We start from the raw sequence: 72089 nt of genomic DNA on the forward strand, positions 1-72089 counted from the left end.
GGATTTATCTCTGGGCTTTCCACTTTGTTCCATTGATCTATATTTCTGTCTTTGTGCCAGTACCATACTGTCTTGATGACTGTGGCTTTGTAGTAGAGCCTGAAATCTGGCAGGTTGATTCCTCCAGTTCCATTCTTCTTTCTCAAGATTGCTTTGGCTATTCGAGGTTTTTTGTATTTCCATACAAATTGTGAAATTATTTGTTCTAGTTCTGTGAAAAATACCGTTGGTAGCTTGATAGGGATTGCATTGAATCTATAGATTGCTTTGGGTAGTATACTCATTTTCACTATATTAATTCTTCCAATCCATGAACACGGTATATTTCTCCATCTGTTTGTGTCCTCTTTGATTTCTTTCATCAGTCTTTCATAGTTTTCTATATATAAGTCTTTTGTTTCTTTAGGTAGATATATTCCTAAGTATTTTATTCTTTTCGTTGCAATGGTGAATGGTATTGTTTCCCTGATTTCTCTTTCTATTTTCTCATTGTTAGTGTATAGGAATGCAAGGGATTTCTGTGTGTTAATTTTATATCCTGCAACTTTACTATATTCATTGATTAGCTCTAGTAATTTTCTGGTAGAATCTTTAGGGTTTTCTATGTAGAGGATCATGTCATCTGCAAACAGCGAGAGTTTTACTTCTTCTTTTCCTATCTGGATTCCTTTTATATCTTTTTCTGCTCTGATTGCTGTGCACACAGATTCTTTACCGTTTGAGCCACCAGGGAAGCCCAAAGTAAGGGAAGATAATAGGAAACCGAATGATGGGAAGAGGCTATGTGGGACTCTGCAGTCTGTTCATTTTTTCTATAAATCTACTCTGCTCTAAAAAAAACAAACAGAGTCTACTGATGTTGTGAGAGAAGAGAGAGAGAAGGAAGCATTGGTAAAATAAGGTTCTAGCACCCAGGGGAAGGAGAGAGGATGCTTTTGTTAACACCTGCCTTTGTTCCATCCTGGGCAGAGCCTTGGAGAGAGGAGCCTCTGAGAACATGTGGTCTACTGTGTTGTAATCAGAGTTTCTGATGCAGAAATTAGGGCGGGGGAGAATTTGCATTTCTGAGGTGCTTTCTTGAGTTGATCATTAACTTACAGGGGTTTCCCATCCTTTTATCTTTACTTACCTAGTAGAGTTAACTAATCACTTGCTTTGTCCCTTTACTCTGTCTCTATCACAAACACCTGCGTCAGGACCTGCGGGTATCAGGAGCCCATGAGTGTGTGCCCATCTTTGTCTCACTCTCCTTCTTTTCCTCTCTGCTGGATATCCTAAACAGTTCATTCTCAAGGGTGTAAACTCTAGCTACCTTCCTCTGGTTCTGACCCTGTGGTCTCCAGGGCTGATCCCTGTTGTTCTGACAACACTTGACTGCTAGGCAGGAGCAGAGAAGGTCAGGGACCTGGAGGCTGAGCCACTTTCTGGGCAGTTCCCAAACTCAAATGAAGAATGAGTTTCCCTTCCCAGTGAGGACATGAAAGGAAACAGTTGAGTGTTAGGAGTAGAATTTCATGGCGCCCCAATTCTATTATTTCTTATCTTTCTCTGCATCTCAATTATCACATACATTCTATCCTCCCCCATTTTTATTGAGTCTGGAAAATTGAAAACAAAAGCACTATATCAATTTCCTCTGATAATATTTCCAGACTTCATTGAAATCAGATCTCTTCTCAGAAAAGATTGTTTCTGACTTGTGCTCAGGTTAATTTTGAAAAAAAAAAAAATCCAATAATCATTATCTGTTTTTGCTTTTACTGTGTTTTCAACCTTCTAGCCATTCGCTCAGTTGAGCTTTTAGATGATATAAATTTCTTTGGCTTCCAACTGTAAGCTTTTCTTCCCCAAAAAATGGGTTTTAAGAAAAGAGCTTTAAAGAGATATTTGAAGAGGTCTCTAAAACTTTGTGGTTTCTATAACAATAAAAATTATTTCCCATTATGTACAAAACTCTGTACTAAGAGCAATGCATTTAGCATCTCACTGAATCCTCAAAACATTATTTTGATGCAAGATGAAGAAAATGGGGCTCAAAGCAGTCACATAATTTATCCTAAGTCAAGAGATTAGTATGAACCTGTGAATGAGTTCTTATGTATATCAGAACCTACGTATGAAGTCCTGTGAAAGAATAGGATATTTGCATTACATATTAAATATCATTGATGCTGAGAAAAATAATTAGGACCTGTCTTTTTTTACTAAAAACTTGCTCACTTTCAGCCCAAGACTTATTTTGTCAATTATACAATTAAACTGTGAATACGGAAATGTTTAGCTGCCGCTTGGGAGTCAATCAAAAAACCTCAGCTGCAGGTGCAGACACACAGCTCTTGTGACATTTCCCACTTAATGTAGAACTGGGGAGACCAGAGACCAGGAGTTATTCGTATAGCCTGACAAGTCTCTTAGTGGTTCTGCCCAAGCAGGATTTCAGGGCCACTGCTAATTCTGCCTGTTTGGGTGCAGTCGTTCCTCCTACTTTGTAAATGAACCTCCTTCAAAACCTAATGATTTCTAATAGGAGAGGCTTGCAAAATCTTTCATCACCAAACAATGAAAACCTTCAAATGAATAAGCTAAAAGTTTTCCATAGGGCCCTAAAAACCAAAATTCACAATCTAAACACAAAATTATAAATCTCTTCTTCCCATTTTTTTCATTCACCACAGACAATTGGGAGAAGGAGAAGGAGATGTGAGTTCTTCAGAAGTGAACTGCTCCACTTTTAACCTCAATAAATTCTACAGAATGAAATGTTCTAAGAACAGAAAGCAAGGTACCCAGAAACTACAACATTGTGAATATAATAAAAGTGAAGACTTTAAAAAGAAACAGGAAATACCCTAGAAGTGAGTGATATGAATGTACAGGGAGGTGGGGAAGTCATCTGACATTTATTGTGCAAGTTAAGACTTTAAGACGTTCTGTCTCTTGGTTTTACTATCTTAAAATAAGAAGCCATATCTACATATGTTTATATTTATTGAACAAATGTGTGTGTGTGTGTGAGATATGCTTGGTGTGGTGAAGACCCAAAACTTAATAAATGCAAGAGGTAAGACTTACTTATATACCTATAATATATCTATAATAAGTTCAGTTCAGTTCAGTCACTCAGTCGTGTCCGACTCTTTGCGACCCCATGAATTGCAGCACGCCAGGCCTCTCTGTCCATCACCAACTCCCGGAGTCTACCCAAACCCATGTCCATCGAGTCGGTTATGCCATCCAACCATCTCATCCTCTGTCATCCCCTTCTCCTCCCGCCCCCAATCCTACCCAGCATTAGGGTCTTTTCCAATAAATCAACCCTTCCCATGAGGTGCCCAAAGTATTGGAGTTTCAGCTTCAACATCAGTCCTTCCAATGAACACCCAGGACTGATCTCTTTTAGGATGGATTGATTGGATCTCCTTGCAGTCCAAGGGACTCTCAAGAGTCTTCTCCAACACCACAGTTCAAAAGCATCAATTCTTCGGCGCTCAGCTTTCTTCACTATCCAACTCTCACATCCATACATGACCACTGGAAAAACCATAGCCTTGACTAGATGGACTTTTGTTGGCAAAGTAATGTCTCTGCTTTTAAATATGCTATCTAGGTTGGCCATAACCTTCCTTCCAAGGAGTAAGCATCTTTTAATTTCATGGCTGCAATCACCATCAGCAGTGATTTTGGAGCCCAAAAAAATAAAGTCTGACACTGTTTCCACTGTTTCCCCATCTATTTCCCATGAAGTGATGGGACCAGATGCCATGATCTTAGTTTTCTGAACGTTGAGCTTTAAGCCAACTTTTTCACTCTCCTCTTTCACCTTCATCAAGAGGCTCTTTAGTTCTTCTTCGCTTTCTGCCATAAGGGTGGTGTCATCTGCCTATCTGAGGTTATTGACATCTTTCCCAGCAATCTTGATTCCAGCTTGTGTTTCTTCCAGCCCAGCGTTTCTCATGATGTACTCTGCATATAAGTTAAATAAGCAGGGTGACAATATACAGCCTTGATGTGCTCCTTTTCCTATTTGGAACCAGTCTGTTGTTCCATGTCCAGTTCTAACTGTTGCTTCCTGACCTGCATACAGGTTTCTCAAGAGACAGGTCAGATGGTCTGGTATTCCCATCTCTTTCAGAATTTCCCACAGTTTATTGTGATCCACACAGTCAAAGGCTTTGGCATAGTCAATAAAGCAGACATAGATGTTTTTCTGGAACTCTCTTGCTTTTTCGATGATCCAGCGGATATTGGCAATTTGATCTCTGGTTCCTCTGCCTTTTCTAAAACCAGCTTGAACATCTGGAAGTTCACGGTCCACGTATTGCTGAAGCCTGGCTTGGAGAATTTTGAGCATTACTTCACTAGCATGTGAGATGAGTGCAATTGTGCAGTAGTTTGAGCATTCTTTGGCATTGCCTTTCTTTGGGATTGGAACGAAGACTGACCTTTTCCAGTCCTGTGGCCACTGCTGAGTTTTCCAAATTTGCTGGCATATCGAGTGCAGCACTTTCACAGCGTCACCTTTGAGGATTTGAAATAGCTCAACTGGAATTCCATCACCTCCACTAGCTTTGTTCGTAGTGATGCTTTCTAAGGCCCACTTGACTTCACATTCCAGGATGTCTGGCTCTCGGTGAGTGATCACACCATCGTGATTATCTGGGTCGTGAAGATCTTTTTTGTACAGTTCTATGTATTCTTGCCACCTCTCCTTAATATCTTCTGGTTCTGTTAGGTCCATACCATTTCTGTCCTTTATCGAGCCCATCTTTGCATGAAATGTTCCTTTGGTATCTCTAATTTTCTTGAAGAGATCTCTAGTCTTTCTCAATCTGTTGTTTTCCTGTATTTCTTTGCACTGATCACTGAGGAAGGCTTTCTTATCTCTCCTTGCTATTCTCTGGAACTCTGCATTCAGATGGGAATATCTTTCCTTTTCTCCTTTGCTTTTCGCTTCTCTTCTCTTCCCAGCTATCTGTAAGGCCTCCTCAGACAGCCATTTTTCTTTTTTGCATTTCTTTTCCATGGGGATTTTCTTGATCCCTGTCTCCTGTACAATGTCACGAACCTCTGTCCATAGTTCATCAGGCACTCTGTCTATCAGGTCTAGACCCTTAAATCTATTTGTCACTTCCACAGTATACTCATAAGGGATTTGATCTAGGTCATACCTGAATGGTCTAGTGGTTTTCCCTACCTTCTTCAATTTAAGTCTGAATTTGGCAATAAGCAGTTCATGATCTGAGCCACAGTCTGCTCCCGGTCTTGTTTTTGCTGACTGTATAGAGCTTCTCCATCTTTGGCTGCAAAGAATATAATCAATCTGATTTCAGTGTTGACCATCTGGTGATGTCCACGTGTAGAGTCTTCTCTTGTGTTGTTGGAATAGGGTGTTTGCTATTACCAGTGCGTTCTTGTGGCAAAACTCTATTAGCCTTTGTCCTACTTCATTCTGTATTCCAAGGCCAAATTTGCCTGTTACGCCAGGTGTTTCTTGACTTCCTACTTTCGCATTCCAGTCCCCTATAATGAAAAGGACATCTTTTTTGGGTGTTACTTCTAAAAGGTCTTGTAGGTCTTCATAGAATCGTTCAACTTCAGCTTCTTCGCATTACTGGTTGGGGCATAGACTTGGATTACTGTGATATTGAATGGTTTGCCTTGGAAACGAACAGAGATCATTCTATCGTTTTTGAGATTGCATCCAAGTACTGCATTTCGGACTCTTTTGTTGACCATGATGGCTACTCCATTTCTTCTAAGGGATTTTTGCCCACAGTAGTAGACATAATGGTCATCTGAGTTAAATTCACCCATTCCAGTCCATCTTAGTTCGCTGATTCCTAGAATGTCGACGTTCACTCTTGCCATTTCCTGTTTGACCACTTCCAATTTGCCTTGATTCATGGACCTAACATTCCAGGTTCCTATGCAATATTGCTCTTTACAGCATTGGACTTTGCGTCTGTCACCAGTCACATCCACAGTTGGGTATCGTTTTTGCTTTGGCTCCATCCCATCATTCTTTCTGGAGTTATTTCTCCACTGATCTCCATTAGTATATTGGGCACCTACCGACCTGGGGAGTTCATCTTTCAGTGTCCTATAGTTTTGCCTTTTCATTACTGTTCATGGGGTTCTCAAGGCAAGAATACTGAAGTGGTTTGCCATGCCCTTCTCCAGTGGACCACAATCTGTCAGACCTCTCCACCATGACCCATCCGTCTTGGGCGGCCCCACACGGCATGGCTTAGTTTCATTGAGATAGACGAGGCTGTGGTCCGTGTGATCAGATTAGCTAGTTTTCCCTGTCAGCCGCCACCCCCGGCCCCCGGGCCCCGGCCCGGCCTAGGCCCTGTAGGCCGCCGCCCCCTGCCCCGGGCCCCCGGCCGGCCTAGCTCCGGCCGGCTGCCGCCCCCGGCCCCCGGACCAGCCTAGCCTAGGCTCGGCTGGTCGCCGCCCCCGGCCCCCGGCCCCCGGCCCCTGGCCTGGCCTAGCCCCTGTCGGCCGCCGCCGCCGGCCCCCGGCCCAGCCTAGGCTCTGCCGGTCGCCGCCCCTGGCCCCCGGCCCCCGGCCCGGCCTAGCCCTTGTCGGCCGCCGCCCCCGGCCCCTCGGCCCGGCCTAGCCCCTCTCGGCCCCCGGCCCGGCCTAGCCCCTCTCGGCCGCCGCCCCCGGCCCCCGGGTCCCGGCCCAGCCTAGGCCCTGTCGGCCGCCGCCCCCGCCCCCGGTCCGGCTTAGCCCCTGTCGGCTCTATAATAAGAGGTCTAGGTAATTGAGTAGAAAAGTTCAGTGACTGTCTTCTGTTTTCTACAATCCAGTATTCCTTCTCTTTTATTTTGTTAACTGAACACCCCGTTTTCCGCAGGAGAACTATGGGACTCCTTTTCATGCAGGCCACCCATCCTCAACACCCAAGGTGAGGGGCTTGACTTCAGCCAGTTCAATCACACGCTGTCTCCGGAAGTTTTAAATTTTAATGGACTGACACAAATTTGGGAAACGATCAGCCTTGAGTATTTCCAAGGAGGAACCACCCTGCAGACGCTCCCACTATATCTTTACTCCCTGGGTATCCAGTCCACCTCTTCCTCTCTACTGACTCTATCAGTTCAGTTCAGTTCAGTCACTCAGTCATACCTGACTCTTTGCAACCCTGAGGACGGCATCATACCAGGCTTCCCTGTCCATCACCAACTCCCAGAGATGGCCCAAATTCATGTCTATGGAGTCGGTGATGCCATCCAACAATCTCATCCTCTGTCGTCCCCTTCTCCTCCTGCCCTCAATCTTTCCCAGCATCAGAGCTTTTGCCAGTGAGTCAGTTCTTCACATCAGGTGGCCAAAGTATTGGAGTTTCAGCTTCAACATGAGTCCTTCCAGTGAATACTCAGAACTGATTTCCTTTAGGGTTGACTGATTCTATCTCTTTGCTATCTCAAGAGTCTTCTTCAATACAGCAGTTCAAAAGCAGCAATTCTTTGGCACCCAGCTTTCTTTATGGTCTAACTCTCACATCCATACGTGATTACTGGAAACACTGTAGCTTTGACTACATGGACTTTTGCAGGCAAAGTAATGTCTCTGCTTTTTAATATGCTTGTTTGTGGTGATCATAGTTTTTCTTCCAAGGGGGGAAGCATCTTTTAATTTCATGACTGCAGTCACCATCGGCAGTGATTTCAGAACCCAAGAAATTAAAGTCTGTCAGTATTTCCATTGTTTCCCCATCTATTTGCCATGAAGTGATGGGACAGGATGCCATAATCTTAGTTTTTTGAACGGTGAGTTTTAAGGCAGCTTTTTCACTCTCCTCTTCCACTTTCATCAAGAGGCTCTTTAGTTCCTCTTCACTTTCTGCCATAAGGGTGGTGTCATCTGCATATCTGAGATTGTTGATATTTCTCCCTGCAATCTTGATTCTGGCTTGTGCTTCATCCAGCCTGGCACTTCGCATGATATACTCCGCATATAAGTTAAATGAACAGGGTGACAATACACAGCCTTGACATACTCCTTTCCCAATTTGGAACCAGTCCATTGTCTTGTTCTAACTGCTGCTTATTGACCTAAGAAATACAGATTTTTCAAGAAGTAGGTAAGGTGGTCTGGTATTCCCATCTCTTTAAGAATCTTCCAGTTTGTTGTGACCAAACAGTCAAAGGCTTTAGTGTAGTTAATGAAGCAGAAGTAGGTGTTTTTTCTGGAATTCTCTTGCTTTTTCTATGATCCAACAGTTGCTGGCAATTTGATCTCTGATTCTTCTACCTAAATCCAGCTTGAACATCTGGAAGTTCTCGGTTCGCATACTATTGAAGCCTAGCTTGGAGAATTTTGAGCATTGCTTCGCTAGTGTGTGAAATGACTGCAATTAATCTTTCCATTTTGACGTAATTGAGAAGCAGAGTCTGTTGCCCATGACCAAAACATCCTAAATGACATGATAAAAGGGAGATTAAACGGTCTAAGAACACTGAAGAGAGTTATTTGTGGTTAAAAGGATTAGAAAAGACTCCATGGATAAGTTGGCATTTTAGTTAATCCCTGAAAAATAGCTAGGATTTGGATATGAAAAAAATAGAAGGAAAATGGTATCTTAAGTAGAATAATCGTGTGGCCAAAGATATGGAGGCAGGAAATTTTAGAGGATGGTAAAGCATATTTCAAAGAGTTTCTATGACAGATACAGAAACTATGTAAGAGGAATAAATAATAAGACTGAAAGACAGAAAACCACTTTGGGAAATGCCAGATTCTTAAAATATTCTAAAAACAAAAGCAAAACCTAATGTTACAAGTTTAGAAGATGACTTTTCACCATCGCATTAGCATATCAAGAGCTCTCAGATGTCCTTCCTTAAAGAAACCCCTTCAGATGTCTTTGGACAAGCAGTTTCCAAACTTACATGGCCACGGGACTATTTTTTCTCAAGGTGGTGGTGCTCAGTCACTAAGTCATGTCCAGCTCTTTGCAATCCCGCGGACCGCAGCCCACAAGGCTACTCTGTTCATGCTATTTCCCAGGCAAGAATACTGGAATGGGTTGCCATTCCCTTCTCCAGGGCACCTTCTTGACCCAGGGATCAAACTGGCTTCTGCATTGGCAGGTGAGTTGTTTGCCACTGAGCCACCTAGGAGGCCAGTTTTTTTCTCATAATACATATCAATTTGAGGAAAACTGGCAAAGGGTTTCACTTTCCTTCTCATCCTCAAGTTTCAACAAATGGGCATCCACTGAACTCTTTTTTTACTGTATGTATATTTACTATTATTATTAATTAAATATTGGTCTGTCTGAGTCCTTGATGTAATTACATTCTACATCATGTGCTTATCCTAGGCGACCTTGTGATCCCCTGTGAGGCTGTCTGGCAAGTTCCATCTCTGTAGTGTGAGCAAGAGGATGAATATGATGTCAACCTGGTGGTCAGTCAGCTAGAGAAGCTGCTTGGGTGTCAGGCACCGTGCTGTTGGTGCAGAGAGAGAAGAAGAAAGGATCCATCCTGAGTCCCAGAGACTCTTCAGGGACGGAGAGAGTGTGGACTCTCCACAGAGTTGTGGAGGATCTGGTTCCACCAGTCACTTTACCAGCTCTGTGATCTCAGGCAAATTACCCTGGGGAGGCCTTCTCCTCTACAGAATGGGAGCAATGTTATGCCCCCCACGGTGCTTTGTTGTTGTTGTTCAGTCACTAACTTGTGTCCAACTCTGTGACCCCATGCATTTCTGCACACCAGGCTCTCCTGTCCTTTACTATCTCCCCGAGTTTGCTCAAACTCGTGTCCATTGAGTCAGTGATGCCATCCAACCATCTCATCCTTTTCCGCTCCCTTTTCCTCCTTCCCTCAATCTCTCCCAGCTTGAGGATCTTTTCCAATGAATTGGCTTTGCATCCTGCCCAAAGTGCTTTGGAAAGGTTAAAAGAATTCATGAACATAAAGCTACTGATACACACTAAGTTTTTCTCATTTCTTTTGTCCTAGGGATGTGGAGCAGAGATCAGAAAGTTCAATACACGAGCTAGTTTCTATCATTTGGGAGTCAGGCCATCACCCAACTCGGTGTCAGTGATTACAGAATGATATACTTGATTATTCAAGAAGATGCTGAGCCTTAAATGGGTTTTGTAATGTTACTCAGGGAGTAAAGAATGAATTTATTAAGGAGTATTGTCTTTGAGCACTGGTTAAGCACTCAGCCTTTTCCATAGTATTTTACTCAGGTGGGACTTTTAGCTCATTGCCCAGACATCTAATAATAACTTAATTAATGCTACTATGAAATGAAAATAATTTATAGATGAAACTGAGTATAAAAGAAAATTACTTGCAAAGATCGTTTTCTTGAAGAATAGAATCAAGAAACCAATTCCCAGTGTGGTTAGAGGCAGTTCAGACAAAAGATTTTATACAATAAATTAAGAAATCTCTTTAAGATTTTTAATATTTGCCAATTTCAGCATGAGAAATGATATTTCAGTCACATTACTTTAGGAATTATTGGTGTGATCTGCATTCTAAGGAGGAAAAGGCTGTCGGTGGTAAAAACCAATCAAATTACAGTTCCTTCCAGAGGCACAAAGGACATCAGATTAAATGTTTGCTTTTCTCACATGGTCCTAAACTATTACAACCATTTTGCTCTTGCCATTTTCCAACAGGAATGGGGTTTTTGTTTTTTACTTTTTTGTTGAAGTATAATTGCTTTACACTGTTGTGTTAGTTTCAAGGGTACAGCACAAGTGATTTGGTCATACATACATACGCGTCTTTTCTTTTTCAGATTCTTTCCCCTTTTAGATTATTACAAAATATCTAGTTCCCTTTGCTATACAGTGTGTCCTTGTTGATTATCTATTTTATATATAGTAGGTGCATATGTTTATCACAACCTCCTAATCACTTATGAACTTATATACAAAGCAGAAACAGACCCATAGAATAGGAAACAAATATATGATTGCCAAAGGAGAAGTCTGTGCTGTCATGCTGTGCTTAGTCGCTTAGTCATGTCCGACTCTTTATGCCATGGACTGCACCCCGCCAGGATCCTCTGTCCATGGGGATTCTTCAGGCTAGAATACTGGAGTGGGTTGCCATGCCCTCCTCCAGGGGATCTTCCCAACCCAGGATCAAACCCAGGTCTTCCAGGTTGCACGCAGATTCTTTACCACCTAAGCCATCAGGGAAGCAGGGAGAGATAAATTACAAGCAGGAATGGTGTTTTTTTTAATATTTATCTATTTGGCTGTGCGGGTTTTAGTTGCAGCATGTACGGTCTAGTTCCCTGACCAGAGATGGAACTCGTAGCCCCCTACATTCGGAACACAGATTTTAACCACTAGACCACCAGGAAGTCCTAAATAGGAATAGTTTTAAAGGAAGAAAAAAAACAAGGCCACAGTTGTGTTGTACGGAAGGCACATTTCTGAGAAATTCCCTGATGATTTATTTGTCTAACTTCCCCCATTGTTACCTAACGCGAGTCTCAGAGCCAAGCTGTGGGATTTCTCTTGATCCCCACTCTGCCTCTTGATCCCGGAGCACCTCTAGCCTCACCCTCAGTTTCCTCAACCTCAGTCTTGAGGATGCCCAAGCTCCCAAAGGAGCAACTGCTCTTTAGGGTTTGAATTGTAAGAGCACCAGCCGAAGCTCCTGCCACTGTGACTTATGAACTGATTTCTCTCCTGTGAGATCTTCCAGGTAGAGAGATTAAGAAAGAGAAACTGTCATTCTGTGAATCCCCAGGATGGATAATGAAACTGTTGAAAGCTGGTGACGGTAAAGCCTGCCTGGAATTATAGGTGTTTAACGTTTTTCATTTTCTTTCCCAAACAATGCTATAAATTCATTCATGGATTTGACTGATGTCCAAGTAATGACAGATGAATTGGTCATTTTTTCCTCTGATGAAATTTTTCCTTTTCTCTAGATATTATCTTATATTCTTGCCAGGAATTATTTTTTTTCTCAATAGAAATAATCTCCTCCTCCTCAATAAAACAATTTTCAAGTTTTTTCACAGATACTATAAGTAAGTTTTGGAAAAATTGTTTGCAAACTTAAATGAAGAATATCTTTGAATGAGTTTAGATTTTGTCCATCATCTAAAATTAGTACATATTGTGCTAACAGTTGATGACATTAATAACATTTAAAGAGGAACTCAGCTCCAGTTCAGGGGATTCTCATGCAACCAGAATAAAAAGAGGTACATTTTAGAGGATGAAAAATGAATGAGGCAATAATTATGAAGGATTTCCAGTGGAGTTGCCTGGACCACAAGCTCCTTTATAATAATACCTATCATGTCTCATTCATTTCTGGGTCCTCAGTTCCTAAGAGTGGGTAAACTCTAATTAATTCAAAGCCAATTGCACTGAATTTAGCTAATAGAACCCACAACACACATATGCAAGTGCATATTTATTCAAAATAATGTTTGGATACACTGGAGGTCACCAGTGAAATACGCAGAAAGTAGAATGAGTGAACAGGAAATAGCGAAACAATTGACCTCTGTTTATCTTCTGTTTTCCCACTTTTGATAGATATTCTTTCAATACATAGAACATTTTTCTCCTAACCATTACTCTGAAATGCAAAGTAAAGATGCAGAATTCAATGCAAAGTGATCCTTGCCCCAGCAAGAGCTGTCAGTGAGCCCTAAAAGGCAGCAGAAACCATTTAACCCGGCCCGTCATTCCCTGTAGAAAACCCACAACAACCAAGCCAGCCTGTCAGCTCTCAGAGAAGGCTGAATGTTTTGTGAAATCTGATTTTAAGGTGTTTAGAGATGTCAAAATTCTGTGACTCAAACACAAGAGACCTGCAGGCTGACCCAGCTCATGGATCATCTCTCTGCTCCTGGGAGGGCTGTATCTAACTGGATGACGCTGGAGAGCTGAGTAAGGAGGGGCTGAAGGCTCACTGAAAATCCATCACCAAACCCAGTAATGATCAAAACCACCAACCACTGTGTCTCTATTAGTGATGCAGACTTAGATGCACGTGACTAGTATAAATTATTGCCTGGAAAGCAAAACAAAAAACAAACAAAAAAACGCCCACATCCATCTGACCAGGATTTTATTCCCCAGGTAGAACAACCTACCTTGGTGAGGTGGAGAAAAGAAAAGGCAAATGAGTAAAATGTCAGGACTGCCTCAGCCACAGCCCAATAGCATCTAATGAGCAAAAGAATCAAGTTACTGAAATGCTTAATCTTTTAAATAAAATACTATCCTTTCTATAATAATGCCACATTTATTTTTATTTGAAATATCTATGTAGAAAAATGCTTTGCATTTTACCTTATTTATTGTATTGTATATAGTTCCAATACTTTGGCCACCTGATGCAAAGAGCCAACACATTGGAAAAGACCCTGATGCTGGGAAAGATTGAGAGCAGGAGGAGAAGGGGGCAACAGAGAATGAGATGGTTGGATGGCATCACAGACTCAATGGACATGGGTTTGAGCAAACTCTGGGAGAGAGAGGACAGGGATGCCTGGTGTGCTGCAGTTCATGAAGTCACAGAGAGTCAGACACAAGTTAGCAACTAAACAACAACAAACGTAGAGAAACAAGAAGAGTGCATTACAAGTATTAGGCCAGGAATTAGGAATGCATGGCTACATATTACTTTCTGTAATCTATATGTTACAATACCTAAAAGAGTAAAAAAATAGAAGACTTATCCAATGGTCCAGTGGTTAAGACCTTACCTTCCAATACAGGGTGTATGGATTTTATCTTTTAGCTAAGATCCCACATGCTTCACGGCCAGAAAACCAAAACATAAAACAGAAACAGTATTGCAACAAACAAATTCATTAAAGACTTTAAAAATGGTTCACATCAAACACAATCTTAAAAAAAATAAATAGAATAAAAAGTGTAAGGAGCTCCGGATCTGCAAGGAAAGAGAGAGATGAACAATAATACACATCTTGTTTTGCTCACAAACCAGCACAGTGTGAAAAAGTGCTTATTTCCAGAGGATCACAATTGTGTGATTACATGTATCTTTAAATAAAATTTGACTTTTGTTACTCAACTTTTATAAAATGCAAAATAAAGATTAAAAAACTATTACACACATAGGCCTGACATATGATTGGTAATCAACAATCATTTGTTGAAAGAATGGATTATTTTCTTACCATGTTCAGCAAGAGAGCATATATGAGCCTTAGACATTTATAACTGAAATGAACAGAAACATATCATTGAGTCGTCTAATATTTATGTGGGTGTTTGTGTGTGTGTGTGTGCTTAGTCATGTCTGACTCTTTGCTAGTCCGTGGGGTCTAGCCCACCAGGCTCCTCTGTTCATGGAATTTTCCAGACAAGAATGCTAGAATGAGTTGCCATTCCCTTCTCCAGGATATCTTTCTGACCCAGGGATTGAAACTGCATCTCTTGTGTCTTCTGCAAGAGCAGGCAAATTCTTTATCACTGTACCACCTGGGAAGTCGTTCATAAGGGTCTTCTTATGTAGCAATCTAAAAGCCAGAAAAGAACTGACTCATTGGAAAAGACCCTGATGCTGGGAAAGATTGAAGGCAGGAGGAAAAGGGCACAACAGAGGATGAGATAGTTGGATGACATCACCAATTCGATGGACATGAGTTTGTGCAAGTTCCAGGAGTTGGTGATGGACAGGGAAGCCTAGAATGCTGCAGTCTGTGGGGTCAAAAGAGTCGGACATGACTGAGCAACTGAACTGATACTGAAATCCATTAATTCTAGACCATTGCAGTTAATAAAACTTAGTCTGAATAAAAACATAAAAATATCTACAATAAAGAAATGGAGAGAAACTATAGGTTAGATTGCTTTACCATTATTTGGACCAAAGGTGAAATCTTTGCATATAGATTTCATAGAATAAATCTTCTTTTAATAATACAGGATGTCTCTAAAACTATTCTGCATTAAGAATATAGGTAGAATCTTTATCCTTAATAAAATTTGGAAATCTATTTGCTTATTTATTTTAAGGAGTTAATTGTAACATAAATAATTTCAGCATTAATTTCTGTTAACTTTTACATGAGCTATCTTCTGAACATCCACATCTATTAAGTTGTTGAGTCATGGGTTGAATAGTGGTAAATAGTGTTCATTTTTATTTTCTTCCATACTGAGCAGTCAAGTCAGAAACAACACAACAGAATGTGTTTATATTCAACAAGAACCGAATAAATAAATCACAACCATCAGGTACAACACACCAATCCAGAAGATGCTTCCTGTGACTAAGGGATGATTAACGTTTCATATCTGTGAACTAGAACAGACCCACCAAATGGCCCATTACACTCACATTCACAGGCTTACTGCAAATCAAATTCAGTGCTTACAGAGTTACTCATCTTTAAAATAGCAAGATAATTATCAGAGAAAATTAGCAAGGAGACCTACCTTTAGTTTCCAGTTTTTATGATATTTATACCCTAAAAACCTAGGATTCCACAATTTTAAGCATGCATGCATGCATGCTAAGTCACTTTAGCTCTGTCCGACTCTTTGCAAACCTAAGAACTATAGCCCTCCAGGTTACTTTCTCCATGGAATTCTCTAGGCAAGAATACTGGAATGGGTTGACATTTCTTCCTCCAGGGGATCTTCCCTACCCAGGGATTGAACCCACATCTCCTGTGTCTCCTGAATTGGCAGGCAGATTCTTCACCACTGCTCTACCTGGGAAGCCTCGTATGAATGCTAATCAGTTTTATGAACATATCTATAAATAGTCTACATATGTCCCTCAGTTTTGATACATGCATCTGCACCTGAGCTGAAACACAAGTCCACATGGATGCCCCCATTCTAGTCCAGTTCCCAGGGATCATCCAAGCCTCCTCCCCTGCTTCTCTGCAACCTCCCCTTCCGACAATGAGATGCTTGGTCTCCATCATCTCCCATCATTTGCTTAATTGTTCTATTCCAGCACACTTGTGTAGTGGTTTCAGAATTTTAACATCATATTTTAAGACAAAACAAAACTGTGGTAGCCAAGGCCATTCTTGAAGTCTATTTATCTTTCCTTTTTAGGATAAAGGATTCTGTCCTAACCACTCATAAGAAATATTTCATGCACTTGAGGAAATTAAAATCCTGTTAAGAGGAGTAACTGAGAATGGACTTTAGTTTTCCCCCCTGTTCACATGAATTATTATTAATATTGCTACGTAGATGTGAAGAGGAAAATAGATAAGCCAATTTCTCATCCATCAGATTTGTGCCCAGGGAGAAATTATACTCCCAGTTTACTTTAAGAGAAATTTGATATTGAATGAAGAGTCCAGCCTTAATCCAGCAGACATGAAGACTCCTTAACTGTGGAAGACAGTTTCTTTAAAAAAAAATTTTTTTTATTAAAATATAATTGATTTATAATATTTTGTAAGGTGGTTTCTTTTATTCTCAGCATCACTGAGCAGTCCTGATGTCATTTAAGATACATACGCTCTCTTCTGGGGTCTGTTATGCATAAAATTGGCCTTCTGGCATTTAGGCCTTTAATCCATTTTTAATTCATCTTTGTGTATGGTGTTAAAAGTGTTCTAACTTCATTTTTTTACATGTAGCTGTCCAGCTTTCCCAGCACCATTTATTGAAGAGACTCTCTTTCTTCCATTGTGTAGTCTTAACTCCTTTGTTGCAGATTAATTGACAACAGGTGTGTGGGTTTATTTCTGGGCTTTCTATCTTGCTCCATTGATCTGTATTTCTGTTTTTGTGCCCATACCATACTGTGGTACATGTATACAATGGAATACTACTCAGCCATTAAAAAGAATGAAGTAATGCCATTTGCAGCAATGTTGTTGGACATGGAGATTATCACATTGAGTGAAGTAAGACAAAGATAAACATTATATGACATCTCTTATATGTGGAATCTAAAAAAAATGATACAAATGAATTTATTATGAAACAGAAATAGACTCATAGAAAATGAACTTATGGTTACCAGAGGGGAACAGTGAGGGGATGGATAGATTGGGAATTTGGGATGGATACGTACACACTGCTATATTTAAAATAAATAACCAACAAGGACCTATTGTATAGCACAGGAATCTCTATTCATTATTCTGTGGTGACCTAAATGGGGAGGAAATCCATAAAGGAAAAATATATGTACACATATAGCTGATTCACCCTTCTGTACAGCAAAAACTAACACAACATTGTAAAGCAACCATACTCCAATAAAATTAATTTAAAAATAAATTGAAAACAAAAGCTGGCTTGTGCTTCCAACCATTTCCCAGATCCTTACTGACAATACCTGAAATAAAGTGAATCTCTATTCTGTTGTAAATGATACTTACAATAACAAGAAATGTGTTGGCTATCCATGTCAGCATCTGGTACAGACATATCTCAGAGTTACTGCAGGTTTGGGTCCAGACCACTGTGATAAAGCAAATATTTCAGTAAAGCCAGTCACACAATTTTTTGGTTTCCCAGTGGATACAGAAGTTATATTTACACTACACAGCAGCCTACCAGGTGTTCAAAAAGTCAGCTAAGCATCTAAAAAACAATGTAGATATCTTTATTAAAAACAATTTGTTGCTGAAACATGCTAACCATCATCTGAGCCTTCAGTGAGTGAAGATAGTAACATCAAAGATCACCGATCACAGATCTCCACAGCACGTATAACAATAATTTTAAAATTTGAGATACTGTAAGAATTACCAAGATGTTCAAGCTGGTTTTAGAAAAGGCGGAGGAACCAGAGATCAAATTGCCAACATCCACTGGATCATCGAAAAAGCAAGCGAGTTCCAGAAAAACATCTATTTCTGCTTTATTAACTCTAACAAAGCCTTTGACTGTGTGGATTACAATCAGTTCAGTTCAGTTCAGTCGCTCAGTCGTGTCCCACTCTTTGCGACCCCATGAACCACAGCACACCAGGCCTCCCTGTCCATCACCAACTCCCAGAGTCCATCCAAACCCATGTCCATTGAGTCGGTGATGCCATCCAACCATCTCATCCTCTGTCATTCCCTTCTTCTCCTGCCCTCACTCTTTCCCAGCATCAGGGTCTTTTCCAATGAGTCAGCTCTTTACATGAGGCGGCCAAAGTATTGGAGTTTCAGCTTCAACATCAGTCCTTCCAGTGAACACCTAGGACTGATCTCCTTTAGGATGGACTGGTTGGATCTCCTTGCTGTCCAAGAGACTCTCAAGAGTCTTCTCCAACACCACAATTCAAAAGCATCAATTCTTCAGCACTCAGCTTTCTTTATAGTCCAACTCTCATATCCATACATGACCACTGGAAAAACCATAGCCTTGATTAGACGGACCTTTGTTGGCAAAGTAATGTCTCTGCTTTTTAATATGCTATCTAGGTTGCTCATGGCAACCCACTCCAGTACTCTTGCCTGGAAACGCCCATGGATGGAGGACCCTGGTAGGCTGCGGTCCATGGGGTCACTAAGAGTCGGACACGACTGAGTGACTTCACTTTCACTTTTCACTTTCATGCATTGGAGAAGGAAATGGCAACACACTCCAGTATTTTTGCCTGGAGAATCCCAGGGACAGGGGAGCCTGGTGGGCTGCTGTTTATGGGATCACACAGAGTTGGACACGACTGAAGCGACTTTAGCAGCAGCAGCAGGTTGGTCATAACTTTCCTTCCAAGGAGTAAGTGTCTTTTAATTTCATGGCTGCAGTCACCATCTGCAGTGATTTTGGAGCCCAGAAAAATAAAGTCAGCCACTGTTTCCACTGTTTCCCCATCTATATGCCATAAAGTTATGGGACCGGATGCCATGATCTTTGTTTTCTGAATGTTGAGCTTTAAGCCAACTTTTTCACTCTCCTCTTTCACTTTCATCAAGAGGCTCTTTACCTTCTGCCATAAGGGTGGTGTCATCTGCATATCTGAGGTTATTGATATTTCTCCCGGCAATCTTGATTCCAGCTTGTGCTTCCTCCAGCCCAGCATTTCTCATGATATACTCTGCATAGAAGTTAAATAAGCAGGGTGACAATATATAGCCTTGACGTACTCCTTTTCCTATTTGAAACCAGTCTGTTGTTCCATGTGCATTTCTAACTGTTGCTTCCTGACCTGCATACAGGTTTCTCAAGAGGCAGGGCAGGTGGTCTGGTATTCTCATCTCTTTGTATCATTGAAAAAGCAAGAGAGTTCCAGAAAAACATCTATTTCTGCTTTATTGACTATGCCAAAGTCTTTGACTGTGTGGATCACAGCAAACTGTGAAAAATTCTGAAAGAGATGACTTGTTGACTTGTCAACAAAGGTCCGTCTAATCAAGGCTATGGTTTTTCCAGTGGTCATGTATGGATGTGAGAGTTGGACTATAAAGAAAGCTGAGTGCTGAAGAATTGATGCTTTTGAACTGTGGTGTTGGAGAAGACTCTTGAGAATCCCTTGGACTGCAAGGAGATCCAACCAGTCCATCCTAAAGGAGATCAGTCCTGGGTGTTCATTGGAAGGACTGATGTTGAAGCTGAAACTCCAATACTTTGGCCACCTGATGCAAAGAGCTGACTCATTGGAAAAGACCCTGATGCTGGGAAAGAGTGAGGGCAGGAGAAGAAGGGAATGACAGAGGATGAGATGGTTGGATGGTATCACCGACTCAATGGATATGAGTTTGGGTAAACTCCAGGAGTTGGTGATGGACAGGGAGGCCTGGCATGCTGCAATTCATGGGGTCACAAAGAGTGGGACATGACTGAGCAACTGAACTGAACTGAAGAATTACCAAAATGTACCCAGAAACATGAAATTAGAAAATGTCATTGGAAAAATTGGCCCAATAGACTTATTTAATACAGTGTTGCCAGAAACCTTTAATTTGTTCAAAAAAAAAAAAAAAGGAATATCTCCAAAGCCCAATAAAATGACGTGTATCTGTGTTCCTACTGCCATCACAAGCTGGTCAAGGCCAGATATTCCCAAGCAGTCCATCCATTACGTATCATATTCCTGTGATCTCTGCAAATGGTAGCTTTTGCAATAAATAAAATGCACATGTCAAACTATTCTCTCCAAAGAGCATAATTTAAATTTCATGAAGAAAGTTCTCAAAAGAATGCAAGAAAAAGGTTACTCTAGTTTTGAAAAATAAAGGCTTTCTCCCTTTAAAGTAACATAGGGTACAATCATAGAGCTTCACTTTTACACAGAGGACAAGAAATCAATATTATTATTAAGTATAACAAAAGTGCTTATTTTCTGTTTGATAGTTTAACTGAAAAAGAAAAAAGCACACACTTTATATCAAAGAATCAAGCAACTATAAAGTGAAGAAATGAAATGTAATTATAATTTGCTAACAGTGAGTAGCATTGAAACTCATTAAAATTACCTTTCTGGAAAGAAGACTAGAAAAGGTCAATGAAAGAAAAAGTGTCAGGTATTTAGCTAAGCATTATGAAATGCAAGCATACAATTTTGGCTAACTCTCATGTTTTTCTCTATATTGCAGCAAATCACCTTAATAGATCTTTTTGTACTGGGCTACGATTTTTAAACAAAATTAAAGCATTAAACAATTGTCCCCAAAACTGTTTATTCCAGATATCACATTTGTCTTCAATTCAGTTCTATAAACCAGGGTCCCTGATGCAGAAAACTAGGATCAAAAAGAGATTTTGAAATTTTATCTGCAGACCTCTTGGCCACTTGCTGATACCACAGCCATCTTTGCTTTCATGGATTATTTGGAATCCCAACTGGAAATATTAATAAAGATGCAAAGAAGCAATGTTGACCCTCCTTAGAGACTGAAGCACTAATATTGCACAGATCTCTGAGTGTTAACAAGGATTCTGTAGATACTCAAAATGGCTATTTCTCAATAAAAATGGGAGGATTTCTACACTGGCCAAATACAACAAGGAATGAGTTGGTCTTATATATAACTGGCTTTAAAACTTTACCAAATAGTACTATTGGAAGCAAAACCTGTTGAGCAATTTTCCCCCAGCATTTTATTATAAAAGTGTTCAAATTTACCGATAAATTGAAAAAATATCATAGAGCTTTTTGTCTGTTTCTGTTGCTTGTGGCTGGCCAGTTGTTTCAGAAATCCATTGAAAAGGCTATTCTTCCTCCTTTGAACTGCTTCTACAACTTTATCAAAGAATCAGTTGGGCAAATTTGTGTGGGTCTGTTTCTGGGTTCTGTGTTCTGAGCCATTGATCTGTGTCTGTCCTTCCGCAATCCCACATACTCTTGACTACAGTAGCTCTACAGTTAAGTCTTAATATCAAGTAAAGTGATTTAACCCACCTTATTTTTATAAAGGTTGTTTTAAATATTCTAAGGCCCATGTTTTTCACATAAATTTAAGAATAAGCTTGTATAAATTTCAAAAAATAGCTTTTCTGTGATTTTTGAAAAGAATTGTGCTATAACTTTGGGGAGAGTGTACATATTTATTCTGTTGAGTCTTCCAGTCTATAAATATGACATGTCTCTCCATCAGATCTTTGATTTGTTTCATTAGTATTTTGCAATTTATCTTATATCTTGTTACCTTGCTGAATTCACTTGTTTGTTCTTACAGTGTTTTGATAAAATGTTTGCAATTATCTTTTCTATTAAATTTTATTGAAGAAGAGTTGCTTTACAATGTGGTATTCGTTTCTGCTGTACAGCAAAGTGAATCAGCTATACCTAGTATACATATATTTCCTTATTTTTGGATTTCTCTCCCATTTTGGTAGCTTTAGAACATTGAGTCAAGCTCACTGTCCTGTACATTAGGTTCTCCTTAGTTATCTGTTTTACACACAGTATCAATAGTGTATACATGTCAACCCCAATCTCCCAGTTCATCCCACCCCACTCCCATCCCCCTTGACACCTTTGTTCTCTACATTTGTGCTCTATTTCTGCTTTGCAGATAAGATCATCTATACCATTTTTCTAGACACCACATAAGGCGTTAATATATGATATTTGTTTTCCTCTTTCTGACTGACTTCACTCTGTATGACAGGCTCCAGGTCCACCCATATCTTTGCAAATGATCTAATCTCAAGCCATGAAGTCAGGAGGAATCTTAAATTCACATGACTGAAAGAATAAAGTCCTTCTGAAAAGTCTGCACACTTTTTGATTCCAACAACTGTGGGTCGCCCCTTATCTGGGGTGGAGGCGGGGGGTAAATTCAAGACCCCAGTGGATGCCTGCAACCATGGCAAGTACAGAATCCTAAATGCACTATGTTCTATCCTATAAACATATGCATACAATAAAGTTTAATTTATAAATTAGGCATAATAGGAGTTTAACAATAAAATAATAAAATAAAATAAAATTATGTGAATGTAGTTTCTCTCTTCCTCTTAATATCTTATTGTGCAAATTTAATGTCTTTTCCATCTTAACCAAGCACTTACCATACACTATGGGCTTCCCTTGTAGTTCAGTTGGTAAAGAATCTGCCTGCAGTGCAGGAGACCCGGGTTCAATCCCTGGGTTGGGAAGATCCCCTGGAGAAGGGAATGGCAACCCACTGCAGTATCCTTTCCTGGAAAATCTCATGGACAGAGGAGCCTGGTGGGCTGCAGTCCATGGGTTCGCAAAGAGTCAGGCAAGGCTGAGCGACTAACACTTATCATACACTGTGACAGTAACTTTTGCAGTTCAAGATGCAACTGTAAAATCAACACAAATTTCTTTTTCTTTCTTCATAATCACATAGATAGAAAATTAATTCTTACCACAGTTCTTAGTAACCCCAGCATATAATTTTTTTTCTTTTCCCATGAAGTCAAGAACTTTCACCTTCTCATTAAAGGAAGCACTTTACTTCTTCCCTCTGGGATATTCAAATTATCAGCATCACTACTTTTATGCTTTGGGGCTGTTATTAAGTAAAATAAGGGTGACTTGAAGACAAGCCCTGCGATGCCTTGACAGAGGATCTAAGAATCCAGATGCCTACTAAGTGGCTAATGTGCAGATCTGCTGAACAAAGGGATGATTCTTGTCCAGAGTGTAATGGAGCAAGAATTCATCACACTAATCAGAACAGCGCCCAATTTGAAACTTACAAATTGTTTATTTCTGGCATTTTCCCTTTTAATATTTTCTGACGAGGGTTACCATAGGAAATGAAACTGTTGATAAGGGAAGACTACTGCATATTCTGGAAAAGGTGAAAGTATGGAGACAGTAAAAACATTGGTATTGCCACAGCTTAGTAGGGAAGAAGAGATGAATCAGTGGGATACAGAGGAGTTTTCAGGCAGTGAAACACAATAATAGTGGACACACGTCTTCATACATGGGATCAAACCCATGGACTGTATAAGAGTGAACTCTAAGGTAAACTATAGGCTCTGGATGATGACATGTCAGGGTAGATCCATCCTTTGTAACAAACCTACCCTTTGGTGGGAATGTTGATGAGGGTGGAGGTTATGTATGTGTGGCCTTCATAGAAATGGCAAGGATATCAAAGCAGTCAATCCTAAAGGAAATCAACCCTGAATATTCATTGGAAGGACTGATGGCTGAAGCTCCCAGACTTTGGCCACCTGGTGCAAAGAGTTGACCCATTGGAAAAGACTCTGATGCTGGGAAAGATTGAAGGTAGGAGGAAAAGGGGATGACAGAGGATGAAATGGTTAGGTGGCATCATCGATGCAGTGGACATGAGTTTGAGCAAGCTCCAGAAGACAGTGAAGGACAGGGAAGCCTGGTGTGTTACAGTCCATGGGATCACACGAGTCTGACACAACTGAGCAACTAAACAACAACAATGTATATGGAGGGGCAGGGAGGATATCAGATACTCTCTTTTCCTTTGCTTTGAAAGTAAAACTACTTTAAAAAAAAAAAGGAAAAAAAATAAAGTCTATTTAAAAAAGATTTCAACTCTTACCCAAGATTTCTCAAACCAGAATTCTTATTGTGGAGTCCTAGGGCCTGCAATTCTTGAAGCACTCTGTGGTTCTGATCATCATCCTGGTTTGGAAATGACAGGCAAAGATGCCATTCAAGATAAAAGTAATCAACTAAAAATTGTGAAAGGTTCAAGCAGAAATTGTAATGAGAAAACTAGGGCAAGATAAATGGCAATGATTTAAGGAAAATGGATCCCCAAAAATCTCACTGTGCATTTTCATCCGTATCTGAGTCGTGTTCATAATGCATATGCCAAGTGATCTTTCTCGAAATTATTAAGAGAAAAGACGGTACCAGTGCTATTGCTCCAAGGACAGCACTTTAAGTAACAAGGCTGCGGATTGTAAGCCTGTTGTTGTTGTTGTTCAGTCACTCAGTCATGTCCAACTCTTTGCAGCCCCATGGACTGTAGCACACCAGGCTCCTCTGTCCATAGGATTTCCTGGGCAAGAATACTGGAGTGGGTTGCCATTTCCTCATCCAGGGGATCTTCCAACCCAGAAGTCTAACCGTGTCTCCTGCACTGCAGGCAGGTCCTCTACCACTGAGCCACCTGGGAAGCTCCAGCCCATTGAGTACAGGTCTTTTCTCCCAAGTCACTTGACTATATACCTACCACCAATCACAATTCTTGGTGCACAGTGGGTGTTCATGTAGTGAGCTTGTTGAATGATTGCTCTCCCTTCTCCAGGAAGAAAACCTTCTTCTGTTTAAGGCCTTTTGTTTCTGTTTTCCCTAAAATCCATGTGCACAGATATGATACATCCTTCCCAGCATTTATAAGAACGTACAGGAGGACAGCTTTTGCTAGTTTTTTTGCTTTCCTTTCACTAATGATAAACTGCACAAGAGCAGGAGCTATATCATTGTCTGCACATTTCTCTGTACTCAGGACCGTGTTCCGAACATAGAAGACACTCTGGAAAAGTCTGTTAAATGAATGATTTGGAAAGGCAGTCACTGCTTTTTTATCCAACAAAGCTGTAATCAATCTTCCCCTGACACGAATTTCTCTAACCGTGTGTGTGATCATGCATTCCCAGGCGGGCGGAGAGGGAGAGGCACACTGATGACAACAGAGGAGTGAGTGTCAGAGGGAACACATCCTGGAGCAGAAATTAGCAGCAGCGTCATCCTGGGATCAGACTCTGGAGCTCCAAGGACCCAGCAGATGAGCAAATGTCTCCCCAGAAGTGGACTCAACACGTCAGCGGTTATTATTTTCAGCTGGCATTCTTCGTCATGAAGGACAGACAGCTCCTCTGCCAGGCCAGAATCTGTCTGGCCATCTTCAAGGTCGTTGTACCTCCCAGATCTGGCTCCAAATCTGGAGTTTGGCAAGTCCCGCATCTTAAAGTGGATTAGGTGGGTCCAGAGGAGAGCTCTCGCCCTGGCTGCATTCCGATGCTTGTTTCTTAAGCCCTGGTGATGTTTCTTTGAGGACAGTCTCTTCTTTCATCCCTCCTTGGATCTGAGACTGACCTTAGCTGTGGACACTAATCCACACACAGCCACTACCCATACCTGTCCTGCTATACTGCTACAATCACATGCTTTCCGCCATCATCACCTGAAGTACATTCTGGTACAGAAGACATTAACCTGTGGCCAAAGCCCAGAAGCAGAAGTTGAGTTATAACTGTCAAAAACAAAATGAATGAATGAAAGAATCTCTGCTAAGAGCATTTCAGTAATTATATGAAATCTCAACTCTGTCTTCCCTCCATGGGTTTCTTAAAATTGCTTAAATTCATAACCCTTACCTGTTTAAAACCAGAGTCATATTGACAGGCTATGCAATCATTTTCCAGGAAAGCTGTGAGTTAATCATACAAATCAGACAAGATAACTGTACTCACAGGTCCTTCTCTATCTGAAGAGTTTAGCCTCCCCAGGCTTCAACTCAAACAAGGTGGTTGGATACTCTCATTGTTTATAGAGAACAAAGAAAAGCAGTAGTGATGGGAATGTGAAAGTTCATTTCCAAATCCAGTGCACAAAAACGGGGGATGAGCTGAAATTTTGCATCAAGAAAGGTGGACAGTCATTAACAAACACAATTACTTATTCCATTAACTATTAGATTTTCATATTTCACTGTTTAATTCAGTGGCATGGCTGGTGAAATATGGAGCTGAGTGAGAGTGGCCAGAGAGGCTGTCTTTCTCTCTGTGTGTCTCCCCTCTCTTTCCTCTCTCCCCTACACTCACACACTTACAGAAATACACACAGTTATCTATATCTATCTCCACAGATGCAGAAATACAACTAGATGTAAATATACCTATAAACATGCAACTATACCCATGGATATATAATCTAGGTATCAGATATAGATGTCTAGATGTAGATAGATATTTTAAAAATTATAGCGAAATTTTACAGCACTGGAAAAGGTACATTGGTGGGCAAGCAACCTGTTCGGCTCAATCTTGGCTGGCTAACACGACACCCCCATTGTTTCAGACCACTCCAAAGGGTAAAAAGGGTATGGATTTAAAATTGATTCTCGAAACCTTTGTGAGATGTCTTCTTCAAAGAACCCATCACAGAGAAGCCAGGATCAGCCTCCACCGGGGCCTGGGGAGGGGTCCTCACGCACCAGAGAGTGGTGCCTCAAGAAACCAAAGTCTGGGGGAGGCGAGACCCCCTAGACCCCTCCCCTCTGCCGGACCTCCAGAGACTACACCTGAAAACAATTTCTTGAGACCCTCCCCATCTCCCCATTTCCAGCTTCCAACCAGAGTCGTGGAAAGTAGGAATTGGCAATGACTCCCGGGAATCGAGCCCCGCTTCCTGGAGGAGGGAGCGGGAGTGGCCTCGCCGCGCCCGCGCCGTCAGGCCGGGACCCCGCGGCGGCGCTGGCCCCGCGCCCAGAGCTCAGCCCTGCCCGCGGCTCCGGCGCGTCCCCTGAGCCCCAAGCCCGCCGGCTCGTGGGGCACTTTGCTCTGACGTCCGCCTCCCCAGCTCTGACGACCGGCCGCCCTTATAAAGGGGACTGTGGCCAATACTGGATCGATCGCCACTTGGCTGCGCCGAGCGCCCCGCGCCGCGCCCACACCTGTCAACTTCGCGCGCGCAGCGATTCTGGAGACTCCGGGTGCGGAGCCTCGGGAGCCGGACCCTCCTGGCCGGCAGCCCTGCGCCCCAACCACACGCCTGTGTCTCGTTCAGCCTCAGCCGAGAGGAGCCTGGACCCGCGGAGCGCTTCCCTGCGCGGCGGCCACTCCAGGTAGGAGCGCGTCGGGCCACCCCTCCGACGCGGCTCTGTGCCTCCCGCAGGGACGCCCAGCGGGTCGGGTCTCGCAGCCTGGGTCCTCGGGTGAGAGCGGCTGTGAAGTCGGGGTGCAGTGGGGGCCCCGGGGACGCCGCGGGGGCAGGAGGGACCCTGGGGCGCAGAAGGATCGGCCCCGAGCAGGGTCGGGGGAGACCTGCGGGGGGGAGGGGAACACGAGGTGCTAAGCCTGCAAAGGCAAAGCTCACCCCTCAACTCGCCACTCGCGCTCCTTTCGCTTTCTCTGAGCCCAAGGGACAGAGGCTGGTTCTTTGGCCCAAGATCTGTCGCCCATCTGCATACACGGAGGTCTGGCTTCCACCAAAACTTGTCTGTGCCAATTGAGGAGAATGGATAGCCACGGGCACGAGAGGAAGATACGAGAGAACAGGAATTCTAGAAATTAAAGGCATTAGAACTGGACGCGTCTCTTCTAAGGCTCTTGCTTTTAGCGCTTGTGACGCTACGTTATGTTTCAGGCAGTTTTGTATTTTGAAGTCGTTTCCCTGCGTGTGACACTGAGGGAGCAGGGGAGAGAGGGAACACATTGGATGGGGAAGGTCGCCGGAGGGAGACCCTCTAAACAGCACAACCCTTTAGTTGCTGCCATAACTTAATCCTCCCACACTTGTTGAAAATTGAAGGCCCATGTGGTTTTGAAGTTGATCTTCCTAATTTTTTTCTCCAGATATTTGCATGTCAGGTTAGTTTCGGAACCACTCCCTGAAGATGTTTGAAAGGAGGGGTGGGATGATGATTGAATGAATGAATGATTATGCATGGGTTCTCAGAGTGATCCTTTATGATGCATCTACACTGCTGAACAATTCTGGATTGAATAGTACGTGGTTCCAAAGTAAATACAGACTTGCTGTTGTGAGTGACTTCTTGCCCAAGTTACCCAGTTAAAACACGACAAGGTTAATTTTACATTGCAAGAATTTAATAAAAAATGAGCACATTCTTTAAACAGCAAAACCCCCATTTTCTCTGTTTCTTGCAAACCCAAGACAAGGTTCAGTTGTTGAACAGAAATAGAGTGACGGAATGGAGGCTTGTTGGCAGCCACAGGTGAACAAGGGATTTCAATGCACGTCTTCTTTAAGTGGCCATTGCTCAGGAGCCAGCTGGTCTACCCAGGCTGCCTGTATTTGCTTGGCTGGCTTGTAAGGCATCTGTGTTTTCGCAGAAGTCTTAATGAAGTAGCTGCCGCGGCAGAGCCCGGAACCCTCAGTGACAATGGATTTCCAGGTGGAAGGGCTGGTAGCCATCGTGGTGTTCTACCTTCTCATCTTGCTGGTCGGCATCTGGGCCGCCTGGAGGACCAAGAACAGTGGCAGTGCCGAGGAGCGTAGTGAGGCCATCATCGTGGGCGGCCGCGACATCGGCCTGCTGGTGGGCGGATTCACCATGACAGGTGGGTCCCCTCACGCCCACCTTTGTGCCATTCCTGCCATAGCTCTTCAGGGGAACAAAGCAAACCTCGTTCTTTGTCCTTGAGGGAGTCTCTGTGTTCACTACTTATATATTTTTAAAATATTTTCAACCCAGTAGCACTGGACCAAATGATGTTATTATCAGTTACTGGACAGAGCATCAGTGAGAGAAATCTGGGCTCTGGGCTGCTGGGTGGGTGGAAGCAGTGAAAACAAAGAGGTGGGGGAATGTGCAGAAGTGCCTGAATCTCACAAGTTGTGTTTCTGTTCATCAATGTGATGCAGGCAGTATCTCCTTTTACTCCTTACTACAGGCATCAAGTTGTGACTGAGCTGTCTTAATGAATGCTAACTAGTCGATGAACACTAACCAGTGATGGTTTTAAAACCAAATAAATCAATTTGGGGGCAGCCCAATTCCAAATTGATTGATGTCCTGTCTTGAAACCTTATTCTCCCATGTAGTGAAATAATTTACTCACAGGAAGACGATCACGTGTTATGAATCCAAGGGTCTGAGGAAAAGGTTTCAGCAATACTGATATGAAAGGGAAAAGCCAGGGTGTGTCTTAGTAAGAATCCTTCAGCCACCAACTGCAGCTATCGCCCATTCAAACCCCTCCATGCCAGAAGCCCCCAGAGTCTCTCCTCCTTTGCCCAGAGGTGGTTCTAATTAAGTGGTGGCTTGTTTTTCTTTTCTATTCTTCTTGGTTGTTAATATCTTCAAATAATGCTGAAAAACAACAGTTTAAAATTATATCCATACTATCCCTTGATACATATTCACTAACATCACACATTTCATTTTAGAGTCATATTAGGTTTTTAAATATTAGTAACATAATCCATACCAACAGGAACTCTCAGTGGATTACTATGAGTGCCCAGTGGAGAAATATCCCACTGGAAACCATATCAGAATGATACCAAATTTCAGTCCTGAAGTGCTAGTTAAAAATGATTAACCCCATATTTAAAAAAGTTTTCCAAACCAATCTCAGCAGACTGCATCCCTGTTTGGCCATTTGAAACATACAGTGTCATAGAATAATTTATTGATGATCAATTCTGCCTCTCAGATATTCACATTTTGTTTGTTTAACTCTTTGCCAACCTTACATGGTTTTGTTCAATTTTCCTGACAGCGCTCGGAAGGGCTCTTACGTCAGGACCCAGACTAGTGTGGTTAGTAAGGACCAGAGCCAGGTCTGGCAGCCACACAGTGAACCACACCCAGCCTCTCCCCACTTCTCCATAAAGGTACCCAGGGTGAAAAGAGCTCTTTTTTACCCTTTGTTTCTCATTTTTTCTACATAAACACACATACAGAAAAAAAATGTGTTTTACAAAATATTTTCTATGAATGCATAATAAACAAAACCAGAAAAAATGCAAAAACATGAAGAATAAGAATCACACACTTACCTATCACCTGCAGATGTTTCCTGAAACCTTGGTGCAGATTTTCTTGGTTTTTTTCTTATTATCCAGCTATTGATGAACAATACAGGCACCTTTGTATCTTCATCTTCAGTTCTCATTAGAGCACAAACATTTTCTTTCCTCTAAAGACCCACATGGGACACTGGTATCTGAAGTGAATTAAAGCATTGTAATTATATCTCCCTCAGATTTCTCTTTTAACAAAGAAAATAAGAAGAAAAGCAAAATAAAATGACAGTTGTTGATTTCACTCAAATGGTTGAAAAGAATAAATGAACTGTTGCATACTAGAGTATCTTATTAATTGTAAATTATGGTAATTTTCTACTACTCTAATTAAATAATGCATTAATTATGTTCATAAAGATAATACCTCAGAATTTGTTCTTTTATCATTTAGAGTGATTTTAATCTAATAGGCTATTAAACTAGATTGAAAAAATTTGAATTATGATATTTCTTATAACGTGTCCTGCTTGAACTCAGCTTTAAAGATTTTTTTCTCAGAACCAAACAGAGCCTTCATCAATATCATAGTTCAATTAAAATCTGAACCATATTATCTAAACTTGTCAGATTCACTGATTGTGTTATTTGATAAGAAATAAAAATTGAAAATAAAAATGCATATGATTTAAAAGAATCCTTGTTCTCAAGAATCTGACATGAAATATACAAACATGCAAATGACCATATTGATAACAATGGAGGGACTTTAATTACAAAAAGTATCCAAGTCTGCCTGTCTATATTATAATATTTTAATACTATTGTTTGTAATTATGATATTTTAACTCAAGCACCAGTTTTCTTTCTGGAAATGGAGAGGAGACCTACACAATGAAAAATGGTCACTAGTAAATGTTGTGCTAGTAAGACCTAATAAGATCACTAATAAGACCATCAGGCATTTACTTAACGTGGCAAAACATTTCTTGTGTGGTATTAGGAGTCGCAGATGCCTGACAGGAAGGTGAGGTCTCAGGGGCTGTGCTGTGAGAGGTCATTGCTCCAAGTCCTGGTTACTTGCCAGTTGTTGGGGGGTAGGGAGGAAAGTCTTTAAAATTTCACCAGGTTTAGGATAAGAAAAACACATCATAGCATTTGTTATTGATCAACACCATGGAAAAGCTGCTGTGAAGATGGGGTGGCTGCTAAATATCATTTGTCCATTTGAGGATTTTGTGTATAAACTCTCCATTTGAGTATGTAAAGTTCCTTTGCAGGAAGGTCTTTTCATGTTGACATTTTAAACATTGGATCAACCACTGAAGGCTCTCCTTTGCTTTGAATTAAATGCCAGATAAATTTTGGCAAGAAACATTTGTCTTTGGCAGTTTCATAAACAAATTATTTGTTTTACGAACATTCTAACTGTGAAATTACAGAGAATTTTTCAGAGTCAAATTTTATTCCCCATTGCAGCCCAGAATTCAGTCTCATATTTGGTAAGCTTCATGCCAGCCTCTATTCCTCATAATTTTACACCAATTATACCTAGGGATTATTGTAAATAGTTTGACAATACTCTTCAAAGGATATAAACTGCCAGGATTAGAGTGTTCCATTAACTTCAGCATTTCAGCAAAAATCAACTACTACAGTTCTTCTCAGAGAAAATGATAAGAGTTTATAGATCATTTTGGACCCAAAGTTGTTTACTCAAAACATGTTTTCTTTGATTCTATGGCCTCCCTTCTTCAGCTGTTATGCAACAAAAATGTTATTAAATAATATCTGAAGAAGACATGGTTCTTATTATTCTGTATGAAATATCAAATGTCTCCGTGAAAGACCCAGATTAGAACAAAGACTTGCAAATGGGCATGCAGTCAACATTTTAATTCTCCTGAAGGCTGACCCGAGCCCTAACTGTAGGTCAGGTCCTTGGGGAGACAGAGAAGGAAAAAGCAATTTAAGCTCAATAGCATAACCTGGCACCCTCCTCCCTCCACTTCCTTAACAGTGTAAGGTAGTAAGTACAACTACATTATCATTTAGAATAGATTTGCCAAAACCCTATGCACCCAGCATGTTTATGAAGTGACACTATTAATGGAAAGCACCCACACCCACAACCACACATGCATACGTGCACACACACACACTTCACTCCTTGAAGACAATAGTCATGATCAACGAGGAAAGATCAATATAATTAAAATAAAAGGCCCTTGAAATCAAGACACTTGACTCCATGTTATGGAAGCTAGGGGGAGAGTTGTAGCATTATTAAGAATAGAAGCAGTCGTGAAATATATCACATATGATCTCAGGCTTTGTGATATTATAATGTCATTTCAAAATGTTGATGACTCGGTGGATTTAGAAAATATCCAGGGCAACACTGTTCAGTGGAAATATGATGTAAGCCACAAATGTAATCTTTAATTTTCTACATATTGCTTTTTAAAAAGCACAAAAAAAAATAGGTGAATTAACGTAAATAATAGAATTACTTAACTCAGTATGTTGAGAAGGTTTTAATTTTGTTGTGTAACCAGTACAAAAAAGATTGAGAAATCTTAACACTTATTTTTCCATGATGAGTCTTAGAAATCCAAAGTGCAGTTTTCACTCTTCGATCACTTCCACCCAGACCAGCCATGTCTCTGGTGGCAGTCCCACAGGCCTCTCGGGGCTCAAGGGTGCCCTGTGGGGCCGAGTGGGTCTCAGGGACAACAGACATGACACATCTCCCCTTCGCTTCTCATCCTGTTTCAGCCACCTGGGTTGGAGGAGGCTACATCAACGGGACAGCCGAGGCCGTGTATGTTCCAGATTACGGCTTGGCGTGGGCTCAGGCACCCATTGGATATTCTCTTAGTCTGATTTTAGGTAAGAAAAGCTTTATACCTCAGTGACTCAGTCAGTAAAGCATAAAGATTAGGAGTATAAATAGCAACTGAAAGAATAAGTCAAACAGCATAACTATTGTGGGAAATGCCACCAGAAATCCCACCGAAGTCACTGTTATCAGAAAGTGGTATAACGAATGTGTAGCTGACTGGATCTCTTGATTATGGAATATGTAGAAAAAATTCCCTTGATCGTTTTGCAATCAGCACAGTGAATTTCTTAGTGTAATGATGTTTTTTTTTTTCCAAAATAGTGTGGACATATCATTAAAAATGAATCAATTTGAATTGTACCTGAATATCTTGTTGTAAATCAAACTAATAAAAGGTCAAGAATATTATTTAACACAGTTCCTTTCTTTTTTTTTTTTTTTTGCTCTTAGAATACTTTTGTTTGATCTTGTGCTTAATCAAATGTCTGAATGCCCTGCTGGGTAAGACAGGTGCATAGATATTTTAGGGAATGCTGAGCTGGTCCATATTTTTCAGTCCACATGATTTGGCAGTGCTATGTACAACCTTGGATGCCTACAACGGTCGTTGTGTTAAGGAATTTCCACTTTATTCCTAAATATTTCTTGGTCCTGTACTCACAGGATTTTGCAGACTGTTTCCTCAACACATAGAAGTATTCTAAAAAATTCATTTCCCTTGAGAAATTATACACAGTAAAAGGTTAGCAAAGACTTTTATATTGCAGATTTTCAATTTTCTCTTTCACGCTTGTTTGAATTTCCTTTAGGTGGTCTGTTCTTCGCAAAACCCATGCGTTCCAAGGGCTACGTGACCATGCTAGACCCCTTCCAGCAGATCTACGGGAAGCGCATGGGTGGGCTACTGTTCATCCCTGCGCTGATGGGAGAGATGTTCTGGGCGGCAGCCATCTTCTCAGCCTTAGGTGAGAACCAGCGAAACATCCTTCTGCATGCAGGGAGCTTCCCAGGTGGTGCTAGTGATAGAGAACCGACCTGCCAATGCAGGAGACATGGGTTCAATCCCTGGGTCAGGAAGATGCCCTGGAGGAGGAAATGGCAACCCACTCTAGTATTCTTGCCTGGAAAATCCCATGCACAGAGGAGTCTGGCGAGCTATAGTCCATAGGGTTGCAAAGAGTTAGACACAATTGAAGTGACTTAGCATGCACACGCACTCTGGTTGAACAAGCATTAGATACACAGCTTTACTATCTTCAGCCACAGGCCCCAGCCTCACTTACCTAGATTAACACCACCACCCTGCTGCTTACAAGGCCACCCTTCTCCCATGATCTTCACACAGTAGATTAGATTGAATCTGATCACACCCTTTACTGCTTAAAACCAGACCTTTAAACTGGGCTGGAAAAGCTTCTTCTGGACTCTTCCTTCTCCTTTCCTCCAGAACTTTGCAAGCTCAATGACCCCCTCCTTAGGATGCAGAGCCCCCACTTTCCTTTCAAACCAACCAGGAAGAGCCTTCAAATCTTCTACATATGTCACCTCCTCCAGGCAGTCATCCTGAACTTGCCAGATGCCTTTCCTCTGGGGTTCTGTAGGAATCAGAAATTTTGTTTCCATTGGATTTATTACTTTTTATTTACATGGATGTTTTTCTATTTCCCAGTTTCCAAATGTTCACAAAAGGAATTATGAATATCTTGAAGGCAGGGCCTGCGTCTTATTAACGCTTATTATCCCATCACACATGAATGAATGAACGAATCACCCATAGCTACACTTTCTTTAAAGGAGAAAGAGGAAAACAACAGTCTTTCCTTTCTCAATGAATCCTATTTCATCCAGAGTGTTGAAGTGTAGATGTATTCAGGGATTTGAAAAATGCACTTAGACTCTTTGGGGTCTAACTTACTGCCAAGATCCATCCATGCTAAGGACAACCCGTCCTTGAGTTCTCAGCCCACTCAAAAGACCTAGGAAGTGAGAGAGTTCAGTGGGATTGTGGGCGAGCTTCAGGCTCAGCACCCTCCCTTTTCATCCAGAGTAAGTCTAAGCCATCCCACTGAATGTTGAGTTCCTTCCTGAAGACTCACAGAGGTGGGCCTTCCTTGTCCTTCCTCTATGAGCTATGTCTTTGTGTGACATCCAGGACACTGTCATCTCCATCTCCTCTTACAAATGGAAGCAATGGGCTTACACCTACAGTCAGGCTTCAAGTGGCCCAAAGAAAAGTCAGATGACACGAATCTCCTTCTGTGTTATGCATTAGACCACAGGCTACTCTTCTGGTTTCAGGGTTGTCATCAGATTTGGTCTCTGTAACATCAGATAATATTTTACACCACTCTTCACTCCTTTCTCTCTAGACTCCTGTATAATTGTATCTTATTTTGTTGGTCTCCAAATGTCAGATGTAGGAATGACTTAATGTAGAAAAGAAGTGAATTTAATAGGTAAATAATATTCACTGTAATAATTCAGTGAAAATATTGCACTTTCCTGGCACTGAGTGGTCATGCTCCACAACCACCCCTGCCATATCCTAATGAAATTTTACATAAACACACAGCTCCCTTCCCACCTTGCTGTCAGCAGCAATGGTAGTTTATTTGTCATTGATTTGAAAGGCAGAAAATTTTGGGTATAAGAACAAACTGCCTGCTGAGATATCAAAAAGGAAGTGGGCTGAATATCTAACAGAATACAAAATGTTCACTCTCGCTGAATAAGGATCAATTCATGTAACAGAGCCCTAAAGGGAAAATACAATGAATAACCTATTATTTCTAAAGTGCTTTGGAAATATAAATCAAATAGCTAAACTCTGAACTTTGCTGCAATTGGTTATTTTAGTAAATATGTATCTACATCTGTGTGTATGTCAACATATATGTAAAATATGTTAATGTCTCTCTCCTTACACACACATGTATCAAAGAACATTTATGAAAACATGACTGCTATTCTTGAAATATATACTCTAGTAAAAAAAAATGTGTATTTCAATTTAACAGCTCTATTTTCTTCAAAAATAATAGTTGGATATACTTCAAAATTAGTGTTTATTAGAAATAGCTTGGGACAAGATATTTTACCATCTTTCTATAAATGTGCATAGCTCACCTGTAAAACTTAGGAGTATTTCAAACTGTCTTCTTGATATATATAGACAACATTCTTTCGGCCTCTTAAAGAAATATGTATTTATATAACAGATCAAATTCAGAGAATGTTTATAACTTTGTTTGCAGTATATTTATTTTTCTGGCTACATGAGTAAATTAATATTTCACAGAAGCTCGGGAAGTCTAGGTTTGGTTTTACTCACTATAAGTGATGGAATGATTTAGAAAATATTTTAGAGAAAAAAATTCATTCCAAGCGTAATAGTGAAATGAAAGTCTGTGGCTTCTTTAAAGCCACTGAGTTACTGCCAAATGACAGCTTTTACTAGAATGGCAACCCACTCCAGCGTTCTTGCCTGCAGAATCCCATGGACAGAGGACCCTGGCGGGCTATAGTCTATGGGGTCTCAAAGAGTTGGACATGACTAAAGTGACTTGAAAGTGAAAAGTGAAAGTGAAGTCGTTCAGTTGTGTCCGACTCTTTGCAACCCCATGAACTGTAGCCCACCAGGCTCCTCCATCCATGGAATTTTCCAGGCAAGAGTACTGGAGTGGATTGCCATATCCTTCTCCAGGGGATCTTCCTGACCCAGGGATCGAACCTGGGTCTCCCGCATTGCAGGCAGACACTTTTACCGTCTGAGCCACCACACCCTAAACCCTACATCTTTAGACTCCTCATCCAGTGATCTTTCTTCTGTAACATGCAGCCTCCCTACCTTTGGAGGTGTAGGATTAATAGAAATTTCACCAGAGGGTGGAAAATTAAACAGTGTTCAAAAGAAGTAGAGTAATAATTGAACTTTTCATAATTCATGGGATGTAACTTTAAAATATTGTTATTACAGTAGAGAGCTAGACCAAAGGTGAATGGCAAAGAATTGCAACTAAATTTTCAACATGAAGTGAGTAGTCTCAGGAGAAAAAAAATAACTTGTTAAATATCCACACAACAATAAGTCAGTTGTCCAAAGTCACTTGTAAATAACCAACCTCTTTCTTTTGTCTTCTGCTCCCAATTCTTTACTAAGATTTTCCTTTTCTCAATTGGTTTTTACTAAAGAAAGTAATTTAATTTTGATACCAAACCATGGGCTTCCCTTGTGGCTCAGCTGGTAAAGAATCCTCCTGTACTGCAGGAGATCTGAGTTCAATTCCTGGGTTGGGAAGATCCCATGGAGAAGGGAAAGGCTACCCACTACAGTATTCTGGCCTAGAGAATTCCATGGACTGCATAGTTCATGGGGTCACAAAGAGTCGGACATGACTGAGTGACTTACACTTTCACTTTCACTAAACCAAAGCACTAAGAAGCAAATTCTTTTGAAAAATATTTTGCATTGTTATCTCAGATCAAAATATCTCATACTGCTCTTTAGATAATGGATTTTCGTCTCAAATGGGCTGCATATGTTATTAGCATGCAATTGAGAAGTGAGGATAGAATGTAAGATTGCAGTTAATGACTCAAAGAAATCACAAATGTGTTGCATGTACATTAGCATGAGAGGAATATCATTGCTACATTTAATAATACAAGATATAAACTATACCACTCTTGAGAACAACAGGAAGGGGTGTGTAGAACAACAAGCGAATGCTGAACTGGCAACCCAAAACTCCACAGCGGTCCAGCTATCCATACCATGATATTAATATTCTATTAGAAATGTAGACATCACCAAACACAATAAACAAAGTCATAAAGTTAGAAAAGCATAGGTTGATTTCTAAAGCGGGTTTACTATTTTGATGAATTTATAATGATGAAAATCACTATAAAACATGATGCTTGCTGATATTGAGTTGCATGAGCTGTTCGTATATTTTGGATATTAATCCATGTTAGTTGTCTTGTTTTCAAATATTTTCTCCCATTCTGGGGTTGTCTTGTTGTCTTGCTTGTGGTTTCCTTTGCTATGCAAAGACTTTTAAGTTCAACAGATCCCATTTATTTATTTTTGTTCTTATTTAATTTTACTTTAGGAGGTGAGTCAAAAGGATCTTGCTGCAATTTATGCCAGAGAGTGTTCTGCTTTTATTTCCCTCTAGGAGTTTATAGTGTCCGGCCTGGGTAGCCAATAAGAACCTACTACAGAGCACAGGGAACTCTACTCCATCCTCTGTGGTGACCTAAATGGGAAGGAAATCCAAAAGGAGGGGCTATTTGTATATATATAGCTGATTCACTTTGCTGCAGAGCAGAAACTAACACAAAATTGTAAAGCAACTATACTGCAACAAAAAAATTTTTTAAAGGAGTATAAAAACCTGTGATGCTAAATCTATGACTCTTCAGTACATTTGTAGCCTAGGAGCAAGATTGGAATGCTGCAGAAAATGAATAAAATAAAAGTAATCTTTCATAAAGTTGAAAAAGTTGGAAAGCACAATTTTATTATTTTCTCCTATGAATTTATTTCAAACCCTGATACCTTAGACCATGTGTCATCTAATAAAAGCTGACAGAGATCAGAGTTAATGCAAAAGAGTAAATCTATGCTAATTGTAAAATGAGAAGCTGGGTGGTTATGCTCATCATAAAGGCTTGCTTTTCTCATGGATGTGAGTAAATACACTGCATGTGTTCAATAAAGTCAGAGTTTCAGGCAGTCGGTGGAATAATTGCAGGACCTTATAGTAGTGTTAAGTTCAGTTTATGTCATGGAATTCTGTAATCAAGTCGTGAGTTTCAGGTTTCCTCATAAATAAGTGAGCAAAGCACTAATTTCAGAAAGAAAGAACATTTTAGAATGTATGTGTATATGTGTATATAAACACAGATGTGCACAGGCACACTGAGGTTACTGAGAAGGAAGAACTGGACTGTGGAACTTCACCTGGGCTGTTCCCATCCCATCTCTGCAGGAGCCACCATCAGCGTGATCATCAGGGCCAGCGTGCACATGTCTGTCATCGTCTCTGCGCTCATCGCCACCCTGTACACCCTGGTGGGCGGGCTGTACTCTGTGGCCTACACAGATGTCGTTCAGCTCTTTTGCATTTTCGTGGGACTGGTGAGTAGGGCCTTTCACAGACTTCCTTTCATCCTCCCTCCCTCCTTCCTCCGTCCTTACTTCCATCCTTCCTTCTATCCATCCTCTCTCCCTTCTTCCTTCATTCCTCCTTTTGTCAGAGATGACGTGGTATTTCATACTAACTCAGCAAAAACTAATAGAAATCCTATTTTCCCATCATGACTAACACACAGTAAGTCATACACTATTGGAAATTTTGCATTTCTCTATGGATTACTTGGATGAAAAGCTCTAATCACACTGTGAGATTTTGACAGAAAAGTGCCCTCAGTTAACTCTCAGGAAGGTCTGGGGGCTCCTTTCCTTCACGCCTACATTTAATGGAAACAGGTGTGATCTTCCTTGAAGGACTTCTGTCAGAGTTAAAATTTAAACCTTGACCCTGATCTGTATTTGTCTCTTAACCTTTCCATACATTAGTTTTGGTTATGCCATGAAACTGCTCATAGGATATAGAAATTATTTTCAATCAAATCTTCCCAGTCACTTTAAGGAATGGATATTTTTTAATTCTAAGAAAATACATGTTATATTTATATGTTAACATATATTCATATGTTTTGTATAAACATATGTAAAGTTCTCGAATTCAATGTTTTCTTCCCGAACGTTTTGCAGTCAATGTGATATGGCATAATTAGTTCAGAAGCTAGCAACATGTTACTCTAACTTTTCTAAATCAGTGTTCCATGGTGCCCACAGAGAACATGCTTCCAGGTCCTCCCCTGAACAAGAGGAATGACCAAGCTATGTCGTCTGAGAAAAAAAAAAAAAACTAATACATGAAATCTTACATGTCCCAGATAGTCACACTAATGCTTTCACGAACTCTGGTTGCAGTGGATCAGCGTGCCGTTCGCGCTGTCCAATTCTGCGGTTGCTGACATTGGCTTCACTGCCCTGCACACCAAGTACCAGAAGCCCTGGCTGGGGACCATCGAGCCATTTGAAATCTACACGTGGCTTGACAGCTTTTTGTTGTTGGTAAGTGACATACATGTCCATCCTCATCTCAGTGCTCATCACCACCCCTGTAAACCCTGGTGGGCGGGCTCCCACTCCTTTCTTGCTCCACCTTCCCATCAGAGCTTCTGTTCATCAGTGGAGGCCAGATTGTACCTGACTTACAAACCCTGATGACCTACATGTCCAGAGACATAGGTATGTAAATTATGTATATCAGTTCATACAGTTATTGAAACTATTGATGAAATATTTATCAACATGGAAGATGTTAATGATAGATTGATTTACAGGTTGCAAAACAAAGGGACAGGTTTTGGAAGCATATAGAGTTGAGGCATGGGATTATGAATTTTAGAATTTCTCCTTGTTTTAGTTTATTTTGTTTATTTTTGCTTTTGAGCTTGCATGGCTTTTATAAGAAGGAAATTGTTCTGGAGTCAATATGTGAGATACTGATAAATAAGCAGATATCCCAGGATTTGGAGCCAATGAGAGAGACAGTCAAAGAAGCAACTTCAGTACATTGTGATCTGGGAAGTTCCCTCATCAATTCACTAACTCACATGATAAATATTTACCAAACACTGACTCTACATCAGTTAGAGAATTGTCCAGTCTCCTCTCTAGCCACCCCCACACACCCTGACCTCTGCTTGTTCCAAATACATGGTGGCCTCTTGGTTTCTTTATTTTTCATGTTGGATTATTTCCTAAGAACTCTCCTCCCTCCATCTCTGCCCAATGACACCCCTTGATGTCCAAAGATTGACTCGAATATCATTTCCATGGGCTTCCCTGGTTACCATGCTGCTGTCTTCCTCCCACCATTCCACCTCCCTCTGTTACCCCCCAGATGATTAGTTCTTTCTCATTATTGTTCCCATAGTGCCTCTTTAGAGCATCAACAAATTACATTCCAGTTCAATGTCTCTAATTTTTCTATAATATATCCTCAAAAGAATGTTAAGCACAACCCCAATGTAGGCATAGATAATTATAAACTGCTTATATATACTGTACTACACATTGTGCAAATCACTTAATAAAACAACAATCTCACACTTAGGTACAAGGTAGAAATGAGTATGAAGAGAAAATCTAGTATCTTCTCTATATTAGGAAATACCTCAGTGTACTAGTTCTCCCAGTGGACAGTGATCTCAAGAATAGAAACCACTTTTCACTCATCTTTGGGCTCCAAAACCATTCCATTGCCTGGCACATGACTGGGATCCAGAAATATTCATTGGGTTGTTTTGACTCAAATTAAACTTCATGGTTTCAGAATATTAAAGTTTTTGAGGCAATTCTATGGTGGTTAGAACTTCCAGATAAGAACAAATTGAAGGTTTCTGGGTAGTTTTAACACAGCTTAAAGTGGGTAAGTCAAGGAAAAGAAAATCTTGTGCTATATAATTATGAAGGAACAGAACTTGAGGAAGTCTGCAGAGTTGAAACTGTGACAATGACAGCAGTGAAGATGAGTGGCATGTAGAACCATTTTCTATACTTCAGAGTCTTGCTTGTCACTATTCTGAATGTGATTATAAAAGAAAAATCTCATTTTAAAAATACTCAGTAAGCATTGACATATATACCCTCCCATGTGTAAAACAGACAGCTAGTGGGAAGCTGCTGTACAGTACAGGGAGCCCAGCCTCGTGCTCTGTGATGACCTAGAGTGATGGCAAGGAGAGGGAGGCTTAGGAGGGAGGGGATATATGTATGCATATAGCTGATTCACGTTGTGGAGCAGAAACCAACCTGACATGGTAAAGCAATTATCCCCTAATTTTAAAAAATTAAAAAAAATTTTTTTTTAATAAAACAGGAAATTTTTAAAAAAATAAAAACATCTAACAGATGCTATTTGCCTCCATTCATCCTGGGTCCCCGTGGCTCCCATGCAGATGCTGGGTGGAATCCCGTGGCAAGCCTACTTCCAGAGGGTCCTGTCATCATCCTCCGCCACCTACGCTCAGGTGCTGTCTTTCCTGGCAGCTTTCGGGTGCCTGGTGATGGCTCTGCCAGCCGTGCTCATTGGAGCCATTGGCGCATCGACAGGTAAACCTCGGGCAGCTTCACTGATTAACTCACTCAGGCTTCACCCAAGTTACCAGCGAGCACCCAGCTGCCCTCCCTCCACCACTTTCCCCATTACCCCCATCACGTATCTGCCTGTGCTATAAGACGTCAACAAATCTTACAGTTCAGACATTGTTTGACTGCTCACCTCGCCAATAAGACATTTGTGAGCAGCCCTCAACCCCACTGTTGGGATATTTATCAACTGTGTATCTGTGATCAGCCATGGTTCTCAACCAACGCGCATGCTGTCATCATCCAGGGAGGGGGAGGGGCTCAAAAAATACTCGTTTCTATCCTACCCCGCAGGGATTTTCTTTTAGTGACCTAAGAGAGAGCCAGAGATTGGTGTTTTTAAAAGTCTCCTTGGTAAGTCAAAGCTGAGAACGAGTCAGCTAGTGGGAAGTTTCTATGTAGCACAAGGAGCTCAGCTCTGTGCTCTGTGATGACCTAGAGGAGTGGGATGTGGGGGCGGGGGGGATGTGATTTGAGAGGGAGCCTCAAGAGAGGGTGGGGATGTATGTATAGGTAGGGTTGATTCATGCTGTTGTGCAGCATAAACTAACACAACATTGTAAAGCAATTATACTCCAAATTTTTTTATAATGGAAAAAAAAAGTAGGGAACCACTGACACAGAAGTTGGCCTGCCATCACCATAACCACCCAAGGATCATTTTGAACTTGAGGCTTCAGTTTACATTTTCAATAGTTTGTTAATTAAAGATTTCCTGTCTTGGAGAAATCACTCAATCAGTTTGTAAGTAAAGATAAACTAAAAAAAAAAAAAAAGATAAACTAAAGCACTAAGGCACTTAGAGAATATCTTACTCAAAATTGGTAAAAAGAGTTTTATGACTTGCTTACCTCCCAGTTAGCCTCTATCCAGAACATTTTTTAAGTTTCGTCCTTAATTTGATTGCACTTACTAATTACTCCTGACCCTTGGGTATTATTTCTGATCCCAGTTAATGCTATAAAACTGGCCACATAAAAGCATGGCTTTGAACAATTGCAATAGAAAATTAGGGAAGGAAAAATGGTAGGATCCAAGGAAAACCACCCCTATATGGTCTTGTAATCATGACATTTATGTTCAACAAATAAAAAAGGAGCTATACTAAACAACTGTTAAAGCTTCTGCTCTATTCTTCTAACATGCAAGTATAACTAAACAATAAAGATTTATATGCAAAGATAAGCTTATGTTTCAAGTCCTTTTACCACAGAGCCCAAAAACTGCCTGAAAATTTCAACCCCATACTTGCACTTTTTATTCAATAAAAAAGGACTATCTTTGATCCATTCATGTTTATTTCTAATAAGTGAAATTCAACGCAACAAGGAATTTTACTCGAGAGAAAAATAATGCTGAGGAAGCTCCCACCACAAGGCTTTATCCAGGAAGAAAATCGGTGAGAAGAGGCCCACTGTTGTCTTTATCCACTTATGTGTATAACTGAGCAATGAAACATTATGTGTTCTCTCACATCTCCATGTGGTTGGGGGAACACTCTAGGCTTCAGCTTGAGAACACTTATTTTCAATGAGACTGCACCGGGTAACACCATTGTAACACTGTAGAAGAGAAATTTGTATTAAAAAATCTCACACATCCATATTCTGTGCAGGTCCTGTGGATAAGACTAAGTGTAACCAAAACCCATTAGACACCGGAATATAGGAGACATTGTCATTGGACCAGTACATGGACTTGCCACATAATTAAACTAACATACCCCATTGAACTAATTAGATTTCCCACTGATTAGACTAGGTCATATGTTCTGAATTTATTTCGAAAGCTACCTAGTAAATAGAATGACTCCAGATGGATGGATAGATGGCTCTTTGGCTGTGTTTGTTGTTTCTATCAACAGCCTGGAACCAGACTGCATACGGGCCTCTTGCTCCCAGGGAGAAACAGGAGGCAGACATGATCTTGCCGATTGTCCTGAAGTATCTCTGCCCTGTGTACATTTCTTACTTTGGTCTTGGAGCCGTTTCTGCTGCTGTCATGTCCTCAGCAGATTCTTCCATCTTGTCAGCAAGTTCGATGTTTGCTCGCAACATCTACCAGCTTTCATTCAGACAAAATGTAAGAATAATTATATTTTCTTTAACATTACATTGTTGTTGTTCTCATCCTTGCACTTACTGTGTAGGTATTATTCTATATTATTAATAGTATTTGTGAAAATCTGACCCTACTTTGATTCAGCGCACAAGGTTAAATGATGATGCACTTTATTTACATTGTATATGAAGGTCCTTCATGTATGTTGTATATGAAGGCTTCTCTGGTGGCTCAGACAGTAAAGAATCTGCCTGCAATGCAGAAGACCGGACTCTACCCCTGGGTCGGGCAGATCCTCTGGAGAAGGAAATGGCCACCCACTTCAGCATTCTCGCCTGGAGAAGTCCATGGACAAAGGAGCCTGGTGACTATAGTCCATAGAGTGGCAAAGAGTCGAACATAACTGAGCGACTAATACACACATGAAGGTTTTTGATGCATGCTATTATTCACTCTAATGCTGAAGGACACGCATCAGTATAACTATTTCCCAAGAGGTACAGTCATATTGCAATAATTTAAATGTCTTCTCTTTCTAATGAAAGAGTAACAAAACCTAAAATATCTTAGAAAAACTTTGAGTTTAAATACAGTAAGAAACTCAGGAAACCCTGGTGTAGGCAGAACGTAGTGAGTCATTATTTCATAGGTATCAGTGTCATGCTTGTTCTGCTCTTCACTTGAACCCTAAGTCCTCCTTTGTCAGAAAATAGCCTCCCAATTTGATTTTGCTCATTATATCTGAGGGTATAGAGCAGCACGCTCGTGCTCACTGAGGGTCCCATAGCCCTCTACACCCTCTTCTCTCACTCAAGCTTGGCTTTCTGTAGGTTTTCTAGGTCATAGTTAACACAATGGTCTCACTTCTTTTTTGTATGTGTGTGAAAATCGTTGTTATTATCAACATAATGATCTTTCTAAAATGAAGGCAAGAAAAATAAATTTTACAAAATATACAAACAATAATTTATTGATTATGTATGTTTTTTTACTTGCAAATGAATAAGATTGTGCTTAACAGTGAAATGAGATACATAAGGAATTAATCCTCCAGAGTACCCCTTTGTGTTGCTATTAGCAAGCTTTGCTTTAGATTCTAATCTGCATTCAATTCCTAATTTTTCAATTTTCAAATTTCCTTTCTCAGCCTTCACTTGAATACACAATGTATACTTGTTTGAAAGTGAAACTGAAAGTCCTCAGTCATGTCCAACTCTTTGTGACCCCATGGACTATCCAGTCCTTGGAATTCTCCAGACCAGAATACTGGAGTGGGTAGCCTTTCCCTTCTCCAGGAGATTTTCCCAACCCAGGGATGGAACCCAGGTCTCCCGCATTGCAGGGAGATTCTTTACCAGCTGAGCCACAAGGGAAGCCCAAGAATACTGGAGTGGGTAGCCTATCCCTTCTCCAGCGGATCTTTCCGACCCAGGAATGGGACCGGTGTCTCCTGCATTGCAGGTGGATTCCCTGTTTTTGTTTTTTTTTAATAAATTTATTTATTTTAGTTGGGGGCTAATTACTTTACAATATTGTAGTGGTTTTTGCCATACATTGACATGAATCAGCCATGGGTTTACATGTGTTCCCCATCCTGAACCCCCCTCCCACCTCCCTCCCCATCCCATCCCTCTGGGTCATCCCATTGCCCCAGCCCTGAGCATTTGTCTCATGCATTGAACCTGGAATGGTGTTCTGTTTCACATATGATAATATACATGTTTCAATGCTATTCTCTCAGAACGTCCCACCCTCACCTTCTCCCTCAGAGTCCATAAGACTGTTCTATGCATCTGTGTCTCTTATTCTGTCTCGCATATAGGGTTATCATTACCATCTTTCAAATTCCATATATATGCATTAGTATACTGTATTGGTGTTTTTCTTTCTGGCTTACTTCACTCTGTATAATGGGCTCCAGTTTCATCCATCTCAATAGAATGGATTCAAATGTATTCTTTTTAATGGCTGAGTAATATTCCATTGTGTATATGTACCACAGCTTCCTTATCCATTCGTCTGTTGATGGACATCTAGGTTGCTTCCATGTCCTGGCTATTGCAAACAGTGCTGCGATGAACATTGGGGTACACGCGTCTCTTTCAATTCTGGTTTCCTCGGTGTGTATGCCCAGCAGTGGGATTGCTGGGTCATATGGCAGTTCTATTCCGTTTTTTAAGGAATCTCCACCCTGTTCTCCATAGTGGCTGTACTAGTTTGCATTCCCACCAACAGTGTAAGAGGGTTTCCTTTTCTCCACACCCTCTCCAGCATTTATTGCTTGTAGACTTTTGGATAGCAGCCATTCTGACTGGTGTGAAATGGTACCTCATTGTGGTTTTGATTTGCATTTCTCTAATAATGAGTGATGTTGAGCATCTTTTCATGTGTTTGTTAGCGATTTGTATGTCTTCTTTGGAGAAATGTCTGTTTAGTTCTTTGGCCCATTTTTTGATTGGGTCGTTTATTTTTCTGGAATTGACCTGCAGGAGTTGCTTGTATATTTTTGAGATTAATTGTTTGTCTGTTGCTTCATTTGCTATTATTTTCTCCCATTCTGAAGGCTGTCTTTTCACCTTGCTTATAGTTTCCTTTGTTGTGCAAAAAAAAAAGCTTTTAATTTTAATTAGGTCCCATTTGTTTATTTTTGCTTTTATTTCCAATATTCTGGGAGGTGGGTTATGGAGGATCCTGCTGTGATTTATGTTGGAGAGTGTTTTGCCTATGTTTTCCTCTAGGAGTTTTATAGTTTCTGGTCTTACGTTAAGATCTGTAATCCATTTTGATTTTATTTTTGTGTATGGTGTTAGAAAGTGTTCTAATTTCAGTCTTTTACAAGCGGTCGACCAGTTTGCCCAGCACCACTTGTTAAAGAGATTGTCTTTTCTCCATTGTATATTCTTGTCTCCTTTGTCGAAGATAAGGTGTCCATAGGTGCGTGGATTTATCTCTGGGCTTTCTATTTTGTTCCATTGATCTATATTTCTATCTTTGTGCCAGTATGCAGGTGGATTCTTTACCAACTGAGCTATCAGGGAAGCCCATAATACTTTTTTAATTTCATGATTTTTTAAAAGCTTATAAACTATTCTTTGAAGACAATATTTATATGATGTTTTACAAGTATTGCCACATAGCATCTAAGTGGTCCCACTTGTTTTTGTAAGGCGGTTATTCTCAACGTAGAGAGGAAGCCAGATAGGCCACGCCCCCTCACTGCCACATCGCAGCATTGGTGTCTCTTTCTGACATTCAGCGAGCAGCACAAAGGTGCGCTGTGGTTCTTCCATACGGGTCACTGAAACTCCTCCCCAGGTCCACCATGCAGGCCACCTAGATTGCTCTGTTCCTTGCTGATGGTTTTACCTGTAGGGTGTACAATTTGAACCAGAGCTGTTCTTTAGGGCAGCTTTAAAGTACAGGAAGGCATCTCCTTCTCCTCCTGGAGAAAGCCCGCACTTTCTGATAAAACTGCTGCTGCTGCTGCTGCTGCTAAGTCACTTCAGTCGTGTCCGACTCTGTGCGACCCCATAGATAGCAGCCCACCAGGCTCCCCCGTCCCTGAGATTCTCCAGGCAAGAATACTGGAGTGGGTTGCCATTTCCTTCTCCAATGCATGAAAGCGAAAAGCGAAAGTGAAGTCGCTCAGTCGTGTCCGACTCTTAGCGACCCCATGGACTGTAGCCTACCAGGCTCCTCCGTCCATGGGAAAAACCGACTTGATGGCAATTTCTTACAGGCTTCCGACAAGGAGATCGTCTGGGTCATGCGCATCACGGTATTCGTGTTTGGAGCTTCTGCGATGACCATGGCCTTGCTGACGAAGACGGTGTATGGGCTCTGGTACCTCAGCTCTGACCTGGTCTACATCATCATCTTCCCGCAGTTGCTCTGCGTGCTCTTCATCAAGGGTACCAACACGTATGGGGCCGCGGCAGGTTACCTCTCGGGCCTTTTCCTGCGAGTCACTGGTGGAGAGCCCTACCTGAACCTGCAGCCTTTGATCTTTTACCCTGGCTATTACATTGATAAAGGTGGCATATATAACCAGAGATTCCCATTTAAAACTCTCGCCATGGTGACCTCATTCTTATCCAACATTTGCATCTCCTATCTAGCCAAATACCTGTTTGAAAGTGGCACCTTACCACCAAAATTGGATGTATTCGATGCTGTTGTTGCAAGGCACAGTGAAGAAAACATGGACAAGACAATTCTGGTTAGAAATGAAAACATTAAACTAGATGAGCTTGCACCTGTGAAGCCACGGCAGAGCATAACTCTCAGCTCAACCTTCACCCATCAGGAGGCCCTCCTGGAAATGGATTCGAGTCCAGAGGGCTCTGGGACTGAGGATAATTTACAGTAACCACATCTGCATAAAACTCTGCTTTCTCAGATGGAGCACTAGAGCAGACTAGTCCTGGAAGGGTGGTTTGCAACATATACAGTATATTTAAAAAAAACAAAACAATGAGGAGGACAAAAATCCATAGAGTCGTTAACTTGCACAAATCCAAGACAAGTCAGAAGGAAGCACCCTTGAAGCAGCAGCTCTCTCTCCTTCATGGACTCGTCTCATCTTCATTTAATTTTGACTCTTGGTAGTTTGGTTAAGTATCTGAATATGACTAAAATCCCACTCAAAAAACAGAAAGCCAAATAGAGTGTTCACCTTAATTATGGAAAAAAGAAGTTTAGATATGAGAATGCCAAAGAGTTTGAGTAGCCTTGATCCTGAGCTTGTTGGAGAATGCCCCGAGAGTCTAGTTTAACTATCACACTGAAGTTATGAGAATAATTCCTGTCACTCCACTGGATGGTACAATGAATTTGTCAGCTGATTTCTCTGGTGTGATGAGTAATTTCTTCTTTCCTGTTAACTATAACATTTGCTGAATATGCAGTTTGTTTCTCTTTTACTGGTGATGTGTGTTATTCTGAGCACAGGCAAAGCAAACAAAAAAATATTGTGTAGCAGCATTTCTTGACATACAAGGTAATAGTAAGGTAGAGTGCATCATGGTAGAGTATTCCTGGCTCCTTTGGATGTGTCTAAAACTATCATATGACTACCATATGCATTGGGGAAAGTATGTACAGTGAGAAAGGCATGATCATTAGGCACTCTGGCAGTAATAAATCAAGAAGGCCATTAAGTAGAAAGTGCCAGGAACAACAGTGAATTTTACCTTCATCTGAGGTTTGGATGAGGTTTTGCTTCATGACAAAAATGTCGTCTCTTGACCGTCTATTTGTACTGGAAGTGAAATTGAGCCACTTATAAGATGAGGTAGCTACACGGCCTATAAAAGTGAAAGACAAACCACACTACTGATAGTAGTAAAATTAGAAAAGCAAAACCACTCAATTTTGAATGTTTGTTAATGAGGATGGTTGAGTGTCAAGAGAGCTACTCTGCGGCACATTTTTGCAGAAGCCAGGCTTAGGTACTAGACAAATCACTACTATAAATGGTATACAGTGAATTTTAAAATGCAGAAGAAAGGAGAAAGTAAAAATACATCCTAAAGGAAAGAAGCCATCAATTTTAACATTTGGTATCTACATAACTTTCATGAGGTTGGTCAGTGAATATTATTTTACTCCTTTTCTGGAGTTAAAAAAAAATATGTGTATATTTATACATTATGGTTTGTATCCATTTTAGAATTTTAAATCCTTTTCCACAAGTCACACAATAGAAGTAACTGGAACTACTTCTACAAAAGCAGAATGAACTAATCAGCTGAAAAGTTATTGAACATTTGATCCAATAAAGAAAAACAGTATGAGTCATTCAAACTAACACACTTATTCCAAAAAAAAATTTTCTTTTTTGGCAATTCATAGACAAAGTGAAGTGATTCAGTCTCAAATTTAAGTCCAAAAGTTGTGTTTAGGAAGCTAGAATTCCTTGTTTATTGTAATTGTCTAAAGGCAACAAATAATAATCTCCTTTGTTATTAAGTGAAGTGAAAGTCATTCAGTCATGTCCAACTCTTTGCAACCCCATGGACTGTAGCCCACCAGACTCCTCTATCCATGGTATTTCCCAAGCAAGAATACTGGAGCAGGTTGCTGTTTCCTTCTCCATATTATTAAACATGAATTTAATTTACAGGGTAATTCTTAAATATGAAAATAAGTAATTTTATTGTCATTCCCATATTTTAATTGTCATTCCCATATTTCCAGTCCACGGGGTCACAACGAATTGGACATGACTGAGTGATTAACACTTTCACTTTCACCCATATTTTTAATGATTTATCCAAGCATGATGGTGAATAAGACATTGCATTCAGAACTTTTACAAAACATCAAATATAACCTAAATGGAAAGGGAATTATTGTTACTTACCTATTTGCTCAGCATCTGCTCTATGTCCACTGTTCTATGGAGTGCTTGAAAAGAAGCACATTTTGGGGACCAGTAAGTATAGGAGTCCCAAAGTTCTTGTACATGGGTTGAGAGAAGAATCAGGAAGAGGCCATGCAATTTTTAAAAACTACAAAGGTGGGAACTTCTGACACTTAAAGGTAATTAACTGACGAACTGCAGCTCCTAGCAAGTATGATACTTCACATGAGCCTCTTTCAGCACTCTGTGTGAATAATTATTTTCACCCACTTCATCACTATAAATTTTTGTTCCAACCCCTTTAGGCAGTCTTCTGTAGAAACACATTACCCATGTTGTAGTAGCATGAAACAGAGAAGTAGTGTCTCTACTGATATTATATTTTACAATTTTGTTGGATAACAGCTGTCCGATGACCACATTTAAATCCAGTGAAAAAGAATAAATACGAAGAGTGAAATTTTCTTCCATTCCATTCATTCTGTAATAGTAGAAAGATAAAGTGGGAAAAGCATTCACCTTGTCCCAAATGTTAAAAACCGGAAAGCTTAAGTACTTTAAGCTAATAAATAATATTCTGTTTTTATTTAACTTACTATTTCTTTCCTACTCTCAAACCAGATATACGTAAAAACTAGATTAGTGTAAAATACACCTGTAAATGCTTAAATATTAGCAAGATGATTCTTCTAAAAGGACAGAAAAAATTGAGTATCCAAAGGAATGAAACAGCAGTTATAATGTCTTTATTTAGGCTCATTTACACACAGACTCCCCAATTTCCAAGGAAGAAACCAAGTTGTGAGATGTAATAGACAATGCATCATGCTCATCATTTGCTCTGTCTTGACATCATGGGAAGCATACACAGCTTTGCAGACTTCTGTTTTTCCTTTGTGGACTTAATTTTCAAAAACCCATTCTTGATGAAAATAAAACAGCAACATCTCAAACACCACTGTATCACTCTTTGGAAGTGATATCTGTGGACAAAGCGTAGGAATAAAACACAGATTTTATTTTCATACTTTTACAAAGAGTGTAACGTGTTTCTTGTGTCATTTTCATGTTTCTTTTCATACGTAATTTTTAAAATAGCAAGCTCATAGCTGAACTGAAATGTCAGGAACAAACTTCCAAACGGTGTTAAAAGCCAGCTTCATTGCCAATCTTATAAGTACTGAATTTGATGTGAATATCAAATGAATGTAAGCTTGAAATGAGTGAATATTATGTAATGGCTGTTAGCTTTTTTTTTTTTTTTTTAATAATGAGCTAGCATTGTATTTTAAACATAAATGTGGCTTTTTCTTTTCAGCCTTTAAGAAAATGTACTCTGGTATAATGTATAATTTATTGTAAGTTTGCTACGGAGCAGATAGATACATACAATAGTTCTAAATGTATATTTTTGTTTGTCAAAGTATTATATAAACTGTGCTTAAAATAAGTAGATTTGCAACTGTTGTAAATGTTTTAGGTGTAATGACATCATATTAAATTGTGCTGGTGCAATTCAGGCTATTACCGCCTAGGTTTGGCTTTTGGGGGCCCCTCTTAAAAGGAATATAGAGGGTGCTTCCTTGCAGCAACACGGATGGACCTGGAGATTGTTGTACTATGTGAAGAAAGTCAGAGAAAGAGAAAGATAAAAATGAACTTATTTACAAGACAGAACAGACTCACAGACATAGAGAACCTATGCATAGTTACCAGAGTGGAAGAACGGGGGGATGGGATAATTAGGGCATTTGGGATCGACTTGTGCATATTGCTCTATTTAAAATGGACCTACTGTATAGCCCAGGGATCTCTGCTCAATGTTATGTGGCAGCCTGGAGGGAAAGAGGTTTGAGGGAGAATGAATATATGTATATGTATGGCTGAGTCCCTTTGCTGTTCATCTGAAATTATCAATTGGCAATACTCCAATATAAAATAAAAAGTTTTAAGAAAAGACAGTTATGCACTGAAACTGAAATAAACCATCTTGTTACCAGAACACATGAAAATGCTAAATGGAAATATAACACCAGGCATAAATCTTGGGGCAATACATGATATCATAGCTCAAAAAAAAAAATGAGAATTATTTTTCTTGGAAAAGAAGTTCTATCACTGTACACAGCTCTTTCTTTAAACCAAAGAAATCAATAGACATTATATCTATTCCATTAATATCAAGAAGATATGCTTTTTAAAAACCATGATAACATTCTGCTCATTGGTGATTTAGGATATGCAGCCAATCGTTAGATGAAGAACTGGTTCTCTTTGTGCTCCAAGGGTGTACTTCATATTTCTTATCTCAGGGGCTCCTCAGGGGTCTTTGTTGTTGTTGTTTAGTCACTCAGTCATGTCCAACTCTTCGCAAACCCATGAACTACACCCCACCAGGCTCCTCTGTCCATGGGATTCTCCAGGCAAGAATACTGGAGTGGATAGCCATTTCCTCCTCCAGGGGATCTTCCCAACCCAGGGATCTAACCAGCTTGTCCTGCATTGCAGGCGGATTCTTTACCACTGAGGCACCAGGGAAGCTTCCTCAGGGAAGCTTCCTCAGAGGAACCTAAGTCCCTTCCACCTTACCCACTAGCCTACAGATGTATACAGGGAGTAGGGGGCTCAGGTAAGCTTAAGGATGAAGGAAGAAAGATAAGTAGTTTGGGCAGGAAATATCACATCAGTTTGTCTGCCATACACACACATTTCTGGAGAACACATATTTTTGCTTTATCACGAATCTGTAGTATCAGGGAAATTATTAAGAGCTGCTGCTGCTTCTGCTAAGTCGCTTCAGTCGTGTCCAACTCTGTGCGACCCCATAGACGGCAGCCCACCAGGCTCCCCCATCCCTGGGATTCTCCAGGCAAGAACACTGGAGTGGGTTGCCATTTCCTTCTCCAATGCATGAAAGTGAAAAGTGAAAGGGAAGTCGCTCAGTTGTGTCCGACTCGTCGAGACCCCATGGACTGCAGCCTACCAAGCTCCTCCATCCATAGGATTTTCCAGGCAAGAGTACTGGAGTGGGATGCCATCGCCTTCTCCATATTAAGAGCTAGAAAGGAGAATTGAGAATATGATATTGGAGCTGGTATATGCCTTCTTCATTTGGACCTTTGTATTGGGAGAGTTTAATCTGACCATTAGCATTGTCCGAAGACAGATACTGTGAGAGAGATCCAGGAGCTACAGGGACCTGATAAATGATTATTTCTTCCTTTTTTATACAATCATCTAAAGAAAATCTGCGAGGACTTCCCTGGCAGTTCAGTGGTCAAGACTCCACACCTCCATTGCAGGGGTGTGGGTTCCATCCTTGGTCAGGGTACTGAGATTCTGCATGCCCACATTGAGGCTAAATTCTTTTTTTAATTTTTAAATTCAAGAGAAACTCCAAGAAGAAAACATTCTTCTCTTATTATTTAAATTCTCTGAAGTCTAAGAGTATGCGGAAATTTTATGTTGATTTTTAGTTGGAAAACTATGATTCCCTATTTCAAAGAAGTACTGCATTATGCATTTTGAAGCCAAAATGCTGTGTTGGTTCACTAATTTTTGATCTAGAAGTAGTTAAAAACTAGTTAGGACTGAAGGCCTAATGATAGAGTTAGAGCAGTGGGGTTTAACAAAAGGAATAGTTGAAACTACCTCCCTCGTAGAGCTGTGAGTGCAGCAAAAGTGAGCCTAGCACAAGAAGGGTTTCAGGAACCAGACTCTTGGCTTCTAGCCTGAAAATGGATGTGTGTGTGCCTATGCTTGGTTGCTCAGTCATGTCTTACTCTTTGTGACCCCATGGACTGTAGCCCTCCAAGGCTCCTCTGTCCGTGGGATTCTCCAGGCAAGAATACTGGTGTGGGTAGTCACTTCGTTCTCCAAGGGATCTTCCCAACCCGAGGATTGATCCCAGGTCTCCTGTGTTGCAGGCAGATTCTTTACCATCTGAGTCACCAGGGAAGCCCAGAATAATTCTTTACAAGGTAGTAAAACTTATAGGTGATGGAAAAAGCAAATTTTGTTCTTCAAATACCAACCAACGCTGACCTTCAAAGCCCATAAACGTATATGCCTGGGTAGGCATGAGAAACAGTGCTGATGGAAACCAGTAAAAATTAACAAGAAATTTAAAGGCATCAAGGTCAAGAAATACTGCAAACCATAGTATTCTATATAGGTTAAAATGTCCCAGCATGGATGGCCATGGGCATAACACATAAGCTATGAGTTAAGTGCAGGGAGCAATTGGGTTGAATTCACAGGAGACAATTACAGTTCCACCACATTTGTTTGTGTTCATGGAGCTTGAAGACATACAATGGACACTGTATCTTCTATTTTCTGCTAATCAACAGAAAGTCAAAATTAAGCCTTCAGAAAAAATCTGACCTACATAGGCTTCCATTTTACAGCAACTCCTTTTTCATTTACGTTAGTTTTTATAGTAAAATTTCTATTAAATGATGCTATTGTTGGTAAATATTACCCACATCTCATTTTTCAGAGCTAGCTAGAGATTTTAAAAGTTTAATATAAAATTAAAACATCAGTTTCTGACCCCACTCACATTTAATTCAGTCTTCTATTCTTTTTGAACTATTATCTACAAAACAATTCTGAGATCACTGGTATTTAGAAATATGACTAAAAATCTTTAAAACTAACTTTTGTTTACTCTATCTTCTAACTTAAGAAAAAAATTAGAGACTTTTAAAAAATGATGCATGAAGTAAAAGCAGGTTTTCAACATTCGTTTGATGACTCAGTAGGGCTTATACCATCTAGCATTTATCACCTCTGCCAAGGAGTTAGAAGATGCAACACTTCATTCTTGGTTTTGCTCCTGCTTGACCTTAAATGAGCTCATTGACCTGTCTTGGTCTCAAATCATCTTCTATAAATGATGATCGTTTGAACATCTCTCTGACATCTCTGGTATGAAATTTAATAACTACATGAATCTACAGCTACCCTCCATATCAGTCCAGATGTACGTCATTACTCATCCTCAGTTCAGTTCAGTTCAGTCGCTCAGTCGTGTCCGACTCTTTGCGACCCCATGAATCGCAGCACGCCAGGCCTCCCTGTCCATCACCAATTCCCGGTGTCTACACAAACCCATGTCCACCGAGTTGGTGATGCCATCCAGCCATCTCATCCTCTGTCGTCCCCTTCTCCTCCTGCCCCCAATCCCTCCCAGCATTAGGGTCTTTTCCAATGAGTCAACTCTTCACATGAGGTGGCCAAAGTATTGGAGTTTCAGCTTCATTAGTCATCCTAGAACTATTCAAATTATTTAGTTTCTAGTATCTCAGATTCAGTGTTTTATGTGAAGTGAAGAATTATGCAAGTGGGAAGACTACCTTGAAGTGATGGATCTTTTCTGTATCCTGATTTGGATGAAGGGGATTTCGAATGACTGGCAGAGAAAGGGGACAATGAGCATGACCTGTGACCCTGAAGCTAGGTGTGATGGCGGTGCTGGAGTTGGTATCATTGACTTTCCTCTTCCAAGTTTCCCCCAGGAAAAGAGACCCACTGGAATCCTGAAAGATGCACTTAAAACTTCTGGACTCTGCTTAATGCTTACCCACTGCCTCTTTCCAAGTGTTCTTCCGAGCACATTGAAAGATACAAGTGAGGGATCCTCGCTGACTCTGGAGTCAGCTTACTCAAAAATTAGAAATTTCCTACTATTCCACAAAGGCCCACATAGTCAAAGCTATTGTTTTTCTAATAATCATGTACGATGTGAGAGTTAGACCATAAAGAAAGCTGAATGCCAAAGAATTGATGCTTTCTATCTGTGGTGTTGGAGAAGACTCTTGAGAGTCCCTTCGACCTCAAGTTTGATTGGACTAATCAAACCAGTCAGTCCTAAAGGAAATCAACCCTGAATATTCATTGGAAGGACTGATGCTGAAGCTGAAGCTCCAATACTTTGACCACCTGATGCAAAGAGTTGACTCATTAACCCTGAATCTGTGAACGATTGAGGGCAGGAGGAGAAGGGGGCGACAGAAGGTGAGTTGGTTGAATGGCATCACTGACTCCACGGACATGAATTTGAGCAAGCTCCAGGCATTAGTGGGGAGAAGGCAATGGCAACCCACTCCAGTACTCTTGCCTGGAAAATCCCATGGATGGAGGAGCCTAGTAGGCTGCAGTCCAAGGGGATGTGAAGAGTCAGACACGACTGAGCGACTTCCCTTTCACTTTTCACTTTCATGCATTGGAGAAGGAAATGGCAACCCACTCCAGTGTTCTTGCCTGGAGAATCCCAGGGGTGGGGGAGCCTGGTGGGCTGCCGTCTATGGGGTCGCACAGAGTGGGACACGACTGAAGCGACTTAGCAGCAGCAGTAGCCAGGCATTAGTGAAGGACAGGGAAGCCCGGCGTGCTGCAGTCCATGGGGTCGCAGAGAGTCGGACACAACTGAGCAACTGAACAGCAATAGCTGTTCACATAAAATTAACCCAACATTGTAAATCAACTGTATTTCAATTTTAAAACATAATAAAAACTTAATATAAGACTAAAAATTAAGACTAATCACAACCAAAGTGGTTTTATATTAAAAGAAAAGAAAAAAAATAATTATCATGGGGAAAAAGATTATGTGATCAATCATCATTTGATGAATAGAAGTTGAAAGTTTCTTTTTAATTCTACCAACTACTTTGGTTGTGACTGGTCTCAATTTTTAAGACTAGTTAAAAATCTAGTTAGATGGTATCACTGACTCAATGGACATGAGTTTGAGTAAACTCCAGGAGTTAGTAATGGACAGGGAGGCCTGGTTGCAGTCCATGGGGTCCCAAAGAGTCAGACACAACTGAGTGACTGAACTGAGTCTTAATTTTTCAAATCTCACTCTTTCGTTAACTGTAATTTGCTATAGAATTATACACAAAAGCTTTTACTACTATAAGCCCAACTAGAAGCCATAGAAATATATAATTGTAAATATATTAATGAGATTCCCTGGTGGCTTAGACGGTAAAGAATCTGCCTGCAATGCAGGAGACCCGAGTTTGATCCCTGGGTCAGGAAGATCCTCTGGAGAAGGGAATGGCAACCTACTCCAGTATTCTTGCCTAGAGAATCCCATGGACAGAGAAGCCTGGTGGGCTTTCCGTCTATGGGGTCGCACAGAGTCAGACACGACTGAATCGACTTAGCAGCAGCAGCAGCATTATATACAATGAACCTGCTGTATATTCTTGTTATCTAAATAACACAAAAAGATAAAGCTATAGGGATATGCTTATAGTTATTTGAAAGTCTTAGACTGTCATCTTATTGACAGTAAATCAAAATGTGGATTGTGACAATATCTTTTCTTTCATCCGGGTAATTTACTGCAACATTGAAACATTAACCTAAAAGGAGAGGGTATTAGGGACTTAGCTGCCTCTGTGGCCAATTTTGCCATTACGTTAATATTGGATGTATTTTTTTTACTCTTGACTCATTTCAAAAAATGTGAAGAAATATTTCTGCTAAAACTCATATGCTTATGGCTTTGTGAGGTTCCCATAATCATGCACCCACTGTGATTACTAGAAATTTATCAGAGCACTGATCAGTGACCCCAGAAGAGGCAGGGGATATTAAGACCAAGAATCCCCAAAGAGCCCCAAACTAACTTGACTTGGCAAGTTCAGTGTCTCTACTTCTAAGCATCTCACCAAACTGCACTGTTTTACAATTTCTTAAATTTGACTTTTTTCTGCTCACTGTAAAGTCACCCAGTCCCAGGAAGAGGGACTTGCCTGAATTAGATGCTGCAGCAACAGCCTCCATCTCTGATTTCCCCCAGTAGACCTGGGGTGTGTGTGTGTGTGTATGTGTGTGTGTGTGTGCGTGCGTGCGCAAGCGTGCGCGCGCTAGTGCACGCATGCTCAGTTGTGTCTGACTCTTTGTGACCCTATAGACAGTAGCCCAACAGGCTCTTCTATCCATGGGATTATCCCAGGCAAGAATTCTGGAGTGGGTTGCCATTTCCTACTCCAGGGGACTTTTCCGATCCAGAATAGAACCTACCTCTCCTTCATCTCCTGCTTTGCAGGTGGATTCTTTACTACTGAGCCATCTGAGAAGCCCTGAACTGGTGTGTAGGAAGAAGTGATGGACACAGCTGGCACAGCCAGAAGCTTGGCTGAGTCGGGGGAGGGGAAGGCAGGAGAACTGTCTGACTGTCACATTCTGAGCAGAGATAGCAGAGAGACAGAGCTGTCCCTGGGGGCCCTTTGAAAGAGCAAACCCTTAATAAGCTCATCATTTACAGAGGCTGAATGCCTGCCTGGGGACAGACACATAAGTGGCAGTACCATCACATGGACTTACTTCTCCTCCTCTGTAGCTTCCCAGGATGGAGGCCAAACCCCTGGGTGAGAACTGCCCAAGGCAGGGCAGTGGGGCAGGACACAGTGAAACTAGGGCTGCGTTAGCCCAGAGCAGCATCTCATCTCTGGGGAGCCCAGACCAGAGAAGCTGAAGCTCTCAGGGAAAGAACCCACTGCTTTTCTGGGTTACATTCTGAATTCTGCTCTCCCAGGGCAGCAAAAAAATAGCGGACTCTCTTCAGAAGGGAGTTTCTACTACAGGGCATATTTTGTAGAGACAGTCTACAAGATAATCACCTTTCAGCATATACTAGTTATCTTTGACACTTGCTGACCCCAAATGTACTAGACAGACTGAAAGGAAAGACACTTGGTTGTGTTACTGTTTCTGTTTTCTACTCCATGGACTAGAAAACTAGCATACAAAACAGAAAGCGAAATTATGGGATGAGTTTTCTCTGGGAGCTACCTGTAAAAATAAGCCTATTTTTTTAATGATAAAATATTGTGTACATCTCCAGATAAAATGTGGGATTAATTATTTTGGAGGTGTGATTTTATTTCATGTAAGTTTGCATAGTGTTTGCAATCTCCAAGTAGGAGAGTAGTTCCCAGACAGATGGCAGGAAAGGTTGGCATTTGGATAAACAATTTGGCCATGCGCTGTTTCAGCATGAAGGCCAAGGCTAAAAAATTGTGCCAAAATTCTGGGCCTTTAAAAATCCGAATGTGGCTTTGGAAATGGAAGATCTGAGGTGGAGCAGCAGAGTAAGGCTGGGGGCCCTGGGCTAAGAACTCAGACAGAAAGCTCTGTCTGTTATTGATGATCCAAAGAGAAGAGGGATGATGAGAGGAAGGTCTTGGCTTCTAAGAGCTACTCACAGATAATCGTGTATAATAAATAATCATATTAATGAAAAGTTGTTCACTGTCTCTAGATTCACTAAGAACCTGTGCTCTTCCCAAGCCCCCTCCCAACACCAGCACACTGGCCATTATGGCCTCAACCTGTGAGTTTGGGGACCCTGGTAAGAACCAGGGAATCGTGACTGTGAGCACACTGTCACGTGTCAATACTGCCCACTGCATTTCCTGGAGCAGGTCTATGAACACGGACTCCGTTCCTCCAGAACAAGTGGTTCCAACAGAGGAGGCAGGGGTCAAGGAGTCAGAGACACAACTGAAATGTGAGTCTGTCCACAAAGGGCACTGGATTGGGGTCTAATATTGTAACTGAGCAGGACCCCACGAGGGCCTTCCCCCACATCCCACATCCTCTGCTGCAGCTCCTCTCTGAAGCACCTGGATGACAGTATTTGATGCTCATTTCCTGAGTTGTTTTGCAGATGTAGGAAACCCCTCCCTCTCCTACAAATTAAAGATGTTAACTGCTTGCCCTGAGCACACAGCCCCAGGCCTCCTGGAGCCTAAGGACTGTTGATGTCACCCTGTAACACCACCTGCTGCCTCCCCATCAGCCAATCAGAGGGTTATGCATGAGCTGATCACACACCCTGAGACCCCCTCCCTCACCTGCTTTTTAAAAATGCTTTGCAGAAACCCTTCAGGTAGCTCAGGGCTTTTTAGTGCATGAGCCACTAGTCTCCTCGTATGCAACAAATCTTTCTCTGCTTTATGTACCCAACATTTAAGTGTGTTTGGCCTCACAGTGCATAGGGTGCACGGACTTGCTGTGGTGACCCAAGGACGAAAGAGCAGATAAAACCAAGGAGGGTCTTGGAATGCAGGAAAGGAAAAACCAAACCCTTATCGTCCTTCCCTCCCCCATATTGTAACTATTAATGGAACAGTATAATCTGTCTCCCCTCCCATCCCATAGGGAGAAGGTATTTGCTGTACTCTTCCCCTACCCAGTATACATGCCTCATCCAATCAGCAAATGACCCAAAGACCCCTATCCCACTCCTTGTACCCTGGGTATAAAAGTGGACTAAGGACCCCTGTTCAACGTCTGTTCTCCCTTGAGCTGGCCTGCTGTTCTAACAGCATCTCCCACTCTAATAAACTTTATTTCCCTCTCATTCTGTCTCACGTCTAGAAATTCTTTTCCAACCCGCGTCTGAACCACGACACTTGCTTTAACAACACGTCCAGGAGCCCTGAGCCGGGGCTAACCCCTGTCCCTTTTCTCCCTTTTCTGTTCCACTCCCTCCTGAGCTCCAGCATCTGACTTTTTTTTTTTTAATTTTTATATCTTTTGTTGATAAACAACCAGTAGTCATCATTATTTCTGTAGCATGATGGATGAGAATACGTGGTTAGCTGTGATTTATCTTGATGTTTATTATTTGCTGTTCCCTTGAACTTGATTCCTGGTGGAATCTTGTTTGTTGATGGTTGTATGAAAAGTGAAAGTGATAGGCACTTCATCATGTCCACTTCTTTGTGATCCCAGGGACTAGCCCAGGTTGCTCGTTGCATGCTGCACACATGTTTCTACCTGTCACCTCCACCTGTCCACCTCCCACTGCGATGATCCTTGGGAAAATCTGAAATCACCAGTCATTGATTCTGTGAGTTTCAGTGATGACTGAAAACCTAAATCCCTATAAACATCAACATAGAAACATCCACCAATAAATAGAACGTATTTTCTCATTACCTGTGTCTAGTTCTTTCACTTTGTTTTCAAGAGAACAAAGCTGGCATCTAAAATGACAAGGAACTGAAATTCTTCTGGCATTCTGTTACACGGGGCTCCCCCAGCACAGAAATCAGGCCGCAGGTGCAGTAATAAAACAGAGCCAAGCGTACAGGAACAAGGGCGCAGGAGCATGAATCCACCCCTGCCGTGCCTGGTATTTTCTGTTTTATTTGTATGAAAACTATTCACATGATAGAAAACATTCACAAGGCAGCAGCTTTCTTTCTGTCGCTCCAAAAGGAGAAAAGATAAAATGCTAACTCACAAACTAGGTCACTCCCTTCCTAATGGAGCTTCATCACTGGAGAAATGAGTATTAAGTTTTTTAATGATTTGTAAGAAATGCAAAAAAAAAAAAAAATCCAACATCGGTGCTTTGATTACAATAAATCTGTGATTAACCTTTCAAGAGAGGGAACCCACAGCCTGTCCTAGAGATAGGGACTCTGGATAGAAACCATATTTCTCACCCAGCAGGATGCTTTCCATTAAAAGAAAATGTTCGATATTTCTGCACACATTAGCTTTACTAATTGAGACTAATCTAATGGAGAATCACAGCTATTTGCGGGCTTTTACTGACTGATTAGCAGCGTGTTTCTGTAAACAGGTGGCCCCTTGGTTGGCCCACCTGCAGGTGTGCTGTAAGACTCTGATGAAAAATGTTCATTTTCATTTGCATTAATGGCCACTGACATCAGCGTTTCACACACTGCTGCCAGCCTGCTTAGCACAGTCACGAATGCCAGCCGCCCTAGGGATGGCTTGCCATTTGCATTAAGGGTTCATCACAAAGGTAAATAGTCAGAACCTGGCACCACACACTCTGTGCATTTGGAGAAATTCGAGCAAGGTCCTGGGGGTGCAAAGGAGCAGAATGTGAAGTGTTTGCTTCCAGGAGATCAGGAGTCTCTGCAAAGCCGCAGGGTCCTCATTTCAGATGGCCAAGTGCAGATGGGCCACATCTGTCTCCATACAGCTGTAAAATAGACCTTGTCAGTCTACACAAACATTCGTTGTCTCTTCACTTATTCCACAAATATTCTTCAGTTTCTATACATATTAGGTGCAGCTCACATGTAGCTTCTAATGTCAGTGGTAAGCGTGGGTGGGTACTCAGTCGCTTCAGTCGTGTCCAATCCTTTGTGACTCAATTGTTCAGTTCTATCCAATTCTACGACCCCATGGACAATAGCCCACCAGGCTCCTCTGTCCTTGGGATTCTCCAGGCAATAATACTGAAGTGGGTTGCCATTCCCTCCTCCAGAGGATCATCCTGACCCAGATGCCTCTCTTGCATCTCCTACATTGGCAGGCATGTTCTTTATCACTAGCTCTACCTGTGAAGCCAGTGGCAAGAACCAGATGATAAACAGCTCGATCTCAGCGTAAGGTCAGGGAGAAAACCCCTGTCTCCTCACTGGAAGCAAGAGACTTAGGCTCCAACCTAAGCACATCAGTGTGTCCCCTAATGGCTGAGCTCTGCGTGGGTTTTCAAAAGAGGGAGGAGCCCTAGGACCCGAGAGCAGAACTGAAAGTAAAAGGAAAGGGAGAAGGAATAGAAAAAAGAAGAAAGGGAAGTCAAAATGAAATAAGAGGGGAACATGAACATGAGAAAGAAAGTGACAAAAACAAGTGAGAAAAAAGGAGGGGGAAGTAATCCCATAATGGGACAGGAACAGGATACCCGTGACTGGGACAGGGGAAGACTCCAATTACCAAGACCTTTGTCAGGTGCTTGACCTTGGCACATGCGTACACAGTGCTGAATATGAAGTGTACCTTTTGCATCACAGAAAGAAACTGCCTTTCACCTGTGCCTTCAGGCACTGTTGTACAAACATCGTTTGTATAGAACAGTGTGCATAACATCGAATATGATACCCACTAACTTCCTAGGAAGTGCACCAATGGACCTGCTTACACATGAAGGGCAGAGTGTCTCTTGCTGGCTTTAGCATCATTTAGGATCTGGCTTCCCTGGTGGCTCAGATGGTAAAGAATCTTCCTGCAATGCAGGAGACCTGGGTTCGATCCCTGGGTTGGGAAGATCCCCTGGAGGAGGACATGGATACCCACTCCAGTATTCATGCCTGCAGAATCCCCATGGACAGAGGAGCCTGGTGGGCTATTGTCCATGGGGTCGTAGAATTGGATAGAACTGAACAATTGAACCAGAGAAAGCAATGGCGACCCACTCCAGTACTCTTGCCTGGAAAATCCCATGGCTGGAGGAGCCTGGTAGGCTGCTGTCCAAGGGGTCGCGAAGAGTCGGACACAACTGAGTGACTTCCCTTTCACTTTTCACTTTCATGCATTGAAGAAGGAAATGGCAACCCACTCCAGTGTTCTTGCCTGGAGAATCCCAGGGATGGGGGAGCCTGGTGGGCTGCCATCTATGGGGTCGCACAGAGTCGGACACGACTGAAGCGACTTAGCAGCAGCAGCAGCAGAGCAACTGAACAAAACAGCAGCATGGATAAATAACCTAAAAATTGGTTTATCTGTACCATTTTTCTGGATTCCATATATATGCTTGTTTGTTATTTGCTAATAGTTCTTTTTACTGTATTTTACAAAAAGTATCAGCCTGCAGTGAAACTTGGTCCTCCTCCACCATCAGTTTGCGAACTCTCGCTCCCTCAAACAATTCTGTTTGCTCAACATGACTTAGAAAAATATTCATACCTACAGCCCTCCAGCTGTCTCCTCTCCCTGCACAGGAACAAAGCTCTCAGCTTGTTTCCCATGGCAATCTGCCTGAAAGATGACCGTGGCTTTTGCTCCCCAGAAGCACACTCGTCATATTGATCTCTGATCCATTCTCCTCCAAGGACACTTGCTAGGACCATTCCGTCACCAGATTTTTTAAAACTGTCATGAGGGTTCTTGTTTTTTCCTTTCCGCTCATTTCAAACTAAATCAGGACAGATGATGACTATAATAAAACCTCGCCCTGATGACTGGAGCTCCCTGAAACCTGGCTGCCTTCGGAAGCTCACACCGCAGCTGGAGTCCTTTGTCCCTCATCTGCCTCCTGGAATATCCGCCTCCTAGAATGCTGCTCCAGGTGGCAGGGAGGTTACCAGCTGACGGGCAAACAAACAGCCAGAACCTCTGACTACGTAATGTTTTTAAATGCAAACATCTCCTGCAAGTGCCCAGACAGGAAGCTGCTTTGTTTTGTTTTCTCAAGTGTATTCCAGTCATCACTGGAAGCAAATGCCCCAAGGTTTGCATGTGGTGATAAAAGGGTTCGAGTCTGACACCTGAGGGGAGGCCCATATGGACGGCTTCTCTGAAGGAAGCGAGGAATAGAATCACATTCCAGGAATTTCAAAGAAGTTCCAGCAGGAAAAGTTGTGAGAGATTATCTAAGAGAAGCTGAGTGATTGAATAAAACTGGTTTGAAAATAAATCTTCCCTTCTCTCTTCTTAAACATACTATGAAATCAGCATATTCAGCCTGGAACTCATAGTTTAATAGCCAATTCTTTATTGTCAGGATTAAATTGCCAGTGAGAGAGGGGTGCCAGGAGGAAAATGAACACTGGGAGATGGAAACATTTTTGACCTACTGTAAAAGTAGAGGGGAACCTCTAACTTCATCTAGTAAGACGACTTTCTTCCTGGTCGGTTTTGACCTTAACTTGCTTCCTCTCATGTCACACCAGTTTATGGGATTTCTTTCTGCTTCTGAATATCTCATTTCGAAGATATTTAAATCTAAGACTACTGCCTACCTAGCTAAGGTAAAAAGTTAACTGATTTAAATAAATTAGTACTATTTCACCTTATTTTCTAGATTTTTGCTTTAAATTTTTTTCTTTTGCTTCAAAAAATCTGGTATACTTGGGTTGCTTAGTTGTGTTGACTAAAAAGTTAATGCACATTTGCATGGAATATAATCTCAAGCAGAGAGAAGAATCAAATCAATAAAATTAGAAATGAAAAAGGAAAAGTTACAACAGACAATGCAGAAATACAAAGGACTGTAAGAGACTATTATGAACAACTATATGGCAATAAAATGGATAACCTGAAAGAAATGGATAGATTCTTAGAAAAGCTCAATCTTCCAAAATTGAACCAAGAAGAAATAGAAATTCTGAACAACCCAATTACAACCACTGAAATTGAAGCTGTGATACCAAATCTCCCAAAAAACAAAAGCCCAGGACCAGATGGCTTCACAGGAGAATTCTATCAAACATTAAGAGAAGAGTTAATGCCTATCCTTCTAAAACTCTTTCAAAAAATTGCAGAGGAAGGAACAGTCCAAACTCATTCTAGAAGGCCACCATCATCCTGATACCAAAACCAGACAAAGCCAAAAAAATAAAAAAAGAAAGAAAACTACAGGCCAATATCACCAATGAACATAAATGCAAAAATCCTCAACAAAATTTTAGCAAAAAGAATTCAGCAAAACATCAAATAGCTCATACACCATGATCAAGTTGGGTTTATTTCAGGGATGCAAGGATTCTTCAACATATGCAAATTAATCAGTGTGATACACTATATTAACAAACTGAAAGATAAAAACCATATGATAATCTCAATAGATGTAGAAAAGGTCTTTGACAAAATACAGCACCCATTTATGATTAAAACTCTTCAAAAAATAGGCATAGAAGAAACCTGCCTCAACATAGTAAAGGCCATATATGATAAGGCTACAGCAAACCTTATTCTTAATGGTGAAAAACTGAAAGCATTCCCCCTAAGATCAGGAACAAGACAAGGGTGTCCACTTTCACCACTATTGTTCAACATAGTTCTGGAAGTCCTAGCTACAGCAATAAGAGAAGAAAAAGAAATAAAAGGAATCCAGTTTGGAAAAGAAAAAGTAAAACTCTCACTGTCTGCATATGACATGATACTGTACATAGAAAACCCTAAAGATAGTATCAGAAATTTACTAGAGCTAATCAGTGAATATAGCAAAGTTGCAGGACACAAAATCAATACACAGAAATCACCTGCATTTCTATGTAATAACAATGAAAAATCAGAAAGAGAAATTAAAGAATCAATCCCATTCACTACTGAAACAAAAAGAATTAAATATCTAGGAATAAACTTACCTAAGGAGACAAAAGAACTGTACACAGAAAATTATAAGACACTAATGAAAGAAATCAAAGACAACATAAACAGATGGAGAGATAGTCCATGTTCCTGGGTAGGAAGAATCAATATTGTGAAAATGACTATACTACCAAATGCAAATCTATAGATTCAATGCAATCCCTATCAAATTACCAATGGCATTTTTCAAATAACTAGAACAAAAAATTTCACAATTTATATGGAAACACAAAAGACCCTGAATAGCCAAAGCAGTCTTGAGAAAGAAGAATGGAGCTGGAGGAATCAACCTTCCTGACTTCAGATTATGCAACAAAGCTATAGTCAACAAGACAGTATGGTACTGGCACAAAAACAGAAATATAGACCAGTGGAACAAGATAGAAAGCCCATAAATAGACCCATGCACCTATGAGTACCTTATTTTTGACAAAGGAGGCAAGAATATACAATGGGGCAAAAACAGCCTCTTCAGTAAATGGTGCTGGGAAAACTGGACAGCTACATGTAAAAGAATGAAATTAGAACACTTCCTAACACCATACACAAAGATAAACTCAAAATGGATTAAAGACTTAAATGTAAGACCATAGCTATAAAACTCTTAGAGGAAAGCATAGGCAGAACACTCAATGACATAAATCAAAGCAAGATCCTCTATGACCCACCTCCTAGAGTAATGGAAACAAAAACAAAAGTAAACAAGTGGGACCTGATTAAATTTAAAAGCTTTTGCACAGCAAAGAAAACTATAAGCAAGGTGAAAAGACAACCCTCAGAATGGGAGAAAATAATAGCAAAGGAAACAACTGACGAAAGATTAATTTCCAAAATATACAAGCAGCTCATACAACTCAATACCAGAAAAACAAACAACCCAATCAAAAATGGGAAAAAGACCTAAACAGACATTTCTCCAAAGAAGACATACAGATGGCTAACAAACACATGAAAAGATGCTCAACATCGCTCATTATTCAGTTCAGTTCAGTCACTCACCAACTCCCGGAGTCTACTCAAACTCATCTCCATTGAGTTGGTGATTCCATCCAACCATCTCATCCTCCGTCGTCCCCTTCTCCTCCTGCCCTCAATCTTTTCCCAGCATCAGGGTCTTTTCCAATGAGTCAGCTCTTCACATCAGGTGGCCAAAGTATTGGAGCTTCAGCTTCAACATCAGTCCTTCCAATGAACACCCAGGACTGATCTCCTTTAGGATGGACTGGTTGGATCTCCTTGCATTCCAAGGGATTCTCAAGAGTCTTCTCCAATACCACAGTTCAAAAGCATTAATTCTTCAGTGCTCAGCTTTCTTTATAGCCCAACTCTCACATCCATACATGACTACTGGAAAAACCATAGCCTTGACGAGATGGACCTTTGTTGGCAAGGTAATGTCTCTATTTTTTAATATGCTGTCTAGGTTGGTCATAACGTTCCTTCCAAGGAGTAAGTATCTTTTAATTTCATGGCTGCAGTCACCATCTGCAGTGATTTTGGAGCCCACAAAAATAGTCTGCCACTATTTCCCCATCTATTTCCCATGAAGTGATGGGACCAGATGCCATGATCTTAGTTTTCTGAATGTTGAACTTTAAGCCAACTTTTTCACTCTCCTCTTTCACGTTCATCAAGAGTCTCTTTAGTTCTTTGCTTTCTGCCATAAGGCTGGTGTCATCTGCATATCTGCAGTTATTGATTAGAGAAATGCAAATCAAAACTACAATGAGATATCACCTCACACCAGTCAGAACGGCCATCATCAAAAAGTCTACAAACAATAAATGCTGGAGAGGGTGTGGAGAAAAGGGAACACTCTTGCACTGTTGGTGAGAACGTAAACTGATACAGCCACTATGAAAGACAATATGGAGATTCCTTAAAAAGCTAGGAATAAAACCACCATCCCAGCAATCCCACTCTTAGGCATATACCCTGCAGAAACCAAAATTGAAAAAGACGCATGTATCCCATTGTTCATTGCAGCATTGTTTACAATAGCTAGAACATGGAAGCAACCTAGATGTACATCAACAGATGAAAGGATAAAGAAGTTGTGGTACATATACACATTGGAATATTACTCAGCCATAAAAAGGAATGCGTTTGAGTCCGTTCTAACGAGATGGATGAACCTAGAACCTATTATACAGAGTAAAGTAAGTCAGAAAGAGAAAGATAAATATTGTATTCTAACGCATATATACAGAATCTAGAACAATGGTACTGAAGAATTTATCTACAGAGCAGCAATGGAGAAACAGATATAGAGAATACATTTATGGACATGGAGAGAGGGGAAGAGAGGGTGAGATGTATGGAAAGAGTAACATAGAAACTTATATTACCATATGTAAAATAGATAGCCAACAAGAATTTGCTGTATGGCTCAGGAAACTCAAACAGGGGCTCTGTGTCAACCTAGAGGGGTGGGATGGGGAAGAAGATGAGAGAGACGTTGAAAAGGGAGGGGACATATGTATACCTATGGCTGATTCATGCGGAGGTTTGATAGAAAACAACAAAATTCTGTAAGGCAATTATCCTTTAATAGAAAAAATGAATTTTAAAAAAATTAAATGCACAACCTAAAAATTAAGAATTATATTGTATCTGGTGGGAAATTTTAGGACTTTAAGCCTGAGAGACAGCATCTCAAGCAGCCCTGAGAGAACGCTTAGAGAGAAAGCTCGGAGCCAAGGTACATAGAAGTTTTACAAGAAAGAGCAGGTAGTCTGAACCTCAAAAGATGATTGTTAATTAAGGAAAACTAGATACCCCAAGTTAAGGAATTGGGAAGATGCAATAGTCGGAACTCACTGAAATCATTCCTTTGATATGCATCTCAGCTATCTGGGGCCAGTATCCTGTGTGTTCACACTCTGAGTTTCCTGCAGCACCTTGGGGAGCGGCTGCAGTCTGGTGGCTGCTAGATAGCAGGTATTCTTTCTTTCATGAGCTCCCTCAGGGCTCATCAGCTCACCATTGGTTGTGGCTGTAATCACTAATGACTAGGACATCCTTGTTTACTGATATGGCAGGAAATATTCCATTTCTCAGTTGATTTGATCATTAGTTGATTAGGATAATTATCTTTTTGCCTGAAATATAACAGAAATTAATGTTAAAAGATGATTTAAGATCACTCACTGCAACATCCTCATCCTAAGCTAGCAATGGCACAGACCCTGAGCACATATGTAGCAGGTGACAGGTCAGTTTGGGGTTACCTGAGGCTTCAGTCATGTATCCAATGGGCAAGACACAAGGATAGACATGTCCTCATCATTTGCCACAAGCCTGTTTTCAAAAATTTGAATTTCTAAAAATCATTTCCTTCTGAATTTCTCACCATCTTATGTTGTTGAATACACTATTCATCCTGACTGGGTTTCTCTGGTGGCTTAGTGGTAAAGAATCCACCTGCAATACAGGAGCCACAGAATACACAGGTTCAATCCCTGGGTCAGGAAAATCTCCTGGAGAAGGAAATGGCAACCCACTACAGTATTCTTGCTTGGAGAATCTCATGGACAGAGAAGCCTGGCAGGCTACAGTCTATGGGGTCACAAACAGTATGACACAACTGAGTGACTGAACAACAGCAACATCTCATTCTTATTTTGTTATTTGATATTTATAATCTATAGCATGAGGCCAAGTTAACTGTTCCAGAAGAGGGAATGCACTCAGAAATTACAAATCCAGGGAAGTGATGGAATGTACTTATTCTGAGTCCATGGTTAAGAAGTATGTGATGGTTGTATCCAGGAATGACTAGAGCAACTAAACAGATCAATAATGTTATTGAGATGCAAAAAAGACATTGCTGTTTACTAAGACAGGGTGACTCCAAGACGATGGAACACAGTCATTTGCCTCACCTGGCTGGTGATTCTTGATGGACACAATGTTGGTTACTGCATGTTAAATAGTGATTCCTAAAGTTTCTATCACTTGGACTTTACACTAATTCAGGCTTGCTGTCTGCCCCACCTCATCCAAACGCACAAGTCTTTGTTGCTGTGATAATAAGATCACCCAGCTAGAGCTGTGGACTGAATGTTTCTGTCCCAAAATCCATATGCTAAAGCCCTAGTCTGCAAGGTAATGATGTCTGTGTAAGGGGCCTTCGAAGGTAATTGGACCACGATGGTGAGACCCTCATAATGGGGCTAGTGCCTTTATAAGAATGGTGGCCCCAGAATGAAACCTGCCTGCCAAACTATGACCTTCAACCTCCCAGTCTGCATGCAGCATGCTGTGACACAGTTGTGCTGTTGAAGCCATCCAGGCTGTGGTCCTGTGCTCTAGTCACCAGAGCTGACTGATGCATGGGGTGAACAGTGACGGGAGGCAAACAGGCTAGAGGGGACCCAGGAGAGCTATCTGTGGTCAGCTCCCCTACCCAAGCTGGAGTCACCCAGACGAATTAATAGACATGATTACTTGCGGGTGGATGCACTGCTGCCCAACCTTAATTACAAACATAACTTTAATTAACATTGGTCATATATTACTTGTAAGTACTCCTACCTAGAAGACACTGTTGTAATGCAGGGCAGTGAGGAGTGGAGAAGAAGGCTTTTGCTAATAGCTCCGCACTTTTCAGAGAGTTGGCAATTAATCATCCACCCCTGCTGGTTACGAAAGGGCCATCCATCCATCTAAGGTGGGACAACAATTACAGACCTTAATTAACAGAACTTATGCAGATGACACACCCTTATGGCAGAAAGCAAAGAACTAAAGAGACTCTTGATGAACGTGAAAGAGGAGAGTGAAAAAGTTGGCTTAAAACTCAACATTCAGAAAACTAAGATCATGGCATCTGGTCCCATCACTTCATGGCAAATAGATGGGGAAACAATGGAAACAGTGACAGACTTTACTTTTTTGGGCTCCAAAATCACTGCAGATGGTGACTGCAGCCATGAAATAAAAAGACACTTACTCCTTGGAAGAAAAGTTATGACCAACCTAGGCAGAATATTAAAAAGCAGAGACATTATTTGCCAACGAAGTACTGTCTAGTCAAAGCTGTGGTTCTTCCAGCAGTCATGTATGGATGTGAGAGTTGGACTATAAAGAAAGCTTAGCACTGAAGAATTAATGCTTTTGAACTGTAGTGTTGGAGAAGACTATTGAGAGTCCCTTGGACTGCAAGAAGATCCAACCAGTCCATCCTAAAGGAAATCAACCCTGAATATTCACTGAAAGGACTGATGCTGAAGCTGAAGCTCCAATACTTTGGCCACCTGATGCGAAGAAATGACTCATTTGAAATGACTCTGACGCTAGAAAAGATTGAAGGTGGGAGGAGAAGGGGAGAGCAGCAGATGAGATGGTTGGATGGCATCACCAACTCAATGGACATGAGTTTGAGTAAACTGCAGGAGTTGGTGATGGACAAGGAGGCCTGGAATGCTGCAGTCCATGGGGTTGCAATGAGTCAGA

The 72089-nt window shown here is 41.0% G+C and overlaps 1 protein-coding gene across 1 annotated transcript; it reads left to right on the forward strand.

Annotated features, from left to right (window-relative positions):
• Nucleotides 1–26772: 26772 nt before the first annotated feature.
• On the forward strand, nucleotides 26773–49008 carry SLC5A7 (solute carrier family 5 member 7). The gene is made up of 9 exons (XM_081587336.1): nucleotides 26773–27159; nucleotides 28391–28618; nucleotides 32805–32918; nucleotides 33681–33836; nucleotides 38868–39016; nucleotides 39878–40021; nucleotides 41914–42067; nucleotides 43968–44185; nucleotides 47904–49008. Exons 2-9 carry the CDS (start codon nucleotides 28441–28443, stop codon nucleotides 48531–48533), a joined length of 1743 nt encoding a protein of 580 aa, XP_081443462.1. The 5' UTR covers nucleotides 26773–27159; nucleotides 28391–28440; the 3' UTR covers nucleotides 48534–49008.
• The last annotated feature ends 23081 nt before the right edge of the window (nucleotides 49009–72089 follow it).

The sequence above is a fragment of the Giraffa tippelskirchi genome, chromosome 4 (genome assembly GCF_054371585.1).
Source record: "Giraffa tippelskirchi isolate mGirTip1 chromosome 4, T2T-mGirTip1v1.2.pri, whole genome shotgun sequence".
Taxonomy (NCBI): Eukaryota; Metazoa; Chordata; class Mammalia; order Artiodactyla; family Giraffidae; genus Giraffa; species Giraffa tippelskirchi.

What these genes read in the sequence shown, in the direction of transcription:
- SLC5A7 (XM_081587336.1), top strand. Translation starts at nt 28,441, where the DNA reads ATGGATTTCCAGGTGGAAGGGCTGGTAGCCATCGTGGTGTTCTACCTT. An exon ending in AGCCATCTTCTCAGCCTTAG is followed by an intron (nt 33,837 to 38,867) that starts GTGAGAACCAGC and finishes CCATCTCTGCAG; the next exon opens with GAGCCACCATCAGCGTGATC. An exon ending in AGCCATTGGCGCATCGACAG is followed by an intron (nt 42,068 to 43,967) that starts GTAAACCTCGGG and finishes TTCTATCAACAG; the next exon opens with CCTGGAACCAGACTGCATAC.